At 37.6% G+C, this 63,414-nt stretch overlaps 1 protein-coding gene and 1 non-coding gene across 2 annotated transcripts; one reads left to right on the forward strand and one right to left on the reverse strand.

Annotated features, from left to right (window-relative positions):
* Window positions 1-27,329: 27,329 nt before the first annotated feature.
* On the reverse strand, window positions 27,330-27,437 carry LOC127745191 (small nucleolar RNA R71). Its single transcript, XR_008006388.1, has one exon. It is a non-coding gene; the product is annotated as a small nucleolar RNA R71 (small nucleolar RNA).
* A 17,502-nt stretch (window positions 27,438-44,939) lies between these two features.
* On the forward strand, window positions 44,940-45,660 carry LOC107474469 (uncharacterized). Its single transcript, XM_016094095.1, has 2 exons — window positions 44,940-45,414; window positions 45,533-45,660. Exons 1-2 carry the CDS (start codon window positions 44,940-44,942, stop codon window positions 45,658-45,660), a joined length of 603 nt encoding a protein of 200 aa, XP_015949581.1.
* Window positions 45,661-63,414: the final 17,754 nt, after the last annotated feature.

Genomic DNA, 63,414 nt, shown 5'->3' on the forward strand with positions numbered 1-63,414 from the left:
TGAGCAAACACCCCATTCCCATTTACAATTATGCAATTTACTTTCAGTCATTTACTTTCAGCCCTTTAATTCTAGCATTTACTTTTTCTGTTATTTACATTCTCGCCATTTTATTTTCTGCAAATCTCAACCCAAATTCTGAATTCGCTCAACTAGAACATTCTTCTAATTAAAGTTGCTTGATCAATCAATCCCTGTAGGATTCGACCTCACTCTATTGTGAGTTTTTACTTGACGACAAATTCGGTACACTTACGGAAAGAAATTTGTTGAGAGACAGTTTCCACCTGCATCAAGTTTATGGCGCCGTTGCCGGGGATTGATTGTGCATAAAAAATGATTAAATTAGGAGATCACTAGATTGAGCATTTTTGTTTTGTTGATTTAATTTTCTGTTTGAGTAATTTACTTTCTGTCTTAGTTAACCTCTCCCCTTCCCCCTCTACTCTTTCGTGTTCTTTGTTATTTACCATTCACTTTGCTAACCCACTAAGTGTTTGATATATTGCATCACTCACAACTAACTGTAATTCTAATAGTAATACTATCTGCACATATTGTTACTTGCTTGTACTTGTTGGTTGTATGACAGGGAGAAGAAGCGGGGCTTCAACTTCCTTCGATTCTGAACCAGAGAGGACCCTCCTTAGATTAAGGAGGGAAGGAAGAGAAAAACGTGCAATCGATGCTGAAGAGGAGGAGGAACACTTTGAACTAAACATGGAAGGCAACATGGAAAACCAACATGAAGAAGAGGCTAATAATCATGGGGGAGGAGGTAGAGCAAATTATGCTGGGGAGGGTAGAAGAGTGTTAGGCTCTTACATCAATCCAAACCCAGGCAACTGTGGAAGTAGCATTCAGAAGCCCACCATACATGCCAACAATTTCGAGCTAAAACCTCAGCTCATCACTCTTGTGCATAATAATTGCTCATTTGGAGGAGGTGCTCAAGAATACCCTAATCAACACTTGACCACCTTCTTGAGGATTTGTGACACAGTGAAGTCCAATGGAGTCCACCCGGATGTCTATAGGCTGCTCTTGTTCCCTTTTTCACTCAGGGACAAGGCATCCAAATGGCTTAAATCCTTCCCAAAAGAAAGCCTGACAAATTGGGAGGAGGTAGTGAATAAGTTTTTGGCAAGGTTTTACCCCGCTCAAAGGATCAATAGGCTGAGAACTGAAGTGCAGACGTTCAAACAGCAAGATGGGGAGACACTTTATGAATCTTGGGAAAGGTTCAAAGACCTAACAAGGAGGTGTCCACCAAATATGTTCAATGAATGGGTGCAGTTGCACATCTTCTATGAAGGCTTATCATATGAATCAAAGAAGGCAGTAGACCATTCCTCTGGAGGATCATTGAACAAGAAGAAGACCATTGAAGAAACCATAGATGTAATTGAGACTGTAGCTAAGAATGACTACTTCTATGCTTCTGAAAGAGAGAACACTAGAGGAGTGATAGAGCTAAACAATGTAGATGCTCTGCTGGCTCAGAACAAGCTCATTACCAAGCAGCTAGCTGACCTCACCAAGAAGATGGAGAGGAACCAAGTGGCAGCAATCACCACCTCCTCAACAACCCAAGAAGGAGTTGAAAAAGAAGCAGAGGGTAACCTTGAGCAAGCCAACTACATTGGGAATTCACCTAGACAGAACCATGATCCATACTCCAAGACATACAACCCTGGATGGAGGAACCACCCAAATTTTGGGTGGGGGAATCAGCAAAATCAAAGCCAAGACCAGAGACGTTACAACTCCAACAACAATGTAGCTCATCAACAATTCACACAGAGGACATATCAATACCCCCACAACAACACTTCTCCATACCCATATCAAAACCAAAACAACACCTCTACTCCCAATCCACCATCATTTGATGACAAGCTCTCTAAGATTGAAACCTTACTTGAAGGAATATGCCAAGAGATTCAAGAAAACAAGGTGTTCAAAGAGGAAGTGCGAGCCAATATTAAGAACCAGGGAGAGACCATCAAGAAGCTGGAATTCCAAGTAGGATGCTTAGCTAAGAAGATTCCCAAACCTACTGATGGCTTCCCAAGTGACACGGAGAAAAACCCAAGAGGCAAAGCAAAGAAAGTAAGATGGGAAGATTGCAAAATGGTCACTACAAGTGGTCAAGAGGCTGAAGACAAGCAAAGCAAACTCTCCAAACAGCCTGAAGACAACTCAACAGAGGAGGAGGATGGAGATCACCAAGAACCAGAAATCTCACAACAAGAGTTGCTTAAGCTCTATGCACCATTTCCCCAACTGCTCAATGGTGCTGTGGGGAAGAGAATGTACTCAAGGTTCCTAGATTTGTTTGCATCTCTGCATGTGAACATACCATTCATCAAGGCCATCCAACAAATGCCTGCATTCATAAAGTATATAAAGGAACTTCTTCCCAGGAAAAGCTCAATCAAAGGAGGCCAGACTATAGTGTTGAACAAGGAATGTAGTGCCCTTATTCAACCTGAGTTGCCTGCAAAAAGAAAAGACCCAGGGAGTTTTCACATCCCCTGTGCCATAGGAGAAACAATGCTCGATAGAGCACTCTGTGACTTGGGGGCAAGCATCAACTTACTGCCATTATCCTTGGTAAAGAGGCTGCAGATCAATGAGATAATGCCCACAGATGTGTGATGACAAGTCATCATATACCCATTTTTCAAGCTAATTTCACTTGTTTTATTAGTCTTTATGCACTTTCTTGCATCCTAAGTAAGTGATTTGGAGTGAAAATGCATAACTTCTTTAAATCAAACAACCACCATGAAATTAATGTTAACTCATGAGGTTTAAGCTAATTTTAATTGAATTTTAATTGATTTATAAGCCTTGTGAATTTAGTGATACTTGGAGTGGTTGTTTTGGTTTATTGTAGGTGAAGAAAAGAATAAAAGAGAAAAGCGTGGCCTAAGAAAATGTGGCCAAAGGAGAAAAAGGCGTGGCTTATGAAGGAGGGAAGCAAGCATTGCCCTCCACAAGGGCACACTGCCCTCTAGGAGGGCAACATAAGGGAACAAAGCATGAAAGGCAACTCTGCCCTGCCCACTACAAGGGCAGAGCACAAATTTGTGCCTTGGAATCAAGAAGAACAAAACCTTGCCCTGCCCTCCACAAGGGCAGTATCGGGCCTTCATGGAAAATAAATCAAAGAAAAATCCCTACCAATGCTTGCCACAAGAGTTGAACACGGGACAAGGAGGAAGCAAGGAACTAGGCTTCATTATGGTGCCAAGAAAGCCAAGGAAAATGAGTAGCGTGTGTCTCTGCCATGCCTCGAACGTGGGACTTCAGTTTGGAAACACTGCCCTGCCCTCCACGAGGGCAGGGCAGCATTTTGTTGTGGCACGACCAGCGCACAAATCTGGCGCACCAAAGCAACATTCGGCAGCACCAGCAGCGCACCAAGGCACCAATCTAGCGCACCAAATTTTTCTGCCCTGCCCTCCGCGAGGGCAGGGCAGCATCCTGCGCACCAAGCCCGCACCATCTCTACCCTGCCCTCCACAAGGGCAGGGTAGCATCTTGAATGCCCATCACACGCACGAGGCCGCTTGCACAATTTTCCTGCTCTGCCCTCCACAAGGGCAGGGCAGCCTCCTGGAAGCAAATTTCTCATGGGCTGAAAATTAGATTAAAAATCCAATTTAATTCATTTCTTCACCAAATCAAAAGCCCATCCAAATCCCAAGATCCAAGAATAGAAAGTGTATAAATAGGAGCTAGTTTGATGTAATTAGGACTTTGAACTTGGCTTTTGAATTTTGCACTTTCATTTTGAGCTTTTGGAACTTCTCTTGGTGACTTCACTGAGATTTCAGAGAATTGGGGAGGAGAATTGATCTCTCTTCTTCCTCGTTCTTGCTTGGGCATTTTTACTTTTCTTGTTTGAGTCTTGGGTGTGAAGAATTGAGGAATTTCTATCTCAATCTCCATTCAAGATCTCTTTAAGCAATTTACTTTCCCTTGCTGAAATTCTGAATTCCCAATCCTCAACTCCCCTTTTCCATTCAAGCAATTTACATTTCTTGCCATTTAAGTTACTGCAATTTACATTTCTTGCACTTTAAGTTTCAGTCATTTACTTTCTTGTTCTTTAAGATTCAGCAATTTTACTTTCCTGCTCTTTAATTTACTGCAATTTCCCCCTCTCCCTTTACTTTCCAAGCAATTTAGCTTCTGCTAAAGATAAACCACTCAACCAATATTTGATTTGCTTGACTAAATCAACCACTAAACTAAAATTGCTCAATCCTTCAATCCCTGTGGGATCGACCTCACTCATGTGAGTTATTATTACTTGATGCGACCCGGTACACTTGCCGGTGAGTTTTGTGTTGGATCGTTTTCCACACATCAATGTGGTCATCAGACTGGCTGACAAGACTCAAAAGCAAGCAATAGGAGTGGTGGAAAATGTGTTGCTAAAAGTTGGGAAATACTTTCTCCCAACAGACTTTGTCATTCTGGACATAGAAGAGAGTCACACTCACCCAATCATATTGGGAAGACCCTTCCTAGCTACGGCCAGAGCACTCATAGATATGGAGAAAGGGGAGCTAATATTGAGGATCCATGATGAACGGCTCAGCTTTAATGTCTTCAAACTCTCACAAGAAGCAGACCAAGAGCACAAGGAACCAAGCAAAGATCATAATGAGATGCTGAAGGAGGAAGCAAGCACTGAAGCACACCCACCCTATCTAGAGACCCCTATGATTGATGAACAAGGAGAACAGCAATTGCCACAGCTCAAGGAAAAGTTGGAGGAACCTAAACCTCTAGAGGCATGTGAAGACAACATCACAACTCCTTTAGAAAAAGAGGTCACCAAGAGCAAGGCAACATCAAAAGAAACAAAGAAGAAGGTACCAAGGAGGTGGAGCAACAAGAAGATCCCTACGGAAGACTTCTCTCCAGGAGATAGAGTGATCTCAGCTTACTTCCCGGATATCCCCCCTAATCTCCCCACTGTACCATCTCAGTTATCAAAAGTCTTCACAATCAACAGAGTTCTCTCCCTGGAACATGTAGAGATCATTGATCAACCAATGGATACAAGTCCACAGCGAGAAGGGAGGACTTCAAGCATTACCAACCACCCTGATGAGGGAGAAACGTCAAGCTAGTGACGCTAAAGAAGCGCTTCATGGGAGGCAACCCATGTTTTACATGCTTTTAGAAAAGTAAATAAGTCAATGTTTATGAAGTCCAACCCAAACTTGACAAACACTTGGTGAAATCCTTATTGTGCAGTATATAGTGAGGAACAAGTTTGGTGTTCAAAGCAAACCAAGGTGCATGCTAGTCTTGAAGCTTTGAACAGAACTCTTCACCACAATGCTCCACATTAAGTTTGGTGTCACCCCATGGTGCCACCAATATGCATATAAGGACCCACAATTAGTTAGTTAGTTGGAATTCATAAATAAACAATCTAATCTTTTCTTATTTTAATTCTAGCCGTAAAGTTCATATTGTCATTTTGATATCTTTTCTTACTTTTCTTATTTTATCTTTATAGGGAAAAGAAAAGGAACATTGATGAGGATTGATATGACAATTAAATGGGGGGATTCGGCCACTTTATGAAGAGAACTACACACTTGTCTCAAGAAGGAACGCATGGGGAAACGTTGCCATGCAACAAAGAAGAAAAGAAGGTGAAACAGCAGAAGGACACACTAAAGAAAAAGATGGAAGATGCTGGCTTCTGGAAGAAACTGCTTGGGAAAGGCAAAGGAAGTGGGAGCACAAGCACTCAAGAAAAACACCAAGAGGACAAGCAAGAAGGAGAGCATGGGCAACCACATGAGTAAAAGGTGGTGGAGCTCCTTCTTTGGTCTCTCTTTTTCCATTTTGAAATAAGGAATATCTTGTATGAAATAGAACATGCTTCCATACTAGTTTAAACAACTTTCAATTATGCATTTTAAGTTTTCTGATGAAGAAGTCTATGCTTGCTAGTCTTTATGTTACTGCATCATATCTTTACTTATTGTATGCTTGTCTTGTAAAATCAAATGAAAAAGAGAATGATTTTTCTTCAAAAGACCAGAGTGGAGTTCATGATATGGAGTAAGTTTTTGAGTTTGTGGTGTAGTCATAAGTTAGCTAAGTTGGTTCAACCATAAGGTGGGGATGACAACTATCTGGCCTGAATACTATACTTTGAATATACCCATGAGACTTAGTAAATAACAAGATCCTAAAAAGAGAAAGGGAAAGAACACTTAAAGTGAAAAACAAAAGAAAAAGAGTAAGCAATAAGGCTAGGCACCAATGGTTTTAATCTTGAGGCACGTGTCTATGGTGTTCCTGTGTGAGGGATTTACTTGGATGAATAAGCTCTTAGGGGTGACTTATCACTTGGTAACTTGGGTTAACTAACTCGGGATTATCAGCTGAAAGTTCACTATCAAGAGTAACCCTCACTACAGAGCATTTAGTAACCCAAAGAGGTGCTGGACACCAAGGTCTCAAAAAAGGAAAATAAATGAACCATATGCCTGTGGTGTGTATGTATGGGGGAGAGACTTGAGGGAGTAAGTCCTTAGGGGTGTCTCAACACCTAGCACCTTGAACCAACTGGTTCGGGAGTGTTGGCTGAAAGCCTATCTTAAAGAGTTGCCCCCTTACAGAGCACTTAGCTTGAAGAACATAAATAAGCCCTGGAATGACAATAAAAGGATCAATAAAAGTCTTATGGGATGTAAGCAGAGTCAGTGTTTTAGGACATGATAAAGGTCTGAAAGCCAGTAATGGAATGAACCTAAGTTGCTATGCATGAAACCACCATCAAATCAGTGACATGACTTCCACAAGAATGACTCATTTCTCTTGGCATTCCATTCATCATTCTCTTGTTCCAGTACTTGCTTAGGGACAAGCAAGCTTTAAGTTTGGTGTTGTGATGCTAGGGCATCTTGGCCAGTTTCACTGACCTTTTCTTTACTGTTTTTAAGGTAGTTTCATGCATTTCCTTAGGAAATAAGCTAGTTTTGGGTAGATATTCACTTACACCTTGATTCAAGCATACATTGTGAATTTAACATGATTTCATGAGGATTTTGCATGAGTTTAATAACAAATTGTATGTTGCATTATCCATGACTTGGACTAGAACTTTGATGCACTCTATTGCTTGATTTCAGGACCAAAGGAAGCAATGAAGAACCACTTAGCAGTCACATTAATCTAATTAACGTTACCACTAACGTGGAAATGGAGGTAACTTGCAAAGTTAATGAGAAAAGTGATTGCCAATAACGCTCTCGAAGCCATCATTGCCCACGTTAAGAGTCACGTCAACTAAGTTAACGTGAACTCTAACGTGAAGAAGGGACTTTGAGCCAACGTTAGTGACACTTAACATTATCACTAACGTTGGCCAATGATCATAAGTGGCCACGTTAGAGTCCACGTTAACTTAGTTAACGTGGCCTCTAACGTTAAAAGGGGGGAAGGAAGCCAACGTTAGTGACACTCAACATTGTCACTAACGTTGGGGATGGCTAAGAATGGCCACGTTAGAAGCCACATTAACTTAGTTAACGTGGACTCTAACATGAGACATAGGGCACATTGGAACGTTAGTGACAATGTTAAGTGTCACTAACGTTCTCGAAGGTTGGCAAGGCCACGTTAGAAGCCACGTTAACCTAGTTAACGTGGACTCTAACGTGAGACATTGGGGCACATTGGAACGTTAGTGACAATGTTGAGTGTCACTAACGTTCTCGAAGGTTGGCAAGGCCACACTAGAAGCCACGTTAACCTACAATACTAGAAGAGAACGGCTTCAAACTCAAGATCCAAAGGCCCAAGACTTGAAGAGCCAACTAGAACTGAGAAGAGTAGTATATATAGGAGTAGCTTTGAATCATTTAGAGAGTTCTGGAAGTTGGAAAATAGCACTACTTTCTGTATTTTACTCTGCTCTTCTAGTTCCATGATGTATTCTCCATCTTTGTTTTCATTTTCTGGAGCTATGAACAACTAAACCCCTTTCATTGGGTTAGGGAGCTCTGTTGTAAGTTGATGGATCAATACTAGTTTTCATTATTCTTCTTCTATCTTTTCTCTTGATTTTACTTGAAAGCTTTCGATCTTCATCCCATTGGGTAGTTATCTTGGAAAAGAAGCTATTCAAACTTGGATCTCTTCTGAACCTTGAAAGAGGAATGAAGAGATCAAGCTAGAAATGCTTTCTCATGCTGGACCAAATTGGGTTTGGATGGATATGTGACTATAATCCTCTCAATACTTGATTTGGGAAATGCATGTGGTATAATCAGTGACCACACTTCATCTTTTCTCATGAGCAATTGACCAAGGAATTTGGCTATTGATCAAGATTTGAGAGATTGAATTGCAAGAAATTGTAATTCAATCAATTAAGATTGCCAAGGAGATCAATGAGTGCATTGATTGAGGAAGAGATGAAAATGAATTTGATCCGGAGAATTGCAACATCTCCTGCGCCCAATGAGCTCCCCAATTCTGATCTCACCCATTCTCTTTAATTTCTGCGTTTACTTTCATGAGCAAACACCCCATTCCCATTTACAATTATGCAATTTACTTTCAGTCATTTACTTTCAGCCCTTTAATTCTAGCATTTAATTTTTCTGTTATTTACATTCCCGCCATTTTATTTTCTGCAAATCTCAACCCAAATTCTGAATTCGCTCAACTAGAACATTCTTCTAATTAAAGTTGCTTGATCAATCAATCCTTGTGGGATTCGACCTCACTCTTTTGTGAGTTTTTACTTGACAACAAATTCGGTACACTTGCCGAAGGAAATTTGTTGAGAGACAGTTTTCACCTGCATCAAGTTTATGAGGGGTTGTTAGTTACATTCATTTATTCGATTCCGATTAGCAGATGGATATTAGAATACAGTAAAGTAGTAAACAGTAGTTATAAATAGATAGAAAAATAGAAAACAAAACACAAACAGAAGAACACAAGGAAATAAAGCACAGACATAGCACTCAAGCAGATAAACATACAGAAATAGTTCACACACAAGAAGGAAAACAACAGAGAAAGATGCGTAGACAAGAATGATGCATGTCTAGCCCTAGTACAGGCCATGAACTCATATGTCGGTTAGCACCTGCATTCCCGACATTTATCCAGTCACGAGTTCACGATTTCCCGGATACGATTTTCCGTTCAAATAAATGCGTATATAATTATTAGCAGCTCTATTGAGACAGCCTCTGCTTTCTACTCGCAGGAAATATACTCTTGGGAATGGAAAATTTGTTGTAGGTATCCTACTTTCCGTACAAAAGCTCTTGGGTTGCTTTAAGCAACAGATAAATAAACATTATCTCTTGGGTTGCGTTAAGCAATGAATAAGCAAACAATATCTCTTGGGTTTCCTCAAGCAACAATTAACTTTTCAATAAGTCCTCTGCTCTTAATCTCTTTACTCTGCTCTGATTCCTCTGTTTAACATGTGTATTTAAAGCTTATGTAAATCTCGATATGAATAGTTAGCCTGTCCCAAGTATAGGTTCATTAAGTCTATACTGAAACAGTTTAACTTTTCATATTATACCTAACCCTAGTCATAACTCAAGGACTAACTATGTTGCCCTAGTTCGTTCACTAGTCTCTGTCTGTTTTTCTGTTGTTAAAACTTTACAGACTTCTTCTTTGTTTTTTTATCTTTTTTTTAGCTTTTATCTTTCTTTTATCTTTGCCTCACTAATACGTTCTTACCACTCCCTAAGTGTTTTATGAAGGTAATTATGAGATTCTACGCTTAAAGTTGTCTTTCTAAAGCTTTTACAGAAAAAACCCCTTAAACACCAAAAATTTTACTTCCTTGCCCTTTTAAGGATCTAAAGCCTGTTCTTCATTGTTCTTCATCACACTCAAAGTGTTCTTCATGTTCTTCATAAATTCTTCAGATTCTTTCACTGTTTTTACCCGTTTTTCAGTCTTTTCAGCAACTGATTTTTACCATATTTCATAATAAATTAGCAGCCACTAAAACCCATCTTTTCTACATGATTTTAACACAAATTGAACTTCAATTTAAGCCTAGGGTTTCTTTTTTCCAGCTGTCCCAAGAACATGAACTTTAAAGCTTGAATTTCATCAAATTTCATCAAAATTTCACCAAATTTTCACCAAGAATCAATCATATATGCAACCAATTTTTAGCACAGCCAAATCATACAACATTCCCACAACTCAAACACAAATAATCAAGATTAATTTTGTGACACCCTACCTGATTTTTTGCTGCTCCTAATTCAGTTAGACTTTTAGGTCGTCCTTTAGCACTTTTTCCTCCTAAATCACATCAAGAACAACTTTAAATCCAAAAACTCTCAACTAACCAAATCTCACTCAGCATGTTAAGAAGTGATTTCTAACCTTAGACTTACTGGAAAGTAATGTTTCTTGGCCCTCAAGTCAAGTTAAGCATGATTCCTAAGGAAGAACATCAAGAAAACACATGTTTGAGCATGTTTCCTTGAAACCGAATCAAAAGAGAGATGGTGCAGCCAACTCACCTTGATTCCAGCCTTAATAAGTCATATGATCATGTGGAGAAAGAAGAGAGGATCATTTTGGTCGGATTTGAATTTTGATTTGAGTTTTAGTTCAGCAGAAATCAAGCTTTGAAGATTTGGAACTAAGAACTTTTCTCTCTTTTTCTCTCTGGGAAATTTCGGCCACAAGGAGCAAATGAACCAGCCTTGGGGGTTTTGGGGGTGTAGGGTGAGTTGTGATTGGTAGGCTTGGAGGTGGATTAAAAAATATTAAAATATCTCAGGTGTATAACTACTAAAACTAGGTGTATCGGAACACTTGTGAAAACATTTCTAAAAATTATTTTCTGAGCTACTTGCATAAATGACACTAGTAACCTATTTATTATGAGAATAAAACATGTATGATGAGGCCTTAGCATTGCTAAAGTCATCAGAGAGTGCCGGTGCTAAACTGCGCCAGTAAATTGTGAACCCGGTTAAACCGATTTTCTGTTTTTAACTTAAACTGACCAGGTAACCTTATAATATTATTCAAGCAGCTTCTAACACTAATATAATGATAATATTACCCTATTATCTCTCTTCTCTCATGAATCGAGTCCGGTTCGTCAAACTGAGACTATTTACGAAAAATCGGATCAAAACTCCTAACCGATACGGTTCAAAAACTATGTTCTTCGTGACTGCATTATCGAGCTTGCCTCGGAAAAGGTTCTAGCTTAAAGATGACATAATGACAATGAGTATTGAAATACTTGATGATATATCAGAGGTTCTCCCCTTACTGATCCTCCGGAGAAATCCGTACTTTCAGAAAAGATCTCGCATACTCGAAAATCAGGGTTGTTACAATTTTCCCCATTAATTTTGTGATGTTTATAATTATGATGAGTGAGTAGTTCCATAACTTGATTGGGAGATGATTGAAAGGCAACCTTGAGTTGAATTACTCAAGAGAGAAATTATAATTGGAACTATTGTTGGATCAACCTCTAATCATTGACACTAGTCATTCCCAAGGGAGAGGATTAGGACTTGTGATTAGAAACAGCTTTTCAATTTGCTTGAATTTCCTTTACCTAGTAAGGGATAACAAAGCAGAGCAACTTCCAATTATTAATTAATCTTGAGAGTACTTCAACAAGAATAGGGCTTCCAACTAATCTACTCCCAGTCAAGGCTTTTATTTAAGATTAATTAAATTTCCTAATTTAATTTCCTGTTATTAACTCAACTATTTTTTGAAAACATCTTATTGATAAAATAGCACATTTTTCTGCAACTCATTATTGATAAGCGGATTTTCGGCTGGTTAAGGACTGTACTTGCAACGTATTTCTATTAATAAATTCTTAACTCACCAATTTCTGCTACGTCAATGACTTATCCTAAAAATAGAAAACAGGAGATAATAAGACAAGTAAATGCACAAGCAAGGAAGCATGGATTGTCGGAATGAGGTAATTCACTAGAATTGAGTGAGTGAGTTAATGTGACATTGATGAAAAATAGGTGTATGGGTCCTAACTTGCATGCGGTTTAAAACTCACACCCTAGTATTTTAAAAGCCATATCACAATTATATAAAAGAAGTATGCACTTCACTCATTCTAGTGTGCTTGAAGTACTTCAAAAGACTTGTAGGTTAAATCAACCAAACAACTAGTAAAGAAGCATAAAAGCATTCAAGCAAACAATCAAGCAATTGTAAAATTAGATAGTATATGGACATTGATTGATGTGTAGGTAGACTTAGTGAACAAAATGGTATATGAAACTCACACAACAATCAATGACACATATTGAAGTTGTTGCAACACCTAAGTGACATAGAGGTGAAACACATGGATGCTATGGAACTTAGGAAAAAGAGGATAGAAGTGAAAATCCATCACATAGCAAGCATGGTCCACAAAGCTAAGAGAGCTCAAAAATATGTTACTAGGTAAGCTTTCGATCTAATTTCAAAATTCTACAATCTCAATACATGAAACAAGTGATGTGCATAAAGGTAAACCACAAACAAGCATCACTTAAAAAAAATGCAATGATAATATACAATTACCTAGCAATGGATGATGAATGCATGGTGGCCAAAAGATGCAATTCAAAAGAGTTAAGAAGCCTAAAGGCAATGTATCATATACTTGGTGTTCACAAACATTAAGCATTAAGAACCCAAAACTAAACTAAGTTGACAAAATATAACCTCAACAATTGAATCCAACAATGACAATCAAATAGAATCATGCTAAAATAGCATCAGTTAATACTAAGCAGCAATAAACGGCAAACAAATTTAATAATCCAACACTTATAATGAAAAATAGAAAATTAAATGAAAAATTAAACTAAGTAAACAAGTAACTAACTAACTAAAAGAAATGGTTATGGATGGTGTTTGGTAACGTTGGATGACGGTTGAAGGGTGGAAAGAGAAGAGAAGAAGGAAAGAAATGGAAAGAGGAGAAGAAAAGAAGGAGAGTGGAACAGGGCAATCCACGCGTGCGCGCCATGTGCGCATGAGCGTGGATTGATGAAATGGTAGAGACGCGTATGCGCAAAGTACGCGGATGCGTGCATGGCAAATCAGAGAGTCAACGCGTTCGCGTGAGGTACGCGTGCGCGTGGGTGGCCTTGTGCCTTGGGCACAAAGTTGGCACACTTCAGGCATAACTCTCGGGTGAATGTATGGAAGGGTGGAATTTTCAATCCACGCGTACGCGTACGTGCCGCGTGCGCGTGGATGGTCGAAAATGCTTAAGGCACGCGTACGCGTGAATGATGCGTATGCGTGGGTTGGTGCTCTGTTTTTCAAAATTTTTCTAAGTTCTTGCACCAAACCAAGCATTCCCAACCTCCAAACAACTACCAAAAGATCATAAAACCTTATTTTACATACTAGACTCCCAATTAAACATATCTAACCAAACAAAACATAAAACTAAACTAATTATTAGCAATATTTACAAAAAGGAAAAAGAAAAGATGTTACCATGGTGGCGTGTCTCCCACCTAGCACTTTTGTGTATTGTCCTTAAGTTGGACTTATGGGGAGCTCTTCATCAAGGTGGCTTGTGCTTGAATCCATCCTTGAACACCCACCAATGCTTGGACTTCCGTTGTGGTTCATTATTCAAAGTTAATAACTCCAAGCTTTGATGGAGTTCTTCACAAACTATGGGCTCCCAAGGTTGATCCTCCTTGTGCGATCCAGGATCCCACACTTGTTTTCACACCCGTCCTTGAGTTGATCATGGTGATTTCCTCCGGGTGGCAAGAGAGATGAATTCTCATAGAAGCACCAAACTACCTTCCTAGACCCATCCAATTGAGCACTAGTCCAATCCATGCTCCTCAATTTTGAGCTTCCAACTATAATGAGCCTAGACTTACAACGCCAACCACTAAACATCCTCCTCTTATGCTTAATTCCACAAAGCGCCCTAAGTTGGCCATCCGTCTCAAGCAAACCAAATTCAAGTGGGATAATAAAGCTAAGAGTTAGAAGTTTTACCCACTCAAATGAAGGATTAGATGACAACCTAGGTGGAGGAGTTCCCAATGATCTTGACAAGGCGCGCTCTACTCCCGTCCATCCTCTTCTAGAGGCTTCCACCACTTGGCAAGGTTCTTCAAGCTTTACCTCTTGCCAAGCTTCCTCAAGTTCAAGCTCTTCTTCACCAATTTCTTCAAGCTCTTCTCCATCACTCAAATCATAAATAGGAGGTTGAGTGAAGTCTACCTCCTCCTCAATTCCGAGCATAGTGGGGAAGGATTCTTCAAGCTCAAAAGGATCATATGTTGGTATGGAATCATCATAAATAGGAGGACCTATTTCTTGGGTCACTTCTTCCAATTTTTCAATCACATTGTGCTTTGGAGGTTGTGCACTCTCTTCCTCAACATCAACTTCAAATTCCATGGAAGAAGGCTCTTCAACTTGTGATTTCTCTATGTACTCAACATATCCTAAGGTGCCAACCACTACTTCTTTTGGTTCAATCATCTTTACCTTCTCCTCTTGTTGCACTTCTTGCTTTGACTCCTCTTCTTCACCTTGGAGCTTCAAATTCACTCCCTCACTAAGCTCTTTGGTTGCCTCTCCACATTCAACAACGGGAGTGCCTTGGTCGCATAGGCGGGATGAGACTATGTTTCCAATGGCTTCTACCATGATAACCATTTTGGCTCTTATCTCCTTGAACTTCTTTTCATCTTCCTCTTAATGCCTTAAGATATGAGATTCAAGATCCCTCAGTTCTAGCATGAGGGCTTCATCGGGAGGTGCTGGTGGAAGAGAGGGTTCATTATTTGGGGAAAGGTTGTTGTAATTAGAAGGTGGTTCATATTGGTAAAATTCTTGAGGTGGTGTGTATGGAGTTTGTGGTTCATGGGAGTATTGGTGTTGGGATGGTGGTGGCTCTAGAGATGGTTCATATGGTGGTTGGTATGGTGGATATGGGTTAGGATCATATGGAGGTAAATGGTGGTATGAGGCTTGTGAGTATGGTGAAGGGTTATATTGAGGAGGGGGTTCATATGCATATGATGATTGTGGTTGACAACCACAATGAGGGTCATCACATACATTAGATTGGTATGCATCAAGATTTGAATTGTACCCATAAGAAGCCGGAGGAGGTTGTTCCCAAGAAAGTTGTCCATAAGCTTGGGGCTTCTCCCATCTTTGTTTTCCAAATCCTTGATGCATGTTGTCATTGGAATTTCCATTTCCTACAACATAGTTAGAACCACACTCATAGTCAAAGTCATGAGAATTCATAGTGAAAGAGAAAATAAAAACAAAAGCTAACAAGAAACAAAGAGAACAAAATCCTACAACTAGCAAAAACTAACAAACAAACCAAAAATCAAGATATTCACAATATATACAATAGCCAATAACATAGCACCATTGCAATCCCCGGCAACGGCACTATTAATTTGACACAAAAATTGTTGTCGGTCTAGATTTTTCTTCTTAAAGAAAGGAATTACTTCGTTGTAAGTATAGCTCCAAACCAACAAACAACTCTCGCATCAAATTAAATTTATGGTTTTGTCACATGTACAAACCCCAAATAAGAATTAACTAGAGTATTTAGACTCCGGGTCGTCTCACGAGAATTGCAATGAAGTGTATGCTTATTGGCTATGAAGGAACATGGGGGTTTGGTTTTGTAATTTTGCAACAAAATAAATGACAAGAAATGTAAATCAAGCAAGTATTTAAAGAAAGCAAGCAATAAAGAGAGACATTCATGGGAAGGTTTGAGATCATAGGCTTTTTATCCTAGTCATACAATGATTAATTCATCTTATCTAGTCAACTCCAATAAATAAGGAGAAAGTCAAACAAGACTAATCAATCATATCACAATAATAAACAAGAATTTATGTCATTTTGTCATCCCCAACATTGGAAGAAGGTATAAGTTATCTTCCATGAGAGAAAGTCAAACAAGACTAGTTAACCTCAATCCAAATGTACTAATCAACTTACTAATAGAATTAGCAAAAGATTAGAGTTAATGGAAATCATATTAACTAACAACTCTAGATCACCAACATTAGTTGGGTATTCATGACTCAAGATTGCCTAATTACTCTTTCCAAGCCAAGAATGCTCAAAGTCTACTCTAAAGCCCAACCAAGCATTTGTCAAACACTTGGTGGGTGTACAAGGAAAGAATAATAAATGTGCAAGAGTAATGAATCTACCAACTACCAATATCAAAGAAAGTAAATTCACAATTAAATCATCAATAAAGGAAACATCAATCATCAAATTGCATTAAATGTTAACCAAATCCAACATAGAACATTCATGAACATAAAAGAGACAAGAAAGTAAAATTAACACTACAAACCATGAGAATGAAAGAGTAGAAGCAAGAATTCATAAAAGAAATAAGATGAAAACATGAAATCAAAGCTAAATCTAAGAGAGATTAACCTAAGAACCCTAATTCTAGAGAGAAGATGGAGCTTCTCTCTCTAGAAAATACACTACATGATGCTCATGCTACAAACAATTGCTCCTCCCTTTGCCCAAGCTTGAATTTTACATGAAATAGCATTAGAAAATAGTTGGATTGGGCCCAAAATGCTCCACAAATCGCTGGCCATGAGTTGCTTTTAGTAAATCACGTGCACCAATCGGTGCGCACACGTATAGTACACGTGCGCATCTTTAAACGTTAGGAAACTATGAGAAATTTTATATCAGTTTGAAGCACTGGATGTTAGCTTTCCAACGCAACTGAAACCGCCTCATTTGGATCTCTGTAGCTCAAGTTATGGTCGATTGAGTGCGAAGAGGTCGGACTTGACAGCTTTACGGTTCCTTCATTTCTTCATGAATTCTCCCACTTTGCATGCTTTTCTCCTCACTTCTTCCATCCAATACTTGCCCTATGAACCTGAAATCACTCAACAAATACATCAAGGCATCGAATGGAATTAAAGTAAATTGAATTTTGGTATTTTAAGGCCTAAAAAGCATGTTTTCACATTTAAGCACAAATCAAGGGAGAATTGCAAAACCATGCTATTTCATTGAATAAATGTGGGAAAAGGTGATAAAATCCCCCAAATTAAGCACAAGATAAACCACAAAATTGTGTTTTATCAGCTCCCTACAATTAGTCCATTAGATCATCGATTTTTGGTAACGATTATTTATTTTTCACAGTGACTTTGTTCAATTGTCAGTAATCTACGGACAAACGCATACTCCCATTCTTTTTCATCACCAATAACACTGGTGCTCCCCACGGAGAAACACTTGGACGAATGATATTTTTACTCATCAATTTTTCCAGTAGAGCCTTAAGTTCAACCAGCTCCAACGGTGACATCGGATAAGGGGCAATCAAGATTGGTCCTGCCCCAAGCACCAACTTGATCGCAAATTCAATTTCTCGAGAAGGAGAAAATTCAAGAATGTTGATACACCACTATATCATGGTACATCTTATGCTTAATTGAGTGGATTTTATCAACTATTCTTACACTTTTTCATGTAAATTGCATGTTTTACATTTTCCTTCCTGATTTTGTGCTATGATTGAAAACATGTTTCTTTGGTCTTAATTTAGCTAAATTTAATCCTCTCTTATTACCATTCGATGCTATGATATGTGTATTAAGTATTTTCAGAGATTACAGGGCAGGAATGACTTAGAAGATTGAAAGGAAACATGCAAAAGTGGAAGGAATACAAGAAGCTAAAGGAACTGCAAAGCTATCAATCCTGACCTCTTTGCACAAAAATGGTCATAACTTGAGCTACAATGGTCCAAATGAAGCAGTTTCCATTGCGCTGGAAAGCTAATATCAGGGGCTTCACAAAGATATACAGTTTGCCATAGTTGACCTGGCGTTGAGGGACGCGCACGCGCAAAGCATACCCACGCGTGGATAGTGCGCAGACAAGCGACACGTACGTGCGCGTGGCGCGTACGCACGCATGAGCCACGTGCTGTACGTAACAGAAATTGCCCCTAGCGATTTCTGGGCTGTTTTTGACACAGTTCTTGGCCCAGAAAACATAGATTAGAGGTTGTAGAGTGGAGGAATCAAGAGACAACTTTCATTCACATAATTTTAGGTTTTAGATGTAGTTTTCAAGAGTGAGAGGCTCTCTCCTCTCTCTAGGTTTTAGGATTTAGGATTTCTCTTTGTTTTAGGTTTATTTCTTCCCAATTTTAGGTTCAATGTTCCTTTACTTTAGTTTCTCTTCTACTTTTAATTATTCTATTACTTTAGTTTACCTTCTTATCTTGTTAATTTATTAATGCAAAAAGTATTTTTCTATTTAATTTCTTTATTTGCTGATTATTTTGAATTAAGTTTAATTACCATGTCAATGGAGTAGGCTCCAACTTGGATTTGAAGTTGATTAATATTTGGAGACCCCTAAGTTGGAAGACTCAAGAGTTAAATTGTAATTGGGTTTATTGTTGGCTGGCTCTTTAGTCACTAACGCTAATCCTTCCCAAGGGAGAGGATTAGGGCTTGTGAATAGAAGTTGGCTCTCAACTTATTTGACTTTCCATCATTCGTTGGGGGTCAACTAAATAGAGACAACAACCTATTACTATTAATCTTGGGAAATCCAATAAGGACAGAACTTCCAATTAATCTTCTCATTGCCAAGAGCTTTTCTAGTCATTTAATTTTCATTATCATTTACTGTTCTTGCTTCTTATCTTAAAAACCCCAAAAATATACTTTTTTATAACCAATTATAAGCACACTTCCCTGTAATTCCTTTGAGAGACGACCCGAGGTTTAAATACTTCAGTTATCAATTTTATCAGGGGTTTGTTACTTTTGACAACCAAGTTTTTGTACGAAAGGATTCTTGTTGGTTTAGAAGCTATACTTTCAATGAGAATTTATTTGTGAAATTTTAAACCACGCAAAAATCCCTTCGTCAAAATGGCATCGTTGAGTGGTACATCTTGTGCTTAATAGAGTGGATTTTATTCACTAATCTCATACTTATTCATAGAAATTGCATGTTTTATATTTTCTTTCTTGATTTTGTGCTATAATTTAAAACATGTTTCTTTGGTCTAAATTTTGCTAATTTCAATCCTCTCTTATTACCATTCGATGCCTTGATATGTGTGTTAAGTGTTTTCAGAGATTACAGGACAGAAATAGCTGAGAGGATGGAAAAGAAGCATGTAAAAGTGGAAGGAATACAAGAAGCTGAAGGAACTGCAAAACTGTCAGCCCTGACCTATTTGCATTCAATCGACCATAACTTGAGCTATAGAGATCCAAATGAGGCGGTTCTAGTTGCGTTGGAAAGCTAACATTCGGGGCTTCGCAATGATATACAATTTGTCATAGTGGTCATTCATCTAGGCAATGCGCATGTGCACGCACACATTGGCAAAAAGTCCATCGGCGCGCACACGCACCTGGACGTACGCGCGACATGCGTGATGTTCTGCAACTGCAGAAATCGTTGGGGGGCATTTCTGGGCTATTTTTAACCCAGTTTTTCTTCCAGAAAACATAGATTAGAGGCTGTAAAGTGGAAAATCATTGACACAACTTTCATTCACATAATTTTAGGTTTTAGATATAGTTTTCTAGAGAGAGAGAGGCTCTCTCATCTTTCTAGGTTTTATGATTTAGGATTTCTCTTTATTTTAGGTTTATTGCTTCCCAATTCCAAGTTCAATGTTTCTTTACTTTAGTTTCTCTTCTACTTTTAATTATTCTATTACTTTAGTTTACCTTCTTATCTTGTCAATTTATTAATACAAAGAGTATTTTTCTATTTAGTTTCTTTATTTGCTGAACTATTTTGAATTAAGTTCAATTTCCATGTAAATGGAGTGGGCTCCAACTTGGCTTTGAAGTTGATTATTATTTGGAGACCCTTGAGTTGAAAGACTCAAGAGTTAAATTGTAATTGGGTTTATTGTTGGCTGGCTCTCTAGTCACTAACGCTAATCCTTTCCAAGGGAGAGGATTAGGACTTGTGAATAGAAGTTGGCTCTCAACTTATTTGACTTCCCTTCATTCGTTGGGGGTCAACTAAGTAGAAACAACAACCTATTACTATTAATCTTGGAAAATCCAACAAGGACAGAACTTCCAATTAATCTTCTCCTTGCCAAGAGCTTTTCTAGTCATTTAATTTTCATTACCATTTACTATTCTTGCTTCTTATATTAAAAACCCCAAAAATATACTTTTTCATAACCAATTATAAGCACACTTCCCTGCAATTCCTTTGAGAGATGACCCGAGGTTTAAATACTTTGGTTATCAATTTTATCAGAGGTTTGTTACTTGTGACAACTAAAACTTTTGCACGAAAGGAGTCTCTGTTGGTTTAGAAGCTATACTTTCAACAAGAATTTATTTGTGAAATTCTAAACCACGCAAAAATCCCTTCATCAAAATGGCACCATTGCCGAGGAATTGCAAACGTGTGCCTTATTATTGGTTATTGTAAATATTTGCTTTTGCTTTCTTGTTAGTTTTTGTTAGCTTTAGGATTTATTTGCTTATTTTTATTAGTTTTTGTTTTTATTACTACTATGAACTCTCACCCCTTTGGCTATGAGTCTGGTTACAGTTGTGTTGCAGGAAGAGGAGATTACAATGAGAACATGCATCAAGGTTGGGACACTCAAAGGTGGGAGGAGCCACAAGGATTTGATCAAATCTCTTGGCAACAACCACCTCCAATGGAATATCAACAACCATTCTGTGATGCATATCAAGGCAATGGTTATGGTGGACCTTTCCGTGACAATCAACACCCACCACATTATACCTATGAGCCCCCTCCTCAACATAACTTGGAACCACCATACTCACAAGCCCCTTACCACCAAACACTCCCATATAACCCTAATCCATATCCACAATGCCAACCACACTATGAGCCGAACAAACCATACATAGAACCACCACCTCCATATTCATCATCTCCATAACCTTACCAAGAAGAACCACCCTCCTATTATGAACCCTTTCTCCAAAATAATGAACCCTCCTATCCACCCCAACTTCTGCTGGATGACAACACCCTTAGTGTTATTCACCAAGGGAAAATAAACCTTCAAGCCACACTTACCTCTCTCACTAGTCTAACCTCTATTCTTCAAGCTCTTATATCCCGCATGGACCAATCCTCTACGTACAACCTCCAAGGCATATCATGGTTGAAGACTTTGAGGAGGTCGATCAAGAGATGGATTCAATCATTGATGAATCCTTATCTACAATTGAATCCTCTCCCATTGGACTTGACATGGAGATTAAAGAAGAAGAAGCACAACCTCCCATGCCTTTGGTTAGCAATAAAGAAGAGATTGAATTGGAAGAAAGCTACCAAGAGGAAGAGGTTGAAATTAAAGAAGCTTGCAAAGAGGTGGAAGTTGTCAAGGAAGAGCACACGGGAGTGGAGCTTGCAAGATCATCAGAAACATCTCCCTCAAAGCCATTACCATCCAATACAACATTCAAGTTGGTAAAATTCCTATCCTTAGCCTTTACTTTCCCACTTGAATATGGACTACTGGAGACGGATGGTCAACTTAGAGCTCTTTGTGGCATTAAGAGTACGAGGAAGATGGTTAGTGGTAAGAGTTGTCCTACAAGGTTAAATATGGTTGAAAGCTCAAAGTTTAAATGCAAAGGGTGGTGTTGAGCTCGATTGAATGGGTCTAGAGAGTTGTTTGGCTGCTTCAGTGAGAATTCAAATTGCTTGCCACCCGGTTGGAACAATGGTGATCAACACAAAGACGGGTGCAACAGTAAGGTTTGGGACCCCGGAATTCATCCTAGCAATCAACAATCTTGGGGTCATCTCACTTACTTCAACTTGCTTGAAGGCATTATGCGCCTAGTTTAGGGTCCCAGAGGCTATTGGAATTGCAAGCATTGGTGGGGATTCCTGGATGAGTTCAAGCACAAGCCACCATAACAAAGAGCTCACCAAATGTCCAACTTAAGGACAATAACTAAAAGTGCCAGGTGGAAGACAACCCACCATGGTATGATCATTCCTTTTCATTTTTAGTTTTATTTTGTTTTCTTTTTATCAGTGTTCATGCGTACATTCTGCATCATCACCTGCATTCTGCATAAAAAAAAGCATTCCACGTGCGCGCGCCTAGTGCGCGTCCGCGTCCTTCGTGAATCTGACTTGGGTGAGATTGAATAGAAAGTGGCGCAGGAGCTGGGCAGGAAATGTGCCTTAGGCACCATCTAGCCCACGTGCACGCGTACTATACGCGTGCGCGCCGTTTCTTCTCTTGGTGACCCACGCGTCTGCGCCTAAGGCCTGTTTGTGTGGATGAAGAAATCGGCGTAAAACCTTGTTTGGCCAGAGAGTTGTACTGGTCTGGGGCTGGTACTGTGCTAGAGGCACAAATTTGCCCACGCGTACACGTCCTTGAGGCGTGCGCGTCCTTTTCCATATATGGCCACCCACGCGTCCGCACACTGTGCGCTTCCACACGCCTTCTTCTCTCTCCATGTACATGATGCCACGGCATCTAGGCCAGTTTCACTGACCTTTTCTTTACTGTTTTAGGGTAGTTTCATGCATTTTCTTAGTGAATAAGGCAAGTTTTGGATGAAATTACACTAACACCTTGATTCAAGCAACTTTTGTGAACTTTGCATAATTTCATGAGTATTTTGCTAGAATTGCATGATAAATTGATGATGCATAATCTCATGAATTTGGCTAGAGCTTTGATACACTTTAATTGCTTGTTTTCAGGGCAAAGGAAGCAAGGAAGAACCACGTTAGTATTTACGTTAACCTAGTTAACGTGAACACTAACGTGGAATGGTAAAGCTTGCAATGGTAATGAGAAAAGTGATCACCAATAATGCCTGCGAAGCCACCCAAATCTCACGTTACTTGCCACGTTAACTAAGTTAACGTGGTAGTTAACGTAGAAGAAGAAGGAACTCAAACGTTAATGGTAAAGTGAACACCATTAACGTTGGAGAACTTGGCAATGATCTGCGTTAAGAGTCACGTTAACTTAGTTAATGTGAACTCTAACGTGGAAGAAGAAACAAAAGCCAACGTTAGTGACTGATGAGCGGATAATTTATACGCTTTGTGGCATTATTTTTAGGTAGTTTTTAGTAAGTTCAAGCTACTTTTAGGGATATTTTCATTAGTTTTTATGATAAATTCACATTTATGGACTTTACTATGAGTTTGTGTGTTTTTCTGTGATTTCAGGTAATTTTTGGCTGAAATTGAGGGACTTGAGCAAAACTCTGATAGGAGGCTGACAAAGGACTGCTGATGCTGTTGGAATCTGACCTCCCTGCACTCAAAATGAATTTTCTGGAGCTACAGAATTCCACATGGCGCGCTCTTAACGGCGTTGGAAAGTAGACATCTAGAGCTTTCCAGAAATATATAATAGTCTATACTTTATTCGGGAATTGATGATGTAACTTGGCGTTGAACGCCAAGTACATGCTGCTGTCTAGAGTTAAACGCCAGAAACACGTCATGATCCGGAGTTGAACGCCCAAAACACGTTATAACTTGGCGTTCAACTCCAATAAAAGCCTCAGCTCGTGGATAGATCAAGCTCAGCCCAAACATACAGCAAGTGGGCCCCGGAAGTGGATTTATGCATCAATTACTTGTTCATGTAAACCCTAGTAGCTAGTTTATTATAAATAAGACTTTTTACCAGTGTATTAGACATCTCTGGACGCCTAGTCCTTAGACCATGGGGGCTGGCCATTCGGCCATGCCTGAACCTTTCACTTATGTATTTTCAATGGTGGAGTTTCTGCACAGCATAGATTAAGGGTGTGGAGCTCTGTTGTACCTCAAGTTTCAATACAATTATTATTACTTTCTATTCAATTCTCTTTTATTCTTATTCCAAGATATACGTTGCACAACACTTTGATGAATGTGATGATCCGTGACACTCATCATCATTCTCACCTATGAACGCGCGTGATTGACAATCACTTCCGTTCTACCTTAGGCCGGGCGCATATCTCTTAGATTCCCCAACAGAATCTTCGTGGTATAAGCTAGAATTGATGGCGGCATTCATGAGAATCCGGAAAGTCTAAACCTTGTCTATAGTATTCCGAGTAGGATTTTGGGATTGAATGACTGTGACGAGCTTCAAACTCCTGAAGGCTGGGCATTAGTAACAGACGCAAAAGAATCTAGGGATTCTATTCCAACCTGATTGAGAATCGACAGATGATTAGCCGTGCTGTGACAGAGCATAGGAACGTTTTCACTGAGGGGATGGGATGTAGCCATTGACAACGGTGATGCCCTACATACAGCTTGCCATGGAAAGGAGTAAGAAAGATTGGATGAATGTAAGAAGAAAGTAGATATTCGAGAGGAGCACAGCATCTCCACATGCCTATCTGAAATTCCCACCATGGAATTATATGAGTAACTATTTACTATTTTATTTTCTAGTTATTATTAATTTTCGAACTCATCATAAACCAATTTAATCTGCCTAACTGAGATTTACAAGGTGACCATAGCTTGCTTCATACCAACAATCTCTGTGGGATCGACCCTTACTCACGTAAGGTATTACTTGGATGACCCAGTACACTTGCTGGTTAAGTTGAACGGAGTTATGATCACACCAGGGATTATTAAGATCCCAATTCATCATACCATGATCTCTTTGGGGTATTTTTGATTTCATACAAATACAAAGGGACCAACTTTGAGGATCACAATTTCGTCCACCAGTGACACTCACTTTTGTCACTAACGTTGGACCATCTAGCATTGCTACGTTAAATTTCACGTTAAGACTAACGTGAAAGTTAACGTGGAGTTGAAATCAAAGAGCCAACGTTAGTGACACTCACTTTTGTCACTAACATTGGAAGGTGGCTTCACTACTACGTTAAGAGCCACGTTAACTAAGTTAACGTGAGTTTTAACGTGGAGAATGTGGCATTTGGAGCGTTAGTGACAAAGGTGAGTGTCACTAACGCTCTTGAACGTGGATCACACCTACGTTAAGAGTCACGTTAGCTATACTAACGTGGACTCTAATGTAGGAACATAGGGGCACTAAGCAACGTTAATGGGAAAAGTTATTCCCATTAACGTTTGCGAAGGGGTATAAGCCAACGTTATTGGGAAAAGTGAGTCCCAATAACGTTAGCCAAGTTTTGAGAAAGCAACGTTAGTAGTCACGTTAAGACCACTAACGTTGGATTTAACGTGGATATATGAGGTTGGAACGTTAGTGGAAAAAGTGAATGCCACTAACATTCTCGAACCCACAATGGAAATCAACGTTAAATCTTACTAAATACCCAAAGCCTAATTCATCTTTCTCTACAAGTTGGGCCCACTAAAGATGAGAACTGCTTCAACTCAAGATCCAAAGCCCACATCCAAGACTTGAAGAACTCACTAGAATATCAAGAGGAGTAGAATATATAGGAGTAGTTTTGAACTATAGAGAAGCTTGGCACATTTGGGAACTACTCTTTATAGATTTACTTTTCTGCACTTTTAGCATGGATTCTTCTTTTCTGCCATTTTCCATTTCTAGAGCTTTGAACAACTAAACCCCTTTCATTGGGTTAGGGAGCTCTGTTGTAATTTGATGGATCAATTATAGTTTTCATTCTTCTTCTTTCTTTCTTTTCTCTTGATCTTACTAGAAATTTTTCGATCTTAATTCAATTGGTTAGTTGTCTTGGAAAAGAAACTCTCCATAATTGGATCTCCTTTGAGCCTTGGAAAAGGGATGAGGAGATCATGCTAGAAATGCTTTCTCATGTTGGACCAAATTGGGGTTTGGGCGGATATAGTGACATGTAATCCTCCCAACACTTTAATTTGGAAATACATGTGGTATAGTCAGTGACCACACTTCATCTCTTCCCATGAACAATTAAATCAAGGAATTGGGCAATTGTTCAAGCTTAGAGAGATTGGATTACCAAGGAATTGGGATCCAATCACTTAAGATTGCCAAGGAGATTAATGAATGCATTGATTGAGGAAGAGATGAGAATGAACTTGATCCGGAGAATGCAACATCTCCTAAACCCAATGATCTCCTCATTTCTGATCTTACCCATTCTCTTTACTTTCTGCCATTTAATTTCATGCTCATTACCCCAAATTCCCATTTAAGATTCTGCACTTTAATTTTTGTTATTTACTTTCTAGTCCTTTAGATTTCTGCATCTCAATCTAAATTCTGTTTAGTTCAGCTAGCACATTCTTCTAACTAAAGTTGCTTGACCAATCAATCCTTGTGAGATTCGACCTCACTCTTTTGTGAGTTTTACTTGACGCGAATTCAGTATACTTGCCGAAGGGAAATTTGTTGAGAGACAAGTTTTCATGCATCAAGTTTATGGCGCCGTTGCCGGGGATTGATTTTGAATCAACAATGATAAAGTTTGAAGATCACTAGATTGAGCATTTTTCTTTTTGTTTACTTTATTCAGTTAATTTCCTTTACTTTATTTTAATTTCTTCCTCATCCCCTGCACCCTCTTTTATTTTTTTGTTCTTTCCTCCTTTGATTACAATTCTGCTCACAACCCACTAACTGTTTGATAATTTGCATCACTCACAGTAACAATTACTCTAACAAGAATAGTTTCTTCATTTTATCTCCTGTTGTGCAATCTGTTTGTTGTATGACAGGGAGAAGAGAAGGAGTTTCAACATCCTTTGATTCAGAACCTGAAAGAACCCTTTGGAGACTAAGAAGGGAAGCAAGAGGGAAAATGATTATTGGTGCTGAGGAAGAAGAGGAAGAGTATTTTGAACCCAACATGGAAGAAAATATGGAAAACAATCATGAAGAAGAAGCTCATAATCATGTCAGAGAAGGCCATGCAAACCGAGCTGGGCAAGAAAGGAGAGTCTTAGGATCCTATATCAATCCTAATCCAGGAAACTGTGGAAGCAGCATTCAGAAGCCCACCATACATGCCAACAATTTTGAGCTAAGACCCCAGCTCATCACTCTTGTGCAGAATAATTGCTCATTTGGAGGAGGTGCTCAAGAAGATCCTAATCAACATTTGACCACCTTCTTGAGGATTTGTGACACAGTGAAGTCCAATGGAGTCCATCCAGATGTCTATAAGTTGCTCTTATTCCCTTTTTCACTCAGGGACAAGACATCCAAATGGCTTGAATCCTTCCCAAAGGAGAGCTTAACTAATTGGGAAGAAGTGGTGAACAAGTTTCTGGCAAGGTTTTACCCTCCTCAAAGGATCAATAGGCTAAGAACTGAGGTGCAAACTTTTAGACAACAAGATGGTGAGACACTTTATGAAGCATGGGAGAGATTCAAAGACCTGACAAGGAGATGCCCACCAAAGATGTTTAATGAGTGGGTTCAACTTCACATCTTCTATGAAGGTCTTTTCTATGAGTCAAAGAAGGCTATGGATCATTCATCAGGAGGCTCTCTAAACAAGAAGAAAACCATTGAAGAAGCCATAGATGTCATTGAAACAGTTGCTGAAAATGACTACTTCTATGCCTCCGAAATAAGTAACACCAGAGGAGTAATGGAGCTGAACCACATGGATGCATTGTTAGCTTAAAACAAGATGATCACCAAGCAGCTAGCAGATCTTACCAAGAAGGTGGAGGAGAACCAAGTTGCAGCAGCCGTCACCTCATCATCAGCTCAAGAAGGAGTAAACATAGGAGAAGAAGGTGATTGGGAGCAAGCCAACTATGTTGGAAACTCACCTAGACAAGTCCATGATCTATACTCCAAAACTTACAACTCTGGATGGAAAAATGACCCTAACTTTGGATGGGGAAACCAACAAGACCAAGGGCAAGATCAGAGACGCCACAACCTCAACTCTAACAACAATGCTACTCATCAAAACACCTCACAAAGATATTACCAATATCCATTTAACCCACCTTCTCAACCATCTAATCTCAACCCACCATCATCAACAGATGATAGGCTCTCAAAGATTAAAGCTCTACTTGAAAACTTATGCAGAGAAGTCCAAGACAACAAGGTGTTTAAGGAAGAAGTGCGAGCCAATATCAAGAACCAAGGAGAAAACATCAAGAGATTGGAGTCCCAAGTAGGGTATTTATCTCAACAAATTCCCAAACTCACTGATGGATTCCCCAGTGATACAGAGAAGAATCCAAGAGGAGAAACAAAGAAGGTGAGATGGGAAGAATGCAAAATGATAACCACAAGTAATGAAGGGAGTATGAATGGAGTAGAACACCTCCAAAATAACCAAAAGGAAAGCCAGGAGGAAGGAAGCTATACAACTCAACTTACATCTAAGGAAGAGCTAAAGAAGAAGGAGGTGTTGAACCCATATGCACCTTTTCCCCACAGGCTTAAAGGTGGTGTAGCAGGGAGAATGTACTCAAGGTTCCTTGATATGTTTGCATCTCTTGATGTAAATATACCATTTATTAAAGCTCTCCAGCAAATGCCTTTCTACATCAAGTATATAAAGGAGCTACTAGCCAGAAAAAGTCCATTGAAGGGTGGACAAACTATAAAGATGAACAGGGATTGCAATTCTCTCATTCAACCAGGGCCACCCATAAAGAAGGAGGATCCAGGGAGTTTCCATATTCCTTGTGCCATAGGAGGAACAATGATTGACAAAGGGCTTTGTGACTTGGGAGCAAGAATCAACTTAATGCCTCTCTCCCTCATGAAGAAGTTCCAAATCAATGAACTAACCCCTACTGATGTAATTATCAGGTTGGCTGACAAAACTCAAAAACAAGCAATAGGGGTGGTTGAAAATGTGCTGGTTAAGGTTGGAAGCTACTATCTTCCCACAGATTTTGTTGTTCTGGAAATGGATGAGAATCCTATCTATCCCATCATTTTGGGAAGACTATTCCTAGCCACAACCAGAGCACTCATAGAAGTAGAGCGAGGAGAGCTAGTGCTGAGAATACATGATGAGCAGCTCACTTTCAATGTTTTCAAACTCTCACAAGAATCAAGTCAAGAAAACAAAGAATTAAGAGAAGAGCACAATGAAGCACTGATGCAAGAAACAAACAAAGAAGCACAAACAACACAATTGGAAACCATATTGGATGCGAAGTCACATATTCAGGAATAACCACATTCAAAGGTAATCCAAAGGGAACCAAAACCACCAGATTCATGCAGAGGAAACAACAAGGATCACCTAAGGAAAGGAGCTATAGAGAACAAGCAAGCATCAAGAGATACAAAAAAGAAAGTCCCAAGGAGATGGAAAAATAAGAAAATTCCTACAGAAAATTTCTCGCCAGGAGATGAGGTGATTTCTACATACTTTCCATCTATACCACCTCACCTCCCCATTATTCCATCTCAGCTGCCTCCTGTGTATACTATCAACAAAATCTTATCTTTGGAGCATATGGAGCTTATCAACAAAGCCAATGGACATAGGTTCAGTGCAAGAGGAGAGGATTTCAAGCACCACCAACCACCTTGACAAGGATCAACCGTCAAGCTAATGACGTTAAAGAAGCGCTTCATGGGAGGCAACCCAAGTTCTATACCTCTTTTCTTAAATCTCTAATAATAGTAATAAGGCAATTTTCATGGAATTTCAAATCAATTTTGACAACTAAAATAAAGCTCCTCTACATGCAACGTATAGTACATGATAAGTTTGGTGTTCAAAACACATCAAGTGATGTTTGAACACACCCTATGAGGAAGATTTATTCCCCAAACTTGTTGCACCATGTGATCACAAACAAGTTTGGTGTACCAATGTGCATGCATGGGAAGCTTAATAGTTGATTGATTTGCATTCATGGAAAGCATTTAGTCATGTAAAACCAAAAGAAAAAGAAATATTTTGTTAGGTCACACTTTTTCCCACCAAAAATTTCAAATAACCCATGGCATTTTCTTTTCGTATATAGGGAATCAAAAAGGACATTGATGGTACTTGATAGGACAATTGAGGAAGGGAGATTCGGCCACTACACCAAAGGAATTTCACACTTGTCTTCATGGGGAATGTCCTTGGAAGTGTTGCCATGCAACATTGGGAGTGGACAATCTTGAGGACCGAACCAAGACCCCCATAAAGGAGGTGATCCTTGTGCTCATTCAATCCTAAAACCCCAACCATCCACTATCAAACAACATCATCAATCCACACCCTTCAATCAATTGCCATCTTCTTATATAAACCCCTTCACACAACTTCTCCATATACACTTATGCTCACCATCCCCATTCCCTCCTTTCGGTCATACACACATCACCCCTCACCAAGGCTTCACATACACCCTCAAAGCCATCTTGAGAATAACCAACACATCAACAATCTGCATGGCATCATCAAGCTCCAAGAGACAAAAAGGGAAGGCGCCCATAGAGCATCCTCCTTTTGATGAAGGGCGATTTAGAACCTTTTATCATGTACTACAGTATGGGTGGATGACTGAGAAAGAAATCATTTATGAACTAGGCTTCCAAGTCACAAAAGCCGAGTGCCCAGAAATCATAAGGAAGGTAGAACAACGCCGATGGGAGCTCCTCACCGATCCAATCACAAGGGTGAATGCAACTCTAGTAAGAGAGTTCTATGCAAATGCAGTTAGGCAAGACAAGGCAGATGACTCATACACAAGTTTTGTGAGAGGAGTCATGGTGGATTTTAGTCCCATGACTATCACGAGAGTGTTGAAATTAAGAAGCATACCCTTTGAAGAGGAGAGCTATCACTCAAGAATGGACAAAAACCCCAATTATGACCAGATTATACAGGATATATGTGTGCAAGGAGCAGATTGGGAAAAAGGTCCCAAGAGGAAGCCCAAATTTATTAAAAGAGGAGATCTCCTCCTTGAGGCTAAAGGTTGGTTCGAAATTGTAAGGAGATCCATCCTCCCAGCCGGAAACAACTCAAAGGTAAACCTCAAGAGAGCAACGATGGTGCAATGTCTAATGAAGGGAGGAGAGGTCAAGGCTCATGAACTCATAGCCCAAGGCATTCGGAAGCTTGCTGAGAAGAGCGATTCTGGAGGAAAGTTGGGTTATCCCAGCACTATCTTTTGCCTTTGCAAACTGGCTAGGGTGATATTTGAGGATGAAAACCCTGAGTGGATAAAGGTTGGTCTTCCAATCACTTATCATCGGATGCACGCTACTGCAACTCCACTACCCCTACGAAGGGTACGAAATAGGCCAGCTCATCAAGCCGAAGGAGAACAACATCCACAAGAGCAAATTTTAGCCACCTTAAGCATGCACCAATTGTAATAGGCTATTGATACCTTATCTAGGCAATGCATGGAAAATCAAGGGGCACAAAGGGAGTTTCAATCGTAATTAATAGACCGCCAAGAAGAATCATTCTCTAGATGGATGGATCAGCAAGGGGAATGGCAAAAACAATTGATGGACCAGCAATTGGAACAAGGAAGACAATAGAGTGAAGCATTCCACAACCTGAATCAAAAGCAAGATCAGCAACAAGAAGCCATCCAAAGGCTAACCAACATCCAAGCACATCAAGGTGCACACATCCATGAGATGCATCGGAAACAAAGAGAACAAGCAGATCTTTTTTATGAATATAGAGCATTTTCGGAAGGTGTCTACATGAGTGAGACTGGGTATCATGTGAATACCCAAGCCAGGCTTGGGTACCTAGTCGAACAACTGCCTGTTTTGCATCCTGGGATAACAAAATATGAAGATGTAAAAGATGTGTTAGCACGAATGGAGCGCGAAAGGATAGAACAAAGTCATGAATCATTAAGGAAGGCATTGGAGGATTGGAAGATAGCCAGAATGAATCGAATGAGAGGAAGCACAAGTGGACAAAGTAAACTTCAAGAGGGCAAGGAAGCAGAAGAATATGAGCATACCAATAAGTGAAAGGTGGTGAAGTTCCTTCTTAGTTTATCTTTTTCAAAGCTTTAAATAAGGAAAATCATGTATGAAATAGAACATGCTTCCATGGTAGCTTAGGACTTTCAATTATGCATTTAAGTTTTATTGCTTAGGCTAAGTGTGCTAGCTCAATGTCTTAAGTGTTCACTTTCACCTTTCCTACTTGTATGCTTGTCTCTTTAAGTTAATCAAAAAGAAAATGTTATGAAAAGAACAAGAGTGGGGTTATTTTATGAAGTACATTCTGAATGTTTGTGGTAGATTGATTAGTAAGCTAAGTTGGTTCACCAAAGAAGGAAAGAAAGCAACTATCTATCCTAAGTCTTTTGTTTGAGACACACCCTTTGAGACTAGCTAAACAATAAGATCCCAATAAGAAAAGAGAAAGAGCAATAAAAGTGAAAAGGAAAGAAACACAATAAGAAACAATGCTAGGCATCAAGGGTTTCAAAATTGAGGCATGTGTTTGTGGTGTTTAAGTACAAAGGATATACTTGGATGAATAAGCTCTTAGGGGTGCATTGTCACTTGGTAACTTGGATTAACTAATTGAGTAAGTCCTTAGGGGTGTCTTAACACCTAGCACCTTAAAACCAACTGGTTTGGGAGTGTTGGCTAAAAGCTTATCATAAAGAGTCGCCCTCTTACAAAGCACTTAGCAAAAAGAAAAATAACTTTGAAAAAAGAAGGAAGGATCAATAAGAAAGAAATCTCAAAGGATGCAATCAAGAAGGTGACTAAGGATTTGATAAAGGCTTGAAACCTAGAAGGAAAGAACCTAAGTTGCTATGCATGAAACCCTATAAACCAAGAATGCTACTTCTATCTTATCTTCTTGTTATTTCATTTCATTCTTCTTATGCTTCAGTACTTGCTTAGGGACAAGCAAGCTTTAAGTTTGGTGTTGTGATGCCAGGGCATCTAGGCCAGTTTCACTGACCTTTTCTTTAATGTTTTAGGGTAGTTTCATGCATTTTCTTAGTGAATAAGGCAAGTTTTGGATGAAATTACACTCACACCTTGATTCAAGCAACTTTTGTGAACTTTGCATAATTTCATGAGTATTTTTCTAGAATTGCATGATTGATGATGCATAATCTCATGACTTTGGCTAGAGATTTGATGCACTTTAATTGCTTGTTTTCAGGGCAAAGGAAGCAAGGAAGAACCACGTTAGTATTCACGTTAACCTAGTTAACGTGAACACTAACGTGGAATGCTAAAGCTTGCAACGGTAATGAGAAAAGTGATCACCAATAACGCCTGCGAAGCCACCCAAAGCTCACGTTACTTGCCATGTTAACTAAGTTAACGTGGTAGTTAACATAGAAGAAGAAGGAACTCCAACGTTAATGGTAAAAGTGAACACCATTAACGTTGGAGAACTTGGCAATGATCCACATTAAGAGTCACGTTAACTTAGTTAACATGAACTCTAACGTGGAAGAAGAAACAAAAGCCAATGTTAGTGACACTCACTTTTGTCACTAACATTGGACCATCTAGCATTGCCTACGTTAACTTTCACGTTAAGACTATTAACGTGAAAGTTAACGTGGAGTTGAAATCAAAGAGCCAATGTTAGTGACACTCACTTTTGTCACTAACGTTGGAAGGTGGCTTCACTACTACGTTAAGAGCCACGTTAACTTAGTTAACGTGAGTTCTAACGTGGAGAATGTGGCATTTGGAGCGTTAGTGACAAAGGTGAGTGTCACTAATGCTCTTGAAGGTGGATCACACCTACGTTAAGAGTCACGCTAGCTATACTAGCGTGGACTCTAACGTAGGAACATAGGAGCACTAAGCAACGTTAATGGGAAAAGTGATTCCCATTAACGTTTGCGAAGGGGTATAAGCCAACGTTATTGGGAAAAGTGAGTCCCAATAACGTTAGCCAAGTTTTGAGAAAGCAACGTTAGTGGTCACGTTAAGACCACTAGCGTTGGATTTAACGTGGATATATGAGGTTGGAACGTTAGTGGAAAAAGTGAATGCCACTAACATTCTCGAACCCACAATGGAAATCAACGTTAAATCTTACTAAATACCCAAAGCCTAATTCATCTTTCTCTGCAAGTTGGGCCCACTAAAGATGAGAACTCTTCAACTCAAGATCCAAAGACTACATCCAAGACTTGAAGAACTCACTAGAAGATCAAGAGGAGTAGTATATATAGGAGTAGTTTTGAACTATAGAGAAGCTTGGCACATTTGGGAACTACTCTTTATAGATTTACTTTTCTGCACTTTTAGCATGGATTATTCTTTTCTGCCAGTTTCCATTTCTAGAGCTATGAATAACTAAACCCTTTTCATTGGGTTAGGGAGCTCCGTTGTAATTTGATGGATCAATTATAGTTTTCATTCTTCTTCTTCTTTCTTTTCTCTTGATCTTACTAGAAAGCTTTCGATCTTAATTCAATTGGTTAGTTGTCTTGGAAAAGAAACTCTCCATAATTGGATCTTCTTTGAGCCTTGGAAAAGGGATGAGGAGATCATGCTAGAAATGCTTTCTCATGTTGGACTAAATTGGGGTTTGGACGGATATAGTGACATGTAATCCTTCCAACACTTTGATTTGGAAATACATGTGGTATAATCAGTTACCACACTTCATCTCTTTCCATGAGCAATTAAATCAAGGAATTGGGCAATTGTTCAAGCTTAGAGAGATTGGATTGCCAAGGAATTGGGATCCAATCACTTAAGATTGCCAAGGAGATTAATGAATGCATTGATTGAGGAAGAGATGAGAATGAACTTGATCCGGAGAATGCAACATCTCCTAAACCCAATGATTTCTCCATTTCTGATCTTACTTACCCATTCTCTTTACTTTCTGCCATTTAATTTCATGCTCATTACCCCAAATCCCCATTTAAGATTCTGCACTTTAATTTCTGTTATTTACTTTCCAGTCCTTTAAATTTCTGCATCTCAATCTGAATTCTGTTTAGTTCAACTAGCACATTCTTCTAACTAAAGTTGCTTGACCAATCAATTCTTGTGGGATTCGACCTCACTCTATTGTGAGTTTTACTTGACGACAATTCGGTATACTTGCCGATGGAAAATTTGTTGAGAGACAAGTTTTCATGCATCAGCACGCGCACACGTACCATACGCGTGCACGTCGATTGCGCCGCCAACTTTCTAATATCTCTCCTCCCCTCTAATCCTTATTCTCTTTCATTCTCTTTTACTTAATTCATTTGCATATTTTCATTTATTACATTCTAACTTTGTGCATGTTTATATTTTCTTTTCTAATTTTATTATTTTTCCATTGGTGTTAAAAGTTCTTATTCAACTGTTGCATCTTTCTTGCATTATTTTGGGTGCTCCTTGACTTGTTTACTATTTAGTTGACATGCCCTGTGCTTCAATTATTTTCTCACTTACATATTGTAGCTACCATGAAGTTGAGAACCTTATTATTTGGCACTAGCCCACATATATTTTATTTCTTTTCATATCTTTGCTTGTGGGTTCTTTCCCTTCCTTTTTCTCTTCTTTCAGGATGGCCACCAATAGGAAAAAGGAAAACTTTCTAACCTAAGCAATAAACAAGTCTGCCGCACAATCTTTGGAGAAAAAGCATCAGTTGGAACCACCCGTCCACTTGTACATCTCTGCATGCACCGAGGACGATGCAATCTTTAAGTGTCGGGAGGTCGATACCGACTTTCGGTGGTTAGTACTTTCTGACTCAACACCAATGTTTAAATTTTCTTTGTTAAATTAGTTGTTGCATTTGCATATTTGATTGTATGTTTGCTTGATTTTCTGCATATTTTACCACTATTTGGTTGAAAAGTAATATTTTTTTTCAAGAAACTTTTTAGTGCATTTCACTAATTTGAATTAAAACTTTTGTTAAACTTGTTTGAAGAAATTTTATTTTGGAACATGGTTTAGAGCTCGAACACACAAAAACCAGTGAGATTTTGAGCCTATTTGATTGGTTGCATTTTATCAACCAACATTTTATTTTTGGTGTGTGTTATTCTCTCTAAAATTGTGATCTTTGTCTTGCTTAATTCTATATTTCTATTGTTTGATGTATGCATGCACTTATATGATTGAGGCCTTTGTTTCACTGAGCTTACATACCCATATCGCTTACCTTTTCATTATCCTTTGCAAACCAATTTGAGCCTATTTTACCCTATTTATTCTTTATTTTAGCACATCATTAACTCTAAGCAGAAAATAATAATGTCCCTAATTTGAATCCTTGGTTAGCTTAGACTAGTGAAAGTGCTCACAAATTAAGTGTGGAGAAATTTGAAAATATTTGGTTTGAGAATTGGGTGTTGTATATTCTTGATTAAATGCGAAAAAGAATGTTAAACACATGTTTATGCTTGCAATACCTTAATCATATACATTGAGAAAGACAAAAGAAAAAAAATTTAGAGAAAAAGAGCAAACAATAGAAAGGGGACAAAATACCCCAAAGTAAATGGTGAAAGCAATGCATATGAGTTGTACTAAAACTGGGATAAATGAATATGTGGCAAAACATAGTTAATGGGTAGTTAGATCTTGCATTGTAATTACATGGATTGTCTTAAGTTATGTGGGAAGTTTAGGTTAATTAAGGATTCAAATTTTAATCCACATGTCCAAATACAATCCTACCTTGATCCTAACCCTATTACAACCCTTAAAAGACCTCTTGATATATGTATCTATGCATTAATGCTTTGTTGATTGGTAGAAGAAGAGCAAGCCTTAGAAAGCAAGATTAGCAGAGAATTGAGAGAATCAAACCTTAAACACTTGAGCGATTAGAGTGTATACACTTCCAGTGAGGGTTCGATGCTCGATTCTTTGTTCCCAGCTTTCATGAGCTATCTTCTTCTTGCAAGTCTATTTGTACTTTATTTTTTATGATTTGAATTAGTGAAAGCCAATTCATATGTGTTCTTAAAAGATTCATTTACTTTTCACCGAGTAGGTAAAAGCATTTTGCATTTAGTTGCATTCATGTAAATAGGTTGCATTTCATACATCCTACCATTCCTCTTCACTCTTATAGTTTCTCTTGAGCTTAGCATGAGGACATGCTAATGTTTAAGTGTGGGGAGATTTGACGCACCACTATTTCGTGGTACATCTTGTGCTTAATTGAGTGGATTTTATCCACTATTCTCACACTTAGTCATGTAAATTGCATGTTTTACATTTTCCTTCCTAATTTTGTGCTATGATTGAAAACATGTTTCTTTGGTCTTAATTTAGCTAATTTTAATCCTCTCTTATTACCATTCAATCCCATGATATGTGTGTTAAGTATTTTCAGAGATTACAGGACAGGAATGGCTTAGATGATGGAAATGAAGCATGCAAAAGTGGAAGAAATACAAGAAGCTGAAGGAACTGCAAAGTTGTCAGCCCTAACCTCTTCGCACTCAAATGGTCATAACATGAGCTACAGAGATCCAAATGAGGAGGTTCTTGTTGCGTTGAAAAGCTAACATTCGGGGCTTCGCAACGATATACAATTTGCTATAGTTGATTTGGCGTTAAAGGACGCCCACGTGCACGCGTGGATAGTGGATAGACAAGCGATGCATACGCGCGCATGGAGGGTACGCACACATGAGCTACGTGCTGTACGTATCAGAAATCGACCTCAGCAATTTATGGGCTATTTTTGACCCGGTTCTCAGCCCAGAAAACACAGATTAGAGGCTGCAGAGTGGAGGAATCAAGAGACAACTTTCATTCACATAATTTTAAGTTTTAGATGAAGTTTTCTAGAGGGAGAGAGGCTCTCTCCTCTCTCTAGGTTTTAGGATTTAGGATTTCTCTTAGTTTTAGATTTATTTCTTCCTAATTCTAGGTTCAATGTTTCTTTACTTTAGTTTCTCTTCTACTTTTAATTAATCTATTACTTTAGTTTACCTTCTTATCTTGTCAATTTATTAATGCAAAGAGTATTTTTCTATTTAATTTCTTTATTTGCTGATTATTTTGAATTAAGTTCAATTACCATGTCAATGGAGTGGGCTCCAACTTGGCTTTGAAGTTGAGTAATATTTGGAGACCCTTGAGTTGGAAGACTCAAGTGTTAAATTGTAATTGGGTTTATTGTTGACTGGCTTTCTAGTCACTAATGCTAATCCTTCCCAACGGAGAGGATTAGGACTTGTGAATAAAAGTTGGCTCTCAACTTATTTGACTTCCCTTCATTTGTTGGGGGTCAACTAAGTAGAAACAATAACCTATTACTATTAATCTTGGGAAATCCAACAAGGACAGAACTTCCGATTAATCTTCTCCTTGCCAAGAGCTTTTCTAGTCATTTAATTTTCATTACCATTTACTATTCTTGCTTCTTATCTTAAAAACCCCAAAAAATATACTTTTTCATAACCAATTATAAGCACACTTCCCTGCAATTTCTTTGAAAGACGACTCAAGGTTTAAATACTTCGGTTATCAATTTTATCAGGGGTTTGTTAGTTGTGACAACCAAGTTTTTGTACAAAAGGATTCTTATTGGTTTAGAAGCTATACTTTCAACGAAAATTTAATTGTGAAATTTTAAACCACGCAAAAATCCCTTCGTCAAATGTCTTCTGGGAATACTTTAGGAAATTTGTTTACAACCAGAATCTGATTTAGACTTTGTTCCTCGCCTGATACATTTGTAGCTAATAGCATGAATCCTTAACATTCACATCCACCACATCTTACCACAACATAATTCACATAGTACCCCTTCGCTACTACCACTCCTTCTGACCCTTCTGACATAAATTGCAACGTCCGTTCAGGACAATCGAGCAAAGCACGATACTTTGATAATCAATCCAATCCCAGAATGAGATTGAGACCAATCATCGGCAAACAGATTAGATCATGCATGAAATGTCGATGTTTAATTCGGAACAGAACTTATTGATAGCCTAACCTAGTCACAACAGTTTCAGTAGTAGGGGTATGCACTTCTAAATCATAGGCCAACATAGTTATCTTCAACTCTAATTTGTTAGCTTTCTCAAATGGTATAAATGAGTGTGATGCTTCAGTATCAAACAATGCAATTAAAGTTTTACCAGCAATTTCACAGTTACCTTGTATCATTGTATCAGATCTCTCAGCTCCTTCAACTGACATAGTAAATACCCTTCCTTGCTGCTGAGCTCTCCCGGCGTCATACTGATGCAGGTGGAAACTTGTCTCTCAACAAATATCCCTTCGGCAAGTGTACCGAATTGTCGTCAAGTAAAACTCACAATAGAGTGAGGTCGAAACCCACAGAGATTAACGGATTAAGCAATCAATGGTTAATTGATTATCCTAGTTAGACGAATCATATTGGAGTGATAGATAACAAGGAAATGTAAATGGTAGAAAAGTAAAGAAGGCAATAAAGTGCAGAGGAGTAAAATGGCAAGAAAAGTAAATGTAAGAACTAAAAATAAAATGAACATTGGGATCAAGAGATATTGCAATCCTCTGGATTAAGTTCATTCTCATCTCTTCCTCAATCATTCATTGATCTCCTTGGCAATCTTAAGTGATCGAATTACAATTACTTGTAATTCAATCTCTTAAATCTTGATCAATAGCCAATTCCTTGGTCAATTGCTCATAAGAAGAGATGAAGTATGGTCACTGATTATACCACATGCATTCCCAAATCAAGTGTTGGAGGATTATAGTCACATATCCTTCCAAACCCAATTTGGTACAACATGAGAAAGCATTTCTAGCATGATCTCTTCATTCCTCTTCCAAGGTTCAGAAGAGATCCAAGTATGAATAGCTCTTTTCCAAGATAATACAATTGATCCATTAAATCACAATAGAGCTCTCTAACCCAATGAAAAGAGTTAGTTGGTCATTGCTCTAACAAAATAGAAAAGAAAGAAAGTGTATAAAAGTAAAGATGAATATTAAAACTAACATTGAAACTTCCAAATTCATAAATGAAAAGTACAAAGAAAAGAAGAGAAGGAAAAGTGAGTGAGGGGAGGGAGTCCGAAGACCCCTTTTCCAATCTCCAATTTCTGTGTTTCCTTCCGTCCAATCCCTTTCAAAGTAAAAACTAAAGCCTTTATATAGGCTCTCCTAAATTACAAAATGAAATTAAAAGCAAATTACAATTAAATGAAAATTCCTATTCTAGATGCTTCTTGTGGCCTTGATTGGTTGACACTTGTGGGCTTGCTTCCTTGAGGTTGGGTGGTCCAAGAGAAGTGAATCAAATTGAGGTCCAGGGTGACTTGGCTTTATTGCTTTGGTGTTTTTGGGGCTTAAAAGATGCCTCTTGTTTGTGCTCTAATTTCATGCCTACTTGTGGCTTGTGTGGGCTCCTTCCAACGTTAGTGACAATGTTGGGTGTCATTAACGTTGGCGATCACCTTTCTTCTTCACGTTAACTTCCACGTTAATTAAGTTAACGTGGGAGTTAACGTGGCTTCTTGGGGATAGTGTGGGTTTTTTCCAACGTTAGTGACAATGTTTGGTGTCACTAACGTTGTCGACAACCTTGTTTCTTCACGTTAGCTTCCACGTTAACTAGGTTAACGTGGGAGTTAATGTGGCTTCTTGTGACTTGGCCAACGTTAGTGATAAAGTTGAATGTCACTAACGTTGGCGTCCCCTTTTCTTCTTAACGTTAGAGGCCACGTTAACTAAGTTAACGTGGCAACTAACGTGGCCACTTATGAGCTTGGTCCAACATTAGTGATAATGTTAAGTGTGACTAACGTTGGCTCCATTTCCTTTCTTCAAAGTTAATGCCACTAACTTTTCTCACTAACGTTGGGGCTTTTCTTCCTTCCACGTTAGTGCCCACGTTAGTGTAACTAACGTAGCCACTAACGTGGCTCTTCTCTTCTTCTTTTGGCCTGAAGTCAATCAAATAAAGTGCATCAAAGTCTTGCTCTTAATCATGGGATCATGCATCATCCAATTTATCATATAATTCATGCATAATTCTCATGAAATCATTCAAAATTCATAATGTTTGTTTGAATCATGGTATGATTGCATTTTCAACCAAATACTTGCTTATTTTCTAAGAAAATACATGAAACTACCCTAAAAACAGTAAAGAAAAGGTCAGTAAAACTGGCTAAAATGCCCTGGCATCACATACTTCTTCTTGTCCGGACAAGTTCAGGACATATGCCCGGCTCCACCACAAAAAAGTAGTTAGTATAACTGATCTTAGTGTGTTGATTGCCAGTACTTCAAATTTTAATTTTATTATTATTATATATGTCAATTTATTTGTAACTTTATTCTAAGTCTAGGTGCATGATTATAAAAGATCATTCGACTATATCTTACAACAACAAGAATGAGTTAAATGTATATTTAAATTTTGGCATAAGGGACAACAAGGAGATCAATTACATTTTTGTCTTGTTTTACATAATTCATCTACTATTTAGAGTAAAGAGATACCAAATTTTATATTGGTATAATTATTTAATGTCCAAGATCATGATAATAATCCCAAAGACACTAAGTCAAAGGTTTCTATAAAAAGGGAAGAGAAGCATACTGATTTTTGTGATAGTTACTATTTTCGATTTTTATAACTGTTAAGTTGTCTATTTTAAAATTTGTTGTCGTATTTTTAATTTATGTTTTACTTTGTTTTTTCTATTGTTAATTTTGTATTTTTGTCTATAGGTATATCCTTACTTAATTGTGTATCTAGATATCTTCTAAAATTATTCAAAAAAAAAAAAAACTTTTGTCCTGACCCGTATTAATTTTTAGTTCATATACTTTATATCTTTTATTTCACAAATTCAATCAAATTTAAATCACTTAAAATTGGATCAGATTGTCTACAAAAAATTATCCAATCCGTAAATAAAAAAGGTTTATTATTTAATCAGCAAACAATAATTAGAATTTTTCTATACTTCAACAATAATTAGAATGTTAAATTATGTTTGATTCTATCAGTCTTAATTTTTAAAGTATTTTAAAAACCTCTGAATATCAATGTGTCTATTATAAAATTAGCATGAGATAATATTTGTTGGTGTTGATTTGATCCTTTAATTAATTCGTTTTCTGGTTTATAATTGTAAAAGATTACATTTATAAAAAAAAAGAATAAGTTTTTAATAGAAAGAAATTATTTTATATTTGGATAAATATTCTAAAAGAGTTTTTTAAATATTAAATTTTTTTTTTACTTCTATTTTTTAGGAAAGCAAAGTATTATTATCTTTAAAAAAAACAAATAATTTACCCTTTTAATAAAAATACTGTGTTTTTAATATGGATATTTCTTCAAAGCTTTTCATATTAATTATTTCCCCCCGGAAATCTAATTTTTATATATTCTTACTAACGTAGAATACCCAAACCAAGATTGAGTTTAAGATTTCTTTGGGCTAGCATTTAGGCGTTGAATTGGGAAATGACATATGGAGAATACGGAAATCCCAAGAACACTAAAGTAAGATTATTTCATACGCCCAAATACGATACAATATCTTAAGGTGCTGATGACTCTCAAATACATTGAACTTTATTTATAACAACAAAAACAAATCTTGTCCTATATTTCAGTTAATTCGGTTGCATCTACATATGATAATACTATACTACTATATATACTTAGGTGTTATAGTACACTTGCCAATTTAATTAGTAAAGCTCATTTAGTACACTTGATAGTCTTTATTTATTTATTTATTTATTTTGGTGGCTATCTTTATTTATAATATGTTAGCAGCAAAAGACCAACTTGCTCTTTATTTTAATATATATATATTAAAATAAAGAGCAAGTTGGTCTTTTGCTGCTAACATATTATAAATAAAGATAGCCACCAAAATAAATAAATAAATAAATAAAGACTATCAAGTGTACTAAATGAGCTTTACTAATTAAATTGGCAAGTGTACTATAACACCTAAGTATATATAGTAGTATAGTATTATCATATGTAGATGCAACCGAATTAACTGAAATATAGGACAAGATTTGTTTTTGTTGTTATAAATAAAGTTCAATGTATTTGAGAGTCATCAGCACCTTAAGATATTGTATCGTATTTGGGCGTATGAAATAATCTTACTTTAGTGTTTTTAAAATAATAAAATTTGTTATATATTTTTTTATTTAATTTTGATATAATGTTAGATGAAAGATTTTAGGCATCTGTTTAATTATGTATTGTAATTAAAATATTTTTCATTACTATTTTTAAAAATAAAAAATATTTTTTAAATTACTAAATTAATCAATTCATTTTAAAATTTTATATGCAACATAGGTATATATAATAGAACAAAAAATAAAAAATAATTAATAAAAATGAATAAATTAAGAATCAAATAAAATATATAAAGTCATGAAGAGAATAAAATATTAGATTAATACCTAAACTATAATTGTTTGAATTAAAATGAAAATATCAAAAAGAGAAATAATGAAATTGAAAGATACATAGAGTCATGGAGAACTATATAAAAAATTACGGAGAATTTGAAATTTACCTTTTGATGAAAAGAAGATGACCACTAGACAAGAAATAAAAAAAGAAGGTTGAAAATATAAAAATAAGAAGAGGGTTTAAGAGAGAATAAAGGAGTGACGGCACAAAAATTAAATTTGATTAGGTTAAATAATAGTAAAAATGAGAGAGAAATAAAAAAACTGAATTTGGGACTTTGGCTGATTAAGTTTAGTTTATTTATAGTAGGGTCATTTAAAATTTAAAGTGGAGACATATTATATATAATTATTTTTTAAAAAAATAAAAATATTATTAACATAATGGGACAAGTACCCCTTCATGGCCTCATTATTGTTACTGGGTCTGTCCCTGATGGCTTGTGTGAGTGTGGGGATCTCCGACAAAAAATAATAAGGTGTGTATCTATAAAGACACTCTGACACTAATAGTTCCTCTCTCTTCCTAACCCATGGCTCCTCTAGGATTTGAAGGAGTGTAGTGCAGAATGCGTATAATCATGCCCAAAATCATCTACGTGCTACAATATCGGTAAAATCCTGTTATATTGCCAAGCAACTCTATGTCAAATCCTAGTGAAGAACTAGTAACACAAAACAACGTAATAGACCAAGAGGAAGAAGAACCCTTAATCTTTTTTAAACATGAAGATGTAAAAGAAGGGTAACAGGGGTGTGCAAATAGCTTAGTGGAAAGATTACTGACAGATAAAAATATCAATAGTGCCTGGATACAATCAGCGATACAAAATATTTGGAGAAGATCAAAAGGGTTGAGGATAGTGGAGCTAAAACCAAAAATCTACCAAATATTTCTCCTCCATGAAACAGATTTAGAGAAGATACTACAGAGGAGCCTGTGGTCTTTTAGGAACTCACGGCTAATATTGAAAAGATGGAACAAAGGGGAAGAACCAGTTGAAAGCGGCTTGGATAAGGCAAAAATCAAAGGCTCAACTCTGGAATCTTCCTAAGCACTGCAAGATGAAAAGGCTAGGAAGGAAGATAGATACAACAATGGGAGAGGTGCTGGAGTGCGAACTATTTGAAAAGATTCACGACTAAACACGTTACCTTAAAGCCACAATCTCCCTGAATATCAACAAGCCAATAATGAAAGGGGAAAACATCGACAGCAAGGAAGATAGACTGATATGGGTAGATTTCAGGTATGAGAAAATGTCAAATTTTTCTTATTATTATGGTCTCATTGGACATGATGAAAATAATTTCCAAAAGGCCATAGAAGATGAAAAAGGAGGGAAAAATACGTTAAAGGAGTTGGGAGCATGGCTTAGGGCAGAAAGCTTTGGGACATTGGTCAAAACAGACAAATATGAAGATAGGAGGGGAATATGAGTGAAAAGATGGCAGAAAAAGAGAGGGACCAGAAGAAAAATACAAAAAAGATGATGGAAAACCTAAAACAACTTACTATAAAGGATGGGTTAGAACAGCAAAAGGGAGAAGAACTAAAGGAAGAAACAGGGCACTCATGATCGAAAACAACAAGGTTCAAAGAAGAAAGGAAGAAAATCACAAAAAACATCAGGCAAATACACAAGGACAAAACAACAATGCTGAGGATACAAAATCACGAAGAGATCAACCAGGGAGCCCAAAAAAGAAGAACGAACAAAACCAGGTGTCAAAAAGAGAAAGAGATACTGTAGAGGAGGAAGAAGCTAATACAACAAAGGAAATAGTGACCCACGAGTGTAAGGTTCTGAAAGATTCCACAAACAAGCTGAAAAATGAAACAAAAACAGAAGGGAAGGCTTGGAAGAGACAAGCCAGACAAGTAGAAGCCATAACCAAAAAAGAAAAAGAGAAAGAAAATGAAAAATTTAAGCAGCAGAAAAGGAAGGCAGAAGAAACAAGCCGAATGGACATTGACAATCCAAACCTGAAAATAAAGAGAATGACTGGAAAAGAGGAAATTAGAGAGATAGTGGCTGCAGGGCAGCCCTGTCGGGAGCCGTGAAGCTGATTAGTTGGAACAGTCGTGGGCCTGAGAACCCATGGGTAGTTCTAGCTTTGTCAAAACTTATTAAATAATAAGGACCTAACCTTGTGTTCATAATGCAGACAAGGAGGAAGAAAGTGAAAATGATGAAGATGAGATACAATGGAGGCATGAAAAATCTAGTGGCAGTGGATTGCGAAGGGGATGGAAGACAAAGAGTGGTGCACGGAATTACACTTTGCACAACTGAACTAGCAAGTACACTGGGTCGTCCAAGTAATACCTGAGTAAGTCAGGGTCGATCCCACGAGGATTGTGATTTGAAGCAAGCTATGGTTATCTTGTAGATCTTAGTCAGGCAGATAGAAAATTGGATGATTGTTTAAAGCGCATAAAAGGAAAATAAAGAAAACGTTACTCAGTTGATGGTGAAAGCAATGATAAGAAGATGGTTAAGGCTTGGAGATGCTTTGTTCTTCTGGATCAATCCGGTCTTACTGTCTACTCCAATTGTGAATGATTTCTTCAATGGCAGGCTGTATGCGATCAACGCCTTTCTTGAGAGGTCACCGATTCTCCTCCAGAGCTGAATTCCAGGGTTAATGCGGATGCAGTCTGATTGAGGGTGAAGCTCCTGCAGTCCCTTCTCCTAAGTGATCCTACTCAAAATGTCACAGACAAGGTTGAATCTTCCAAATCAAAGAATGCTGCACCTTGGGTTCTAGCCTCTATCACAAAGACTCTAATCTCTCCATACCTTGGCTGAACTGGTGTCTCAAGAAGTCCCCAACGAAGTCGTGAATTAGTCGTCTAAGAGATGTATAATCAAGCTAGTGGCTCATCATTGTCTGATGAAAGACTTACTCTAAACCCATGTAGAATGAGATAAACTTGTGCTGGTTCCACGAATTCATAATGATGAAGAACGAAGATGCATCTTAGAATAGAGAATCAAACACGTATTGAGGTAGAACAGTAGTACTTTATTAATCCATAAAACTTGGCAGAGCTCCTCCCCTCAACCTAGGAGGTTTAGAGGCTCATACTGATAGAAAATACAATGAAAGGTTCGAAAACATGCCAGAAGAGATGGTCGAAGGTCATCCTCTCCTTTAAATACTAAACTAATGATTAAGGATTACATAAAAAGGATAAAACAATCTTTTAGTGTGAAAATCCACTTCTAAGACCCACTTGGTGAGTGTTTGGGCTGAGCTTTAGTGTCTCCCATGTGCTAGTAGGGCTCTAGGGCATTGAACTCTGGCTAGGGGAACCTTTCTGGGTGTTGGACGCTAGTCACTCCTTTGTGGGTGCTGGACGCCTGGATTGTGGTAGATGGCTGGCATTGAACGCCAGTTTTGGGGCCTTCGATTCTAAAGAAAAGTATAGACTATTATACATTGCTGGAAAGTTTTGGATGTTAGATTTCAAAATCCGTTAAGAACGCTTCCTTTGGAGTTTTGTAGATCCAGAAAAGCTTTTTCGAGTGCAAGAAGGTCAGATCATGACGCCATCTGTAGTGCTTTCTCTGCCTCTGAATCAGAATTTTGCTCCAGCTCCTCAATTTCAGCCAAAAAATACCTGAAATTGCATAAAAACACACAAATTCAAAGTATAATCCAAAAATGTGAATTTTGCACTAAAACCTATGAAAACTTAATAAAACTTAAACAAAACATACTAAAAACTATATGAAAATGATGGCAAAAAGCGTATAAAATATCCGCTCATCACAACACCAAACTTAAACTGTTGCTTGTCCCCAAGCAACTAAAAACAGAGTGGGATAAAAAGAAGAGTAAGATACAATAAATCTCAGTTTTTTCAATGAAGCACAATTTCAATTATATGAGCGGGACTTAGTAACTTTTTGCTTCTGAATAGTTTTGGCATCTCACTATCCATTGAAACTCAGAAGTGTTGGCATCCTTAGGAACTTAGAATCCAGATGATATTATTGACTATGCTAGTTTAGTTCTTTTTTATTCTTGAACACAGCTTTTTAGAGTCTTGGCCATGACCCTAAGCACTTTGTTTTCTAATATTACCACCGGATACATAAATGCCACACACTTTTATCTAGGTGAACCCTTTCGGATTGTGATTCAGCTTTCCTAGAATCCCCAAATAGAGGTGTCCAGAGTTCTTAAGCACATTCTTGTTGCTTTGGATCACAACTTTAACTGCTCAGTCTCAAGGTTTTTACTTGACACCTTCACACAACAAGCATATAGTTAAGGACACTGTCCATTTGGAGTGCTTAGGCCAAGATTTTACTCCTTTTAGGCCATTCTAACCATTGATGCTCAAAGCCTTGGATCCTTTTACCCTTACCTTTTAGTTTAAATGGTTATTGGATTTTTGCTCTTGCCTTTTGGTTTAAAGGGCTATTGGCTTTTTCTACATTTTATCTCCTTTTTTTCGCATGCATATATATATTTTTTCTCCTTTTTTTTCTTTTGCAACATGCTTTTTCTTTTTCTTTTTGCTGCTTTTTCTTGCTTCAAGAATCAATTTATTTAGATTTTTCAGATTACCAAAAATACTTTTCCTTTTTCATCATTTTTTCAAGAGCCAACATTCTTAATTGCAACTTAAAATATGCACTGTTCATTCATACATTCAGAAAACAAAAGCAATGCCACCACATCAAGATAATTGAACTATTCTTAAGATAAACTCGAAATTCATGTATCTCTCAATTATTTTCACATAAAATTTTCTTTTAAGTAAGGTGAGAGATATATGGAATATTTTATAGCTTTAAGACATAGATGATCATGCAACAAGAACAAGAGAACATACAATAAAGCATAACAGAAAATAGATAAATAACAAAAGAAAAGGGAATTAAGAGAACGAGTCCACCTTAGTGATACCGGCTACTACTCCTCCTTGAAGATCCAATGTGGTACTTGATCTCTTCAATGTCACGCCCTTATCTTTATTGTTCTTCCCTCATAGCCCTTTGATCTTCCCTATTTCAGGGAGGATGGTGCAGTGCTCTTGATGTTCCAACCTCAGTTGCTCCACGTTTGAGCTCCACTCTCCCAGAGAGGTATTCAATTGATCCTAAAATTTTTTTGGGGAGAAAAATACATCCCTTGAGGCATCTCAGAGATTTCTATTGAGGTGGCTTGTGTTGAATTTATAACCCAAACTAACTGGCAAGTGCACCGGGTCGTACCAAGTAGTATCTGAAGTGAATGAGGGTCAATCCCACGAGGATTGATGGACTAACCAACAATGATTAAGTGATTTACTTAGTTAGACAAACAGAAAAGAGTGTTGAAAGTTCAAATGCATCAAACAGTAATTCAAATAATTAGAAAACAAACAGTAAATTGAGGTGAAATATATATGGGGAAAACAGTTAATGTTTCAGAGATATCTATCTTCTGGATTGACTTTTCTTACTAACTATGTTAATCATGAAAGATTCAATTCATGGCAAACTATATGTGACTAAACCCTAATTCCTTAGACATTTTTAGTCTCCTCTAACCTTCATCAACCGCTAATTCCTTGGTCACTTGATTCCAATTAGAGGGTTAAGTTTAATTCTAGTTTATATGCCACAAAACCCTAATTACTCAAATATAAGAGGATTATATTTCACGTATCCCGTTAAGTCCAGATATTTAGAAGTTTAGCAGAAATTATTTTCAAGTTGTTGTTTAGGAATAAAGAGCTTTTCCAAGTTTTACAAGAACTCAATTAGAACAAGGGTCATATTTCCATTCCACCCAAATTCATAAGATAAAGAACGAAAACAATTCTTGAAATAGAAATCAGTACATGAATTAAAATAGAAAAATAATAGTATCAATCCATACAATAGACAGAGATCCTAACCTTAACAGTGGAGGTCAAGTTGCTCATGGTTCAGAGAGAAACCTAGGATTCAGAAAAATTGTAGATTGCGGAATGAGGTAGAAGAGAAGAGAAGAGCCCGAAGGGCTGATTCTTTTCCCTTTTATATCTAATCCTAATTAATGTAAAATATATTTCCTAAAACTAAATAATATCTTTTCCTATTTTAAAAATAAAATAAAGTTTAATAAAAAAATTAACAAAGCCTTCTCGTGTTGCTCCCTGGGACGAATGGGGACCACTTGATTTGCTAAAGGTGGCGCCTGGCGCCGTTGAGGCCGTATGCAATCTACTTGGTTCTTCTTGGATCTTCTTGGTTGGTGCCAAACTTGAGGTTCTCAAGTTTGGCTTCAAATGAACTCTATGCATTCTCCAATTCTTCTTGGTTGGCACCAAACTTGAGGTATCTCAAGTTTAGCTTCAAATGATCCGTATGCACTCTTTGGAAACTTGAGTGTTGTGCCAAACTTGGAGAGTCCCAAGTTTGGCGCCGTGAAGGCCGAAAGCAATGTGAGTTTGTGAAGCACTCCTGGTGCCAAACTTGGTGAGTCCAGGTTTGGCTTCACCTCCTTATTCTGCTGTGGCTTCATTTCTTCACGCAAACTCTGTCAAATTCGTCCAAAATGCTACTTGAAAGAAACAGAATTACACACAACTCAAAATAGCATTCATAGTGGATAAAAGATATTTAAATCTTGATTAAACTTAACAATTCAAATACAATTTCACTAGGAAAAGATAGAAGAGATGCTCATGCATCACGGAACTACAAGAGCATAGAAGATTTTGTTTACGAGATAAGTTCTCAGATTTTATTTTCTCCTCGTTGTTTATCATTTTGGTTTTTTTAGAAGATATAGGACTTGTATTTAAGTATCTTGAAATAAGTTTATGTAAATAATGCTATGTGAATATATATATATCTTTGTGACTAAGTGATTAAAGTAAAAACTTTCCGTTTTCTTAACTAAAGTTTCGGTTCGTATTCACGAAGGCTCAATATTAAATAAACATAGTATATATTAAAGGAATAGAGGTAAGTGACGCCTGAGCTTTTAGTACGATCATGAGGTGCTAAAAGTTAGGGTGTTACAAATTGTGCCAGTATTACAAGACATTATCTAACCTCTTCAATGTCAATTTTCAAGCACTCCAGGCATACTAGGTCTCTTGTGACTCATCATGAATGCTACTAAATTCTCGCAAAATCCCATGAGATCAGCATTCAAGCCTGAATTTCGAATTCATGAGAATTTCAAAAAATTCACTTACAAAAGAATCTAGTTGCAGGAATTATTCTAGAGTTTTGTGCCAGTATCAGAAGATGTTCTCCAGTCTTTTTTATCTCACAATTTTCAACAATCCAACCATAATACATCCCTTGTGACTCAAAATGAAACTGATGGCATGCAAGAGCACGAAGCATGTCCCATAGCACTACCAAAATTCAAGTAACCGGATAGGGGCAATCTTCCGATTCTAGGATAATTCGTGTAATCAATCTATACTTTCTACGACATGAGTTCTTTTCATGACAAGTTATTTGTACATGATTTTAGTACAAGAAAAATGCAAAACGCATTAGACAAATTTAAAAACACTAAGATAACCACTTTGCATTGTAGTATAAATGAGAAGATGTGCAATGTCTAAAATTTACAATCGTTGCCATCTCAAATACACTTAATTGGAAAAAAAAGCAAGGTGTGATATATGCGTTGACTAAATTCAATGTACATGAACTATTCAAAAGACAATGTTAATCCCAAGATGACCCTATCATGCTAACTCTAGCTTCGAAGTAAAGAGCACGAGGTGAGATCACTTCACTTCTTCCACTTGGGAATGGCTTTTTCCCTTGGTTCCACTTCCTTCTTCTTTTACTTTGTCTCACCCTATTCTTTACTCAAACGGCTATTCTCGACATGTTTACATTCACATTAAGAGGGGCATGAATAAAAAATTCTTTCAAATAGGTCACCTGAAAATATTCCTCTACACGGTGAAGTCATTTTTCCGGTTACTGTTCAAGCCATTTAGAGCGCATGATAGAAGGAGATCTTTCCAGAAATTCAGAACTTGTTCCTAAAAGAATGTGACGTCAAAAATTAAAATAAACACAATGTTGCTCGTGAATCTTATGTTCATCACCGAATTTTGACCACAACAATAGTTTTGATCATAATAATGCTCAAAGAAACCATAGAATCCTAACCTAGTACCTGACAATAAGGTGTCAGGCTAACACCGCTGAAGGTACTTGTACACAAAAACTCCACAATCATCAATGATAACAAATACACCAAGGTTAGCATCATCTATGCTTGGTATTTAAGCTGCCAAAAAATATTAAAATATACAAAGCACCTGCAGATGACTGTTTCAATGAATGGTATTGGTTCACCTGTTGTGTTGCCTAGGTACAAGGGAATAGATAGTGTGAAGTCCAATATCGGTAGGAATATAATCGGGGTCTAACAAAGAAACAATTTGTTTCAGCCTCCTCAACTGCACACAATCAAGCCCAATTGTTACATCAAAAGAAATTTTCCTTAGAATTGATATATTTCACAAAATTCAAATTTCATACAAACCATCAGGCTGTCTATTGCCTTCTTTCAATATTTGGGCACCTTCGGTGGACGGAATCAAGCACGTAAACCACCATATGCTTGTGATCAAGTGCATAAGCCCACCAATGCTAATTCCACAAGAATGGTCCCATATTCTACAAATAAATACTCATTATATTCTCCATACAAAAGTAGTGTAACAATGCATAAAAGGATAGAAATTATGGCACTTAAAGTAAGGATGATCTTCCAAGCTCTGAAGTGGTCAGTACATCTCAGACTGATCTTTTCTAAGGTGGGAAGCAGGGACACCTTAAACACCCAAATTTTTAAGTCAAATATAAGATTTGATAATAAAATTAAAGAATTGGAAAAGAGAGTACCGACCAATGATTACCATAAAGTACAGGCTTACGCAAACACATTCTTCCAATCCATCATCCACCCTTTCAACATTAAGAACTTCAGTGAGAAAATGCATAAGTTGACAACACAGAAGACAATGTGACAATAGGATGCAACACAATAAGGAGAAAAAGGAAATTTTTTACACAATACATACATAGTTGCTTATTCAAGCTCCAAGTTTTACACTTGTGCTTTTTGTTTGAGTTAAGTGGTGGTCAAACCTAGTTTCAATCACCCTAACACAGGCAAGCAAAGACTCTTAAGATAACAAGATCCAATCTAAAGAAGTTCTCCGAGAGGTCTCTTCTAGGTTTAATCATGAATAATGAAATTGTAGTAAACATAAACATACTCAGAAAGGTCAAGCCTCATGACTGACGAACCATCATCCATGGCAACACTGTATAAATAAACCTTGTCTCTCAGCTCATCTGAAAAATGAATCGGGGCCTCATACACAACCAACTCCTGTGACATAAGGCTGTTGCCATTGCAATGGGTGACAACCCTTGATCTTCTTTTAAGTCACCTGCTTTGTCATCAGCCACATCAGAAACGTCTACCCCATCATCACCTTCTGTGCCATGGTCAGATCTATTGTCATCATCCGACCTAACATTCTTCCCACTATCCTCATCAAGGCCTCCTAACTTAGCATCCTCCTGCATTGGCTTTGTTATCTTCTCCTTAAAGATGGGATGCTCATCCTCTGCAAACCGACGGATCAAATAAAATAAAACAATCGGACATTTCAATAAATAAGGCATCCACGAGAAATATGTATAGTAAAAGAGATTAAGATCTTAACAAAGAATTAACAATATCTTTATTGGACAAAAATGTGCTTACCAAGAACAGGTACAAGTAACCTCCTATAGAGCTGGACTTTGGAGACCTCGTCTGATAACTACACATGACTTTCATCAACCACTCGTGAATTAAGAAGCTCAGGTTATAACTTCTGCACCTCTTAACATGTAGCAAAGCTCCCAGTGATTCAGTACTTGGCTAGTTCTTGCTTGTGAGAAAGACACCAAGGACATGCAACAAATAAGCACACCTCTACCAATCGTCCATACCTACTTCCTGTATGATCTGGCCTAGACCAGGAATATTAAGATGCTTAAACTCCTACAACTCAGCCTTCTCTGCCAAGTTCAAGGTTTTGATTTTTGGAACAGTTAGACCTGTAGATCCACAAGAAAGATTTCATGCTCTTAACATTTCATAGCTATCCTATTAGATGACTCCAAAAAAGGAAATTTGTTTAGCAAAAACGAATACTTACCTTCACGTCGAGGCCAAAAATGTGACACACATCATTAACTCTCAATGGAATTGTGAATGACTTAGCTTCAATGCACATTCTTTGGAAGCTAAAAGCCTCCACAATGTGGACTAATAATTGCAGATACATTCTCTTGACATCTAGAGAAAGTAAGACACCAAACTCCATTTCTTCCATAGCCTCCCTCTGCTCAGGACTCAGATTATTGTTCACCAACATCATCCGAAGTGGAGAACACTTAGTCATCCATGTGCACTAAAAATAAAAGAAAATTTTCAACACCAAATCATAAAAAAATGGATGCAATATTTTGCAAATGAAACTTTTACTTACTTCTACATGTTTACTTCTTGTGGCTTCCTCTAAATGTCCTGAATTATGAGATTAACTAGAACTACTTTGCCCATCTGCATTCCACACAATATGCGAAAAATAAACTATTTTGCAAAACTTTTTACTAAAACCAATCCAAAATTTGAAGCAATGGCCCTGCCTACCAAAAAAAAACATTTACCATTTCAGTGATCATTCCTCCCAATACGTCTTTTAAAGGCCATGTGTAAACCCTTCACCTAAATATTATATGGTTAGCTTATTTCACTACTGATATACAACGCTGGAAATGACAACTGTAAGAAATGAGATTAATTAACCGTTAAATTAAATAATTAAATTATCCAAATTGGGTTCCGAAAATTTAGAGTGAGAATTAGGGACATTAAATATGAATTAGTGCCAAACTGGTTTAAGTCTCTCCAGTACTATGCGAGAATAATTAAAAATAGTAGAAAACCTTAGGAAAATATTTAAAGTAAAAAACTGGGCATCAATTTTAAAGGTTTGGCCTGAAATTAGAACAAACAGGCTAAAAACGCTAACAGATTGAACCGGGCCAAGTGTGGCCCAAGCCCAACATATATAAACAGCCGATTTGACCCATTTTAGCATCATAACACACATGAACACAACCCTAGCAGCTGCATTGAGGAAGAGAGAATACACTATTCATCCTCTTCTTCAATTGCTTGTATCTTGAGCTACAAAACTCCGATCGCCACACCGTTTGCGGCCACGCGATCACCACAAAAAGCTCTACAAAATCCATTCAAGAAATTGGCAAGAAAATCACGAATACTTTCTCAGCCCTTCCTTCAAAAATTCGAAAATCTAGTGTTTGAGGTTTTTGAGATTTTGGTGTTTCGATGTGTTTAGGATTAATCTAGCTTGAGAAATCTATTAGGTTTTGCTTCCAAAACTGTTGGGTAAAGTGAGTTATTCTTAACCCTTGTAAAATTCTGATTATGATGAGCCCTAGGTTAATTAGTTATGAATTACGTGTATATACAGCTTGAATTTGTGATTATTGGCATTTACTTGGAGCTTTGGAGTTGAATTGGTGGCTTGGTTGTGCTTGAAAGCTTGATTTCACTCAAATTGGATTTTAGTGCATATTAGAAATTGGCCAAGGTATAGTTTTAGTTTCCTCTATGTAATATGTAATATTTCTAGACACTTAGACTAGTGGCCCATAGGATAGGATTGGATTAAATTGGTTGTTGGAATTGTTGTATGAAGATGTATGATGATTTGATGATCTGAGTTATCTTGATGAATTGTGATGTTGATGATGATAATATGGTGTTGAAGATTTAGATTGAGATTGATCATGATGATTGTTGGTGATATAATTATGATGGGTGATTGTATTGGGTGAAAAATGTTTTAGTGTGAAACAATTTATAAATTGAGATTGACGAATGTATAATGTGAATGGAAATTGGTGTAAATAGTGATTTGTGGCGCAAGAGACAAGTTATGAGGTATATTGGAGTTTGGAGAGGTTTTGGTTTGGTTTTAGTTGGAAATGTTGGTAAGTTGAGAATTTAGGAAACTTTGGTAAAAATGGATTTTAAGAAAACTTTGACGGATCATATCTTGAGCTACAGTTTTTGAAATTGAATGCATTTTATATCAAATGAAAGATAATTTAAAAATCTTTAAAACGGTATAAATTTTGTGGAAATCAGAATTTTGTAGAGAAAGATATGATCATTGAAAGTTGGTGTTTGAAATCTGAATTCTATGAATGTTGCAGAATTTGTGATTTCTGCTTTGTGTGCGCATGCACAGCCCTGTACACACACACACACCCTGTGTATTTTTGAAAGTGTGCACATGCACAGCCTTGTGCGCATGCACACACGGGGATATGGATGTTGTTGGAAGCGCTAGCACGCTCCGTGCGCACACACAACCAATGAAGTTTTGCAAGTTGTGCGCACGCATACGTTGGAATGTGTATTCTATTGAGGGCATTTGTACGCCTTCTGTGAATGAGCAAAATTGAAAACTTTTCTACTTTGCGTACGCACACCTCTATGCGTACGCACACTTCTTGAAAATCTTCCTGGGCATGCATACGCACACCCCTATGCGTACGCACACTGCCCTGTTTTTCAATAAAAACATTGATTTTAACTGTTTTACCTTCCCAGCAAGCTTGTAAACTTTTGTGACACTTATTTAAGACTCTTTGGCTTGTTTTTGAATGTCAAAACATAGAGAAAGTCCTAGGTGAATCTAATTAGGTATTTCTGGTAAAAAGTTAGAGAATAAAGGCTTAGGTTTCTGGAGTATTTGCTTGCTTGCTTTGTCGACTTGAATTGTATGCCTAATTGTATAACATGCCTAATCACCTAATTGAATTCCCTGATATACATGCTTATACTTGTGCTTTCCTTGCATTGATATTATCTGTGAATTCTACTAGGATTGAGGAGGTTTGGAAGACGGTGGCGATGGGATCGCATGGAGGATAGGCTGGTGAAAGCTGTGGGACAGCAGAGAGTTATTAGATTAGAAATCCACTAAGTTAGAATACCTCTTTAATTTTATGGTTTCAAGTTATGTTTAATGTTTTAGTTATACTTTAAGATGAATCTTGTGATGGATATGAAGTTCTAGGATTGCCTCTGGCATCCCGGAATCTTATATCTTACATCACTGGGCATTGTTACCATATTGAGAACCTCCAATTCTCATACCATATTCTATTATTATTTTTCAGATGCAGGTCGCAACCCACCTCGGTAAGTTGCTTTGGTTGTGACAGAGCGGATGATCTCTATCCTGTTTTGAAGTCTCTTTTGATTATTGTGTATATAGCTCTCACTTTTGTATCTATTTTGCCTAGAGGCTTGTATTGAGAGGATGTTTGTATAAGCTGTTTTTAACTATTTAAACTCTATATGTCTGTATGTAACTAGCCGGCTTAAACTCTGTGAGCGGCAGCTAGATCTTTATATTATTATCTTTTGATATATCTATTTACATATACCTTTATATTCGTACTTATGTCTTGAGCTTCGTTTAGTGTAGCTTCATGAGTACGCTTTGCGCTTTTCAAACTCTGCTTATGAGCTTAATTCTTCATTCGGCTTCTAGAATATATTATTTCCTTCTACATAAATATGTATAAGCTTTAGAGTTGTCGTAACCTTTGATTAACCTTTGCTTTATGACGCGAGGTAAGGCTTAGGTAAATTAGGGTGTTACATTTAGTGGTATCAGAGTGGTTCGTCCTCGTGAGTCTGAGGGATGGACCGATTGAGCTTCATTGCATACTTTGTGTCATTTTTTTATGCTATTTAGGTTATCTCATTGATATTGCATAGCATACTTGTTTGTGAGTGTCTTTTTCAGATAATTGAACCACTAGGGTTTTGATATTGAGACTGCTCACCTTGATATCAATTGTTTGGTGTAGACAGGAACCCTAATGGCTACACACAGATGAGGTCGTATGCGTTCGCGAGGGGAGACTGGAAATGAACGACTGGCCGATAACCATGCCGAGTTCATGGCGGCAATGGCTAATCTTATGAATACCATGGAGGTGAATGCTGCTGCGACTCTGCAAGCTGTGCAGAGGTTAGGTAAACCAGATGGAAACAGAAACGGTAATGGAAACAGGAATAATAATGGGGAAGGAAATGGTAATGGCTTGGGAGGTGCTTCGATGACCTTGGCTACATTTCTCAAGGTTCATTAGCCAAGTTTCAGAGGTTTGACCAATCCTACGGAGGCGGATAATTGGTTCCAGGCTATGGAGTGTGCGTTACAAGCACAGCATGTTTTGAACAACAAGTATATGGAGTTTGTTGTGTATCAGCTTTTGGGAGAACCTCAGCACTGGTGGCAAGGAGAATGCCACTTGCTACAGCTTCAGAATGCCGATATTCCTTGGAATGTATTCCAGGCAGCTTTTTACAAGAAGTATTTTCCTGAATCTGTAAGGGAAGCGAAGGAGTTGGAGCTTTTGTAGCCGAAGCAAGGCTCTTTGTCTGTGGCAGATTACACTAGTTGATTTGAGGAGCTTTGTAGGTTCTGTAGGGTATGCTAGGGTGCCCAGGAGACCTATGAAAGTTGGATGTGCATTAAGTATTAAAGGGGCTTAAAGGATACCATTATGATTACTGTGGATCCTTTGGAGATTCAGATCTTCTCCAAACTTGTGAACAAGGCAAGTGGTGCACGAATCCCCACACTTTCATACAGTTGTACCAGCAAGTGCACTAGGTCGTCCAAGTAATACCTGAGCGAGTCAGGGTCGATCCCACGAGGATTGTGGTTTGAAGCAAGCTATGGTTATCCTGTAGGTCTTAGTCAGGCAGATCAGAAGGTTGTTGGAGTGATAGAGTGAAAAAGGTCTAATATATAAACAGAGATAGGAATATAGTTGAAGATTGGAGTTGCTTTGTCTTTCTGAATTAACTCTGGTATTACTGTCTTCTTTGCTTGTGAGTGATTTCTTCAATGGCAGGCTTTATGTGATCAACGTCATGGACCATGGTCATTGATCTCCTCTGCTACAGATTGAACGCCATTGGCCGTGGTTATACATTCTGACGAAGGGTGAAGCTCTAGCAGATTATTCTCTTGGCGATCCTACTCAAAACACCACAGACAAGGTTGAATCTTTCAGATCAGGAAATGCTGCTTCTTTCAATTCTAGCCTATACCATGGAGACCCTAATCTCCCCAGAAATTGACTAAACTGATGTCTTGAGAAGTCCCCAATGAAGTTGTGGATTAGCCATCTGAGAGATGTATAAACATAGCTGTTGGCTCGGCCTTTCCAGTCACGTATTCACACAAACCCAAGTAGACACAGGTGTTTGTCAGGCACGTTCATCTTAGTATGATGAACAGAGCTGATTGTCACTGATCATCCTATTCACCATGTTGAAGAGCGGATATACATCTTAGAATTAAATCAAACATGGATCGAAGAAGAAAAAGTAATACCTTTATTAATTCATAGGACTCAGCAAGGCTCCGCCTTTCAACCTAGCAGGTTTAAAAACTCATACTGAAAGGAAAATACAATGGTAAAATGTGAATGGTGTGTGTCCTCTAGATGTTGTTCGAATGATTATGTAAAATAACTTTAAATACAAAACATATGACCAGTAAGGATAAAATAGTTTATTTAGTACAAAATCCACTTCTAGGGCCCACTTGATGAGTGTTTGGGATGAGCTTTGATGAGATCTATATGCTATGAGGTCTCTAAGGCATGAAACTTTGGCTAGGGGGTCCTCTCTGGGCCTTTGGACGCTAGTCTCTGCTCTTTGGGAGGCTGACGTTGGACGCCAGTTTCGGGCCTTCTAATTCGAAAAAAAAGTATGGACTATTATAAATTGTTGAAAATTTCTGGAAGTTAGCGTTTCATAGTCGTGTAGAATGCTCCATTTAGACTTCTGTAACTCCAGAAAAGCTCTTTCGAATGTAGGTAGGTTAGATCCAAACAGCATCTGCAATGCTTTCTCTGTCTCTGAATAAGACTTTTGCTCCAGCTCCTCAATTTCAGCCAGAAAATACCTAAAATTGTACAAAAACACCAAAACTCATAGTAGAATCCAAAAATATGAATTTAACACTAAAACCTTTAAAAACTTAATAATAACTAAACAAAACATGCTAAAAACTATATGAAAATGATGCCAAAAAGCGTATAAAATATCCACTCATCACAACACCAAACTTAAACTGTTGCTTGTCCCCACACAACTAAAAACATAGTAGGATAAAAAAAATTAAGATACAATAAATTTCTAAGTTTCCAATGAAGCTTAGTTACAATTAGATGAGCGGGACTTAGTAGCTTTTTGTTTCTGAATAGTTTTGGCATCTCACTATTCATTGAAACTTAGAATGATTGAAATCTTTAGAAACTTAGAATCCAGATAATATTATTGATTCTCCTAGTTAAGTTCTTTTTTATTCTTGAACACAGATTTCAGAGTCTTAGCCGTCACCCTAAGCACTTTGTTTTCCAGTATTACCACCGGATACATAAATGCCACAGACACTTTAACTGGGTGAACCTTTTCAGATTGTGATTCAGCTTTGCTAGAATCCCCAGATAGAGGTGTCCATAGTTCTTAAGCACACTCTTTTTGCTTTAGATCATGACTTTAACCGCTCAGTCTCAAGCTTTCCACTTGATACTTTCACGCCACAAGCACATGGTTAGGGAGAGCTTGTTTGAGCCACTTAGGCCATGATTTTATTCCTTTAAGCCCTCCTATCCATTAATGCTCAAATCCTTGGATCCTTTTACCCTTGTAATAAACTACTATTTTAAGGTTTATCTTGTGCTAAATAGAGTGGTATTTATCAATTATCTGCATACTTATTCATACAATTTGCACGGTTTTACAAATCCTCCCTAATTTTGTTCTATGGTTGAAAAATTGCTTCCCAAGCCTTTAAATTGTGTATTTTTAATCCCCTTTTTATCCCATTCGATGTCGTGATCCGTGTGTTAAGTATTTTCCGGTTTTATAGGGCAAGAATGACTTAGAGAATGGAAAGGAAGCTTGTAAAAATGGAAGGAACACAAGAAACTAAGGACTTAACCGGCGAGAATCGACGCGCATGCGTACCTGACGCGTACGCACAACTTGGCACACTACATAAAGACGCGGACGCGTACCTGACGCATACGCGTGAACGCGCAGAAGACCATTGAAGAGCACGCATGCTTGACGTGTACGCGTGACATGCGCCACGTGCAGAATTTACAGAAGACACTGGGGGCGATTTTGGGCTGTATTTGGACCTATTTTTCGGCCCAGAAACACAAACTAGAGCCAGGGGACAGCAGAGATTCAACACATATTCACACATTCTCAGTTTTTTAGTTTTAGTTTGAGTTTTATGAATTTTGGGGGAGAAATCACTACTTCCTCTAGGGTTCTTCATATCCAGATATTTCTAGTTTTATGCTTTTGAGTTGGATATTGAGAAAAGTTACTATCTCCGTTGAAGTTTTTTATCATTCTAGTTTGTTTCCTATTATTCCTTTACTTTTTTATTTCCCATTTACCCTGTTCAGAGTTACAATTGGATATCTTTAATTTTGGAAATTATTAATTCAAAAGTATCTTTCCATTTAATTTCTTTAAATGCTTGATTATCTCGACCCAATTCCAAATTATCATGTCTTCTTCCAACTCCCTTTACATGAATGCAAAAATAGCATCCATGTCAATGGAGTAGACTACCAATTTGGCTTTGGAGTTGATTAATATTAGGAGACCTTTGAGTTGGAAGACTCAAGAGTTAACAGGTAATTAGAAGTTGTTGGCTGGCTCTCTAGTCACTAACGCTAATTCGTGCACGAAATTGTGATCACACTTTTCACAACTCCGCACAACTAACTAGCAAGTGCACTAGGTCGTCCAAGTAATACCTTATGTGAGTAAGGGTCGATCCCACGGAGATTGATGGCTTGAAGCAAACTATGGTCATCTTGTAAATCTCAGTCAGGCGGATTCAAATGGTTATGAGGTATTGATAATTAAAAGATAGATAAGACGGAAAATAACATTGAGATACTTATGTAATTCATTGGTGGAAATTTCATATAAGCGTTTGGAGATGCTTTGTTGCTTCTAAACCTCTGCTTTCCTATTATCTTCATCCAATCATGCGCCCTCCCTTCCATGGCAAGTTGTATGGTCCTCTCAGTGAAAATGGTTTGGCTACGGTCTCTGTACAGCTAATCAACTGTCGGATTTCTCGTATCGGATGAAAAATACCAGGCATAGCTACCACACGGCTAATCATTTATCGGTTCTCACTTGTGTCGGAATAAGATCCATTGATCCTTTGGATCCTTTTGCACACCGTCACTGTGCCTAACATTTGCGAGTTTGAAGCTCCTCACAGTCATCCCTTCCTAGATTCTACTCGGAATACCATAGACAAGGTTTAGACTTTTCGGATCTCAGGAATGCTGTCTATTGATTCTAGCCTATACCACGAAGATCCTAATCATAAGGTCGGATGCTCTGTTGTCAGGAGAGACGATGTGAACCCATGGATTAGAGACCCAAGAGAATATACTCCGGCTGGCATCCAATGACTACGTTGAACATCATGTAGACCGCTTTATGGTTGTCAGGCACGCGGATCTTGGTTAAGCGAGTACTGAAGATAGTGGGTGATTGTCACAGATCACCCCTTCAGTCTGACTTAACTGAATTAAGTACAAGAGTATATCTTGAAGAAGAAGTAGGCGTGAATTGAAAGAAAAACAATAGTACTTGCATTAATTCGAAAATTAGATGTAAAGATAAGAAAAAGTTTTTGAAAATATTTTGAAAAAGATTTTTGAAATTTTCAAAAAATAAAAAAATGAAAAAGATATAATTTTTGAAAAAGATTTTGAAAAGATAAGATTTTTAAAATTGAAATTTTGACTTGACTTATAAGAAATAACTAATTTTAAAAATTTTTGACCAAGTCAACCCAAAATTTCGAAAATTTGGAGGGAAATAAGGTAAAGATATTTTTTTGATTTTTGAAATTTTAAAGATGAGAGAGAAAAACACAATCATGACCCAAAACATGAAAATTTTGTATCAAAACACTTAATGCATGCAAGAACACTATGAATGTCAAGATGAACACCAAGAACACTTTGAAGATCATGATGAACATCAAGGACATAATTTTTTAAAAAATTTTGATGCAAAGAAAACATGCAAGACACCAAACTTAGAAATCTTTAATGCATGGACTCTAACAAACAAAAATGCACATGAAAAACAACAAACAACACAAAACAAGAAATCATCAAGATCAATCAAGAAGACTTGTCAAGAACAACTTGAAGATCATGAAGAACACTATGAATGCATGAGATTTTCGAAAAAAAATGCAAGAAAAATTTTAAAAGCATGCAATTGACACCAAACTTAAAAATTGACTCAAGACTCAAACAAGAACACAAAATATTTTTGATTTTTTATGATTTTATGATTTTTTTGTATTTTTATTATATTTTTTCGAAAATAAAGTTTGGAAAAACGAAAAAGAAAAGAAAAATTTTGAAAAAGATTTTTGAAAAGAAAATTACCTAATTTGAGCAACAAGATGGACCGTCAGTTGTCCATACTCGAACAATCCCCGGCAACGGCGCCAAAAACTTGGTGGACGAAATTGTGATTGCCCTCTTTGTATTTGCATGAGATTTATTTAATGGCTCTTTGTCATATGTGATCACAACTACGTTCAACTTAACCAGCAAGTGTACTGGGTCATCCAAGTAATACCTTACGTGAGTAAGGGTCGATCCCACAGAGATTGTTGGTATGAAGTAAGCTATGGTCACCTTGTAAATCTCAGTTAGGCAGATTATTGGTTTAAATTTGATTAATGGAATAAATAGAAAATAAAAGGGATAGAAATACTTATGTAAAACAATAGTGGAAATTTCAGATAAGTGTGTGAAGATGCTGTGCTCCTCTCGTATCTCTACTTTCTTATTACATTCATCCAATCCTTCCTA

The sequence above is a fragment of the Arachis duranensis genome, chromosome 2 (genome assembly GCF_000817695.3).
Source record: "Arachis duranensis cultivar V14167 chromosome 2, aradu.V14167.gnm2.J7QH, whole genome shotgun sequence".
Classification (NCBI taxonomy): domain Eukaryota; kingdom Viridiplantae; phylum Streptophyta; class Magnoliopsida; order Fabales; family Fabaceae; genus Arachis; species Arachis duranensis.

Excerpts from the sequence above, each read along its gene's own strand:
- LOC107474469 (XM_016094095.1), top strand. The coding sequence starts at position 44,940 with ATGATCGAAAACAACAAGGTTCAAAGAAGAAAGGAAGAAAATCACAAA. Across the intron at positions 45,415-45,532 it reads AGTGGCTGCAGGGCAGCCCT|ACAAGGAGGAAGAAAGTGAA; the intron begins GTCGGGAGCCGT and ends TTCATAATGCAG.